Genomic DNA, 72089 nt, shown 5'->3' with positions numbered 1-72089 from the left:
AAGTTTCTTTCCAAGAAAGAAAGATCCACCAGATGTGCTCTTCTGATCATCAACATCTCCAGTCCAATCTGCATCTATATATGCACATAGTGTAAAATCAACATTTTTAGGATACCACAAACCATACTCAGTTGTTCCTTACAAATACCTGAAAAATCCTTTTCACTAAACTCTCATGATTCTCTCTAGGATCACTCTGATATCTTCATACAATAGAAACTGCATTCATTATATCTGGTCTAGTCTAAGTCAGATATAACAAACCTCCAATCATAGACTTATACCTTGTAGGATCTACCAATGTTGATGCATCTATCTTAGTCAATTTCTCACTTGTAACCATAGGTGTACCGACCAGTTTAGAATTTTCCATACCAAACCTATTCAATAACTCCCTAGCATACTTAGTTTGATAGAGGAAAATGCCTTTATCAATTTGAGTAATGTGCAAACCTAAGAAAAATTTCATCTCCCCAATCATAGACATCTCAAATTCATTCTTCATATTATCAGAGAATTCCATACATAACTTATCCTCACCTCAAAAAATGATATCATCAACAAAGACTTCAACAATCAATATGTCATCATCAATGATCTTATAATATAAATTACTGTCAGCATTACCTTTAGTGAAACCAAGCTTCAAAAGATTTTATCCAATCTTGCATACCAAGCTCTAGGGGCTCGTTTCAATCCATATAAAGATTTCCTTAACCTGGAAACCATGTTTTTGTCATCTAAAAGTGAAAATCCATCAAGCTACTCAGTTTAAACTTCCTTTTCAAGATCTCCATTCGGTAATGCACACTTAACATCCATCTAATAAACCTTTTAGTTCTTATGGGTAGCATAAACAAGAAATAATCTCATAGCTTCAATCCTATCTATCGGAGCAAAAGTTTCATCATAATAAATTCCTTCCTTCCCAGAATATCCTGTACAAACCAATCTAGCCTTCTTCCTCACAACTTGTCCATATTCATTCAATTTATTCCTAAAAACCTATTTAGTCACAATGACATTCTTATTTTTAGGTTGGGGAACTAAAGTCCATGTATTATTATTTTCTATCTGATCTAATTCCTCTTCCATAGATTTCATCCAACGTTCATCTTTACATGCTTCAATTACTAATGGTTCAATTTGATAAATTAAACATGCCTCACCAGTTTCCATCCTTGTCATCACTCCTTTATTCTTGTCTCCAATGATCCAATAGTCTGAATGGTTTAACCTAACATACTTAGGCATCTTCTGATTTTCTGTTTCTCTACTCTGATCTTCAGTTTCTCTGCTCTGATCTTCAGTTACTGTTGAATTTTGTGATACTACCAGATTAACTGGTTCAACATTTTGTTCTAGTGTAGGTGCTACTAGTTCAGTTATGATCATTTCCACTACTGGTTCTCTCTCATAAGTTCTGATTTGACTTTTGTTCAGCTCATCCACCTTGACATTAGTGCTCTCCACAATTCTCTACAATCTTTTGTTATAACATCTATATGCTTTGCTTTCATTAGAATAACCAAGAAATATCCGTTCATCACATCTAGGATCAAAATTTCGAATGGAATCATCTCTTTTGATATAGCATTTACTACCAAAGATTGTGAAATACTTAATTTTAGGTGTATGACCAAACCATAACTCATAAGGTGTCTTACCGGTGTCTCCTATGATATGAACTCTATTGAATGTGTATACCCACGTGGTCACAAATTCTCTCCAGTAGATATGAGGTAGATTATCTTCCATCATCATAGTTCTAGCCACATCCAAGATAGTTATGTTGTTCCTTTCCACAACTCCATTCTGCTGAGGTGTTCGAGGTGCAGATAACTATCTCCTTATCCCATTCTTTTCACAATAATTATTAAATTTACCAAATGTGAATTCTCCACCCTGATAAGACCTTAAGCATTTAATCTTCAATCCTGTCTCTATCTCAACTTTAGCTTTAAAGATTTTAAACTTTTTGAATGATTTAGATTTCTCCCTTAGAAAAGTAACCCACATCATTCTAGTATAGTCATCAATGATTAGAATAAAATATCTATCACACTAAAAACTCTTCATTCTAGCAGGACCACACAAATTAGTATGAATAAGATCAAGAACATCATTGGATTTGTCTTCTACACTCTTAGAATAAGTTTTGACTTGCTTTCCCATTTGACATTCCTTACATATAGGATTATAGGGCTTCACAATCTTAGGTATATCTCTAACTACCTTAGTAGAGTTGATCTTTACAATGCAATAAAAATTCACATAACACAACTTCTTATGCCATAGCCAACTCTCATCAATTTGTGCAATTAAACATGTCATCTCACCAGAGTTCAAATGAAAGACGCTGCCTTTAGTCTGAGTACCAGTTGCAATCTCCAATCTAGATTTGTTGATAATCTTGAATTTTCCATCCTTGAATTGTAACTAAAATCCCTTATCCACCAGCTATCCTACACTCAAAATATTATGCCTTAAACCTTCAACATAATAAACATTATCAATATCATGCTTACCATCCAATGATATAGTTTCTATTCCATTGATCATGCATGCTTTGTCATCTCCAAATCTAACAAGACACCCATCAAATTTTTGCAAAGAGAGAAACTTCTTTTTATCTCTAGTCATATTATGTGAACATCCACTATCTATTACCCATTCATCCTTGTCTTCAAATTTAATAGAAAGGGCCTTTTCTTTAGGTACCAGATCATCTTCCTTGATAGCCAAGAATACCCATTCCTTTCCATTGTTGGATCCACTAGCTGAATCTTGTGCCAGTTCATCATCACAATCAATCACATCTTCTTCATCCGCATAGTAGCATGATTTGTCTTTTTTCCTCTTGTACTTATTCTTGTTTTGATAATCATGGTTAGGCCTAAAATATCTTCTAGCTCTTTCCTCAAATCTTGAATTCCTTTCAAGACATCTAGATGTAAAATTACCTATCTAATTACATGCAAAACATTTAAAAGGTGATTTTCCTTCATACTTACTTCTTGTCCGACCTTTAGGTACTCTTCTATAAAATAGGGCTTCAAGTTTCTCAAGCTCTTCATCTTCTTTCTTTCCTTCCTCCGATTCCTTAGCATATAAGGCTTTCCAATCACTCTTGTCAGTAGATGATGTAGATGCATTAAAAACAAGTTCAGATTTTGCAACTCCAGAAGAACCAAATTCCTCAAGCTCAAAAGCAAATAACTTCCCAACCAAGGTATCTGTATTAACAGAGGTGTTTTCCATTGTTCTCAACTCATTAATTGCAGTAGCCTTCATCTTATAAGCTAGTGGCAAAACTCTCAATACTTTAGAAACTATTTCATCTTTGCTCAAAGATCCACCACAACACTAAATTCCCAGAACAATTTCGTTAACTCTCTCCATAAAAGAAGTAATCCTTTCACCTTCTTCCATCTTCAAGTTCTCATATCTCACCCGTTAGCCATTAAGTTTAGAAATTTTAACAGTAGGGTCACCTTCATTTAGAGTCTCCAATTTATCCCATATAGCCTTTGGAATTAATTTGTAGGTTAGTCCCATAATTTGCTGATCAAAAAGTGCACACAAAAGGGCTTCTCTAGCTCTACAATCATTTTCAATGTCCTTATCCAAACCTAACAGAGGAGGATTGCCAGATGCCAAATTATGAGGTATATATCCTTTCTCAATGATCTCCCAAATCTCCTTACCAAGATATCTTAGATGAGTCTCCATTTGAATCTTCCATACTCTATAATTTGTTCCATTAAGCCTTGGAATTTTTCTCCAGAAAACAGCTACAGATGAACTTGATGAACTTGAACTATTAGATGCCATAGGATCTTCCTCAAGTGGTTAATATTTTGTAGAGAGGACCAAGCTCTGATACCAATTGTTAGACAACTCAAATAGCTGGTGAACAACTTAGATGGGGGGGTGAATCGATTGTTAACATATTATAGAAATTTAAGCATTAAAACCTTATTGTCGGAATACACAAACCAAATATTGGAATACAAGATATAAAAATTAAGCACAAATATAATCCTCAGAACATTTACCAACCATCCACAAGAGATAACACAAATATTTGTATGTGGAAAACCTGGTAACGGGAAAAACCACAATGGGAAGCCTACCCACAGTCAGATAATATTTCTACAGTAAGCATACAATTACATAAAGAGGGGCCTACACATGCAAGAAGGCCAACAAGGTAGAGTACACTTCTCATCACAAAGGGAGCCTCACTGAATACAAAATAAATCCAAACTACAATCTGGAAAGAAGAATGAATTGCAAGAATAACATCTCCTATGCCTAAATATAGTTCTAGTTAAGCTCAATACAAGAGATCTTAAACCTCTTTCACCAATACAATTCAATCACCTATGATCGACCAAAACCTCTACATATGATTACAACCTTATTTGCACAGAGATAAACCTATATCCCAAAAACCCATATACCATGATCTACAAAGAGATCTTACATCATATTTATACCAACCCGAGACCTAAACAATTAGCTCGACCACCTAAAAGATAATATAATATATTCATAACATAAACCCACAATCCAATGATCAACCAAGTCATCCTAAGACCGAAACAACATAATCCAATCAATAGATCCAACTGGAAATGCATCGGGATCATCCACCAACACGTTATATAAACCAGTCCATAACCTAGCTGAACAAGATAGCATTAGGTCCGGACCCAAATCCAACACCACCGATCAATAAGAATATGAACAAGATAACCACTAGTATCTCGAAAGCCATCTAGAAGCCACGACAACACCACTTATCACATGCATCAAAATATCTTCAACAAAGCTCTGCTGATAGAACCCTTACTGGTCACCAAAAGGCTTACTAGAACAAATGATAGCTCTTGAGTAATCAAATCCTGAACCAACTGATCATGATACACATTTGAATAGCATGAATGACATATCCAAACCAATTCCACAAACTGAAGCATACCGAATCAATATCATAATCCAACCACTCTATCAGAACCTACCAGGAACTGGCAAACATCCAAAAGAGTCAGTGTTGCCATCAATGAAAAAAAATCAATGCAACACATAATGAATTCCTCCAATTTTCAACAAAGCATACCCTATGTTTTCATTTGTTGCATATCATTCAAAGGTAGGTGCTCCTTGTAAAACAAACAGAGAGCACTTGCAACTATCATTGCAAGAGACTCAACTGTTGGTCAGGTTGTCATTTATGTTGTCCAAGGAGTATTAATTGAAGTGACAAATCTATTAACCAAGAAGCTCTCAATATTCTTATAATAAAACTAAATTTGAGATGACTTTAGCTGATCAACCACCTTCTTGGGTTCCCCAACATTGTACTTTCAACAACCATGGTATAATTTCAAGATATCTTGGCATCTCCTTTGGGATGGGAGCTTCCCAATATTAAATGTGGAGGTGGTTCATTAACAAACTAAAAATAAAGCTTCAATTTTGGTCTAAAAAGTTTCTCTCTATGGTTGGATGTGTCTAAATTACCAACAAAATTCTCATTGCAAGTCATGTTTACATATCATCATGTTGGCTTCCTTCTAAAAACTATTATAATTAACTAACTCAATTAAATAAAGGGTTTCTATTGGTTAAATAAAATAAAAAGAAAGGGCAACTAGTTTCTTCATGGATTTATTGTATTCAACCAAAAAATAAAGGAAATTTAGGCATGATTGAACCCCTTACACAAGGGATATGTCCCATTTCTAAATAGATCACTAGATGTCTTCACAAAATCACTCAATGGAAGTCTCTTATTAAATATATAATTCCCATTGTGAAAGGCAATAATGCATGGAAAGAGGTTGGATGGAAGGATAAAATCCCCATGGATAAATTCTTCAAACCTCAAGCCTATAGTCAATTTCTAAGCTGCATATGGAAAGCCTAACAACTAGTGTCTCCTCTTCTTGAATAGAAAGAACAAGATCTTAGTCATGGCTTGAATTTTTTTACTTCATCTATTTCCTTGAATAGATTGATAGATTTACAAGAGGAACCTCTACCTACTAATTCTCAATTGCATAGCATACTCCTATTCAAAAAAGGCATTATAGAATTCAGGGACTTATGGGGGTTCACATCCTTAGCTTGAAGAAATGATGTACACCTCAAGAATGACTATAAATTGTCCAAATCTCTTGTCAATTATATTCAAAAGGTGCAAGATAGTGTTCCTTTTGATTTACAACCTAAACTTTCTACTCTCGTTCTATGCAACTTATTCAAAGATTGGAGATTGTGTTTGGGCTAGTATAATATTGAGAATTTCCCACATAAACTAATTTACCTTAAAATCCTCACTCAAATCCAAATCTAGCCAAGAATAAAACTTAAACAGAGTTTGAATTGGCCTGAATCCAAATGGTTTAAGTTGAGTTCTATAGTGTGGAAATGTAAGGCTGAGGAAAAAGCTTATTTTCTAGCATGGAAGATTATACATTATGAAATTACAGTGGAAGAATGCCTAACTTTTCTTCCCAATCATTCTATCAAATGCCATTTCTATCACAAGATGAAGACTAAAAGGTTCAACAACAAACATAAAATCAGTAGGAATGATAGTTGGATTGGCCTCAAAGAAAAGTCCTTTTCTTAAAACAATTGAAAACTCACCATGAACACTTTTTCCTTGCTCTTTAAAATACTGTTCTAGATCATCATACTTATCATTTTCTTGCAATAAATATGATTCTTCTATTTCTACATCATTTGTAGGTGTATTGACAACAGATAACTTTGTTTCTACCTTAGAAAATTCTTTCAGTTTTTCAACAAACTAGCTCTTTTGATATATAATAGGACCTCCTGGACAAAGGCAAATGATGCTAGGACATGAATGCTTATTTTCAAAAGGATTTTTATAATATTTGGGGATTTATTGAGGTGGAGAAAAATATTGAGAGGTCTTCCATAGGGGAATGATGGCTTGGTTTTCTACATGTATAGCTTCTTGTAAAGGGTGAAAGCTTTTAAAACTTGGGGTTTAACAATGCATAGAAACTTCTTGCCTTGACAATTCTTAAATGAAATAATATTGAAAGATCTTTAAACAAACCCTGTGAGCTTCACAATATCATCCATTCACAATACAAAGACAAGAAAATTTTGATAATGAACTGTTGCTCTTAAATACCTTTAAATTTTTTCTCAAAGGCTGCAATCTTGTTCTCATAGTCTTTTCTAAGATTATCCAAAGCTTCAATGGTTTTAGTGACGCAATCTATAATTCAAAAAAATTCTTCCTCAGTCCAGAGCTCACTATGTTTAGTGCCCTGTCTGCAACGAGAGCCCTCACCACCAGTTTCTAGCATTTTCACTTTGTTGCTAATAGCCCTTTGTTTTATGTTGAGGTTCTTAATCTCATGGAATGCCCACTTCGTAATCCAGAAAGAACTGACCACCCCATTTCTTATAATGGCCAAAATATTAGTGTGGAACTCCTTGTCCAAATTCAAGAGGAGAGAATCGAGTTTCAGGTTGAAAGGAAAATGAGGTCTATTCTCCTTGTTCATCGATGGGTAAGAAATGAACGAGCACAAGGGAGACTGGGAGACATGGTTAGCATTATAAAGTGAGGGAGTCTTAGAGTCAAGAGCTTTACCCTTTGACAGAGGGTGACCCTTAGACTTCTTATTGGCTTCTTTAGTTCCAGGGATAGAAGGGAGGGAAATCTTCGATTCCTTAACCTTCCCCTTCCCAAGAGGTGAGGGATTGATAGAATTAGTTCCATTTTTTTCTTTTCTCTGAAAGGAGAAAGCAATCATCCTCCATGTATGTGTTCCAATAAGCCTCATTGGAACTATGGGTTTCTAACTCCACATCCTGCGAAATGGAAATAAGGGGGGAGTTGGGCTTGACATAATTGGCTTTAAAATGCTCATAAATCAAGACCAGTAAACCCTCACAAAGAATAGGATTAACACTCAGGTTATCTTTATGCTCAAAATACTAGTGTTGAGAGAAGATAGGAGATAGAAAGGAAAGGAAACTGTAACCTAGTGTGTGAAATGATTTAGAAGGATGAATTGATGCTAAAAAACCCTCAAGTATCAGCCATCCATGATGATGTATTCCATAATCACCTTCAACACCCTCCATATCGGCTTGATCGTATCTACATCATAGCAACATAGAAACTTATTTTTCTTAACAAACAACTTCCTCTCTTTTTTGGTTTTAGGGAATTTTCTCACCACTGGGTTGGAATATTTTCTCTTTGTAAAGCTTGAGACTCTGAGTAGGAAGACCAGTAATATCTATAATTAAGTTCTCATCAACCACCATAGTCCTCCCAAATAGATTATTTTTGTCGTCATTACATCCTTTGGCAAAAAATTTAGTCGCTTTTGGATCCCATCCATGCAGCTTCTCAATGTAGGGCATAAAATCCCCCTTCTAAAAAAATCTCGATATGCTCTGGTTGGCCCTTAGCCCTTCACAGTCCACAGGTTTAGCATGGTGCCTTTCTCCTCCCACTTAACATTAGTAGAGTCCTCAATAACAAAGTGGGAAATTATAAAGGGTAAAAGCCAAACAAAGTCCTCAAGAACAAAGTGGTTAAGTAGATTGTACAGGTAGGTTAACAACCAAATGATCTCACATGAAACCCAGAAATCATGCAAGAAATAATGAATCAATTTGCCTCTAGGCTTGCGATGATTGGGACCATGAATAGTAAAAATGGATCTACCCATTATTGAAATTAGCAATGTGACGGGATACCTCCACATATCCCATGTGATCTATCATATCCAAACAAGACATTGACATTGTGCTCCAAGCTATCTTCTAACCATGTCATCCTCCCCTTAGATTTCACCAACTTGTTGGCAAAGACGTTTTCCACCATGTTGGATTCCCTAAAATCATGGTAAATAAAAAATTCATCAAAAGAAAGGATTATTTAGTTTGATAAATTAATCCAATGCTGAATAGTCCAAGAAGCCTTATTGTCCCCCTTAAGACACTGGATGATATTGTTCAAATCCCCTTCAAAACAAACTCTTTTAGCATTAATTTGACGGGGAAGAAGTAAGGTCTGATACGCCCCAACAGCTTCAACAAGGTGGTTATTTTGGTTACCCAAGGGGAATTCCACCACTGAAAATGAACCTGCCATTCTCATCCCTAATCACTCCCCCACACCTAGCTGACCTAGGAATCCCTTACATGGTTCCGTCAGTTACTACTTGGTATCAAAGGAGGAAACCTAATTTATGGTGATGTAACTAATTTAAAAGATGAAGGGGAGGAGATTCATGCTCCAACATTGGAAAGGACTATAAAACTCGTACAAAATTTGAAGATATGAAAGTTGATGGCTAGGTACAACACCACTATATTTTCTAACTAAATTAAAGGTACTAAGGAAAAGGAAGCAACATCATATTCCACATGGTTAGAAAGGCCATCAACCTTTGATTTGGCTTCACAGTGGACATGATTTTCTATATAGTTGGGAATGTGAGCAAGGGCGAGAATGATTTCACCCTAGAAAGCCTAAAACCACCAAATGGGGGTAGAATATTTTTGTACTACATTAATCACCATGAGGGAATTCCCTTCTATTTGTAGGTGGGTGACTTGTTGGGCCTGGAAGAGTTTAAGCCTATGGAGGAGAACCTAAAACTCTACCTTGTTATTAGTTCTCATAACTAATAAAAAGGAGGAAGTAAAAATAAATTTTCCTTGAGGATCTCAATGAAAACAACTAGCTCCCAAAGGTCCCACATTTCCTCATGAGGCTCCATCAAAATTAAGCTTCATCCATATAGGTGGTGGAGGGTGGTGAATTGCTTGTGCTCATAGAACAAAAGATTCAACTCCATAAATCCTATTAATAGGTAAATAATTTATAATATTGATTGGTTATAATTTTTTTAATAATTTAGAAATCAAATACCAAGTTTAGATTCTAGTTATTGGTTACATCTTATGTCTATTAGCTACATCTAAGGAAAACTATTAAATTTTGTAGGCTAGAGAACATGTAGATTATGTCATTGAAAGACCCTTTCAAATTATATAATATTGAAGGTTTAAATAACAACACCATATCATAAAAGAAATCAAGCTCATTTTTATAGTTTTTACATTCACGATGAGTGCTAATGAGACATTGAATTCACCTATCAACAACATGTGATGTCAAATAGAGGGGAGATTTGTCACCCAAATAATAAAGATTAATATTAGGGTACATATTAGTGTGTTCACTTGAAATCAGAGAAGAAATGATTTTGTGTGTGTGTGTGATAGATTCCATTAGTTTTTATGCTAAACTATTTGCCCATCTTTAGGATAAAGATTATACATGCTATATACACAAAAATGTGAGTATACATAGACTAATTAAAGCAATAAGTTACCAATATAGTTCATATGGACACACAATTTAGTTACAACAAAATAAAATTAATATAATGAAAGCATACAAAATATTTTTACCCAAGCGCAATTCACCAAGCTATGATATTCATATCCAAGGATTTAGATTAGATAGACTATAATATTACATGCTTCAATGACAAAACAACAATATGTAACATCCAATATTTATGTTCAAATAGCTTGGTTTGCATCAAATTTATAGATTTTTTGTAAGAGAAAACAGAGGGCCAAGATGAGCTAGAGAGACCAAAGGATCTCATGGCTTGAGAGGATTGGGAGCATAAGAAGAGAAAAAGTATCATGTTTGTAATGGAGGAACTAAGGGAGTCTGCATGATTCAAGAGGAATCAAGGGTGAGTGACATGTGTCTTGGATAGAATGGATTGTAAGGATCTAAAAACTAATTTTTTTGAGGGATATGAAAATATCTGTCATGCCTCAAGTACTATGAGTGTACAAGTGATATGACATATGTACCTACTTGAGGAATTGAGAACATAAATATTTGAATAATTACTATTAGGTATGTGCAAAGGATTAGGGATCTTAATTATTTTTCTTAGGTGCTTAATAACAAGAGCACAAAATAGGCTACAAACTAATTAAATATTCTAGTGTTTATTGATTTTTTAGATGGGGTGAGATGCAAATTCATTTATCTAAGGGAGACTATAGAAAAAGGATGATTAACTGGATTACACACTAGAAATAGGAATAAATAATAATTAATTTTGTGTTAATTAATTATAGAAATAAAATAGCATAATTAATAAAATATAAATGACTAATCTAATTAGGAAGAAAATGACAAGTGATGAGTTGAAATGATGATGTGTCAATTTAAGTTCTCTAAATATACTTTTGTGAATTGTAAAGTGAACATTTAATTTGTTGAAAACATGTTCTTATGACCAAAAATAAAGAGACACAATTGCAACAATGGATGTCAATTGATGGTGTAGAGGTGAACTCAAACCATTAATTCAATCCATTGATCTCACATAGTGTTTAAGTACGGCATCCTAATCACAATGAAGTGTGATATAAAATACTAAAAAACTAATTAAGTGTCTAGTAGAATTGTCAGAACATCCTCATTAGAGTTCTTTTGGTCCAAACCTTTCTTGTAGTAATTCCATATTTTGTTACATGTTTTTTACCATAATCGATGTTGATTTGTTCATCTTTTTTCTTCTCTTTAAGAGATATCTAAAGAGAATTGAAACTTTTCCTCATCTAGCTTGTTCAATAGGTTTTAAATAAATTTTGGTATGCTTCTATACCTTATTCTCTCAATATCTCTAGAATTATTACCTTGTTGCTTTGGGAGGGGTGCCTCCTATGGGATGAATGAAGTTTATTATGGTTCATTTATATGTACACTTTGGTGTATTATCGTATTTATGCCACAAAATTGCTGAGTTTATATATGATATTCAAAGTTGAAGAAACCATATGAATTGGTTACTCTTTAGATATAGTTGCATTTAGTGAATTCAATAAAAATTAAATTAAATATAACATTGAGTTTGATAGGATTATAACTTTGTTGTCCAATATTCCTTGAGCATATTTTAAATATGTGTATGAGTATTACTTGGATCAAATTTCAAGACTACATCTAATTGAGTTTTGTTCATAAATATCCCTAAAAAACCTATATGGAATTCTTGTTTTGTCATAACTTTGGCTATCTTAAGACCATGAATTAATTTATAGATTAAGTCAAATTCATATAAAATATTTCTCATTTTGATTACATTGACTATCACAAAAAAAAAAAAAATACTAACACTTTTCACTACATTCACTTCCTACATATTAAAAAAAAGAAATAGAAAAATAATATAAAACTTTTAAAACTTATAATTAAGTAATCAAAACATAAGTTACCATTATATTTATAAGAGATGGCTAGTAAATAATTACCTAGATACATGCAGTATTAATTTAATTATGCACAAACAAGACGAATATTGACTCAATTACTTTTGCACAATTTATGTCCATGGGTATGATGAATTTTAAATTCCTGGCAAAGCGCTTTGAGGCAGTGTAGTTTCTATTAGACAGTGTAGTGTTTGTGCTTCTGAATTATGCATATCCGGCGATCATGGCATTCTGTAAACAATTCTTGGAAGCATTCTGTCAAACAGTTCACATGCCTTGTCTGTGCTTCCATGATTACCAGGGCAGTTGCAGCTATAACATCTGGAAAATCCTTTCCTTCCTGCTGTGATGGATGTCCATGACCGGTTCCAAAGCTCTCATGTTGGCACAGGTAGGGAGGATGCTGCCAAAGAATGCGGAGTTCTGTTTTACACCTCTGAATTGCATTTTGTCCATGTCCTGCAATTGTATCATTCAACGAGCCCACATGATTTCTTTGAGGTATCCTGTATGAAAAATCACGTTCCTTGTCTATGCTTCCACATTTCACCAGTTATGATGGGCATACATTCTCAGTTCGAAAGCTCCCATTTTGGCACAGGCCGCCTGCAAATGCAAACTGGTCATGTTGTTTATTGCAGTTAGAAAACTTACGAGCTGGAGAAAAGAGTGTGAAAATTTTAAACTTTGCGCGGGATTAACGAGAACGGAAACGGTGAGCAGTAACGGCCAAGCCAGCCACTCTGAGTGGCCAATGCTCCGAGTGTGCTGGTTAACCTAGGTCGAGAATCACAACAATAATTCAGAGCTCCAGTCAGAATTATCAAGAGTCCATTCCCAGCTAGCAAATATAGCGAAAGATTATGATGCGTCTTTTTGTAAGATGTTTAATTTGATCACAGAAGAGCATGTGCTTTCTATTCTTAGAAATGGATAGTATTTTCTCATTTTCAAATCTACAGCTTTCAATTGTAATGATACTGTGATACTCCTCCCTAGCCAGCCTATATTTTCACTTTTAGGCTTGGAGGTGCGTCTACCAATCATCTACTATGTATTGTATACTCTTTTTCTTTTACTTGATATGTGCAATTTTTTTTTTAATAAAATTTTTTGAAACACATATGGAGCCATTCTAAAGTATGCGAAAACAATATAACAAACATAAAAAATGTTATAAATGTACTACACCATACTTGATTTCATGCATGAATATACTGGTAGAATTTTAATATGATTTAGTATAAAATTTCAAATCTGTAGAGTTTGTGGGATAAGGGAGCAGCAAATATGTGTAGCAAAATCGCAAAAAAAATTCAGTCATATTTAAACAATACAGGTGATTGAAATAACAAGTTCTCAGGAGGCTTCACAGATATGTTTAAAAGAAAGGAGGATATTAGAGTAAAAGAAAAAGACATGGATAAATGCTTAAGGAAGACTACAACCTCTCTCTCCGTCCCTTTAAAGCACTGTAAATCTTATCAGCGCACAAATATGCTTGGGCAAATAAATATTAAACGTTCTGTCAATATACATATATTCAGAAAACATTTTATAGTTGTGTTGAACAAATTACTCCTGTATTGTCTGCTTAACCTTGTGCAATAAAAAGTTTATTCAAATCTATTTATGAAGCATAGAGTGAAATGTATTACTCTATTTTCCTTCCACACTGTCCATCATGTGAGACTCGAGTCAAAAACAAGACTAAAATAACTGACTTTTTCTTGGACAAACTCTCCATTCTACTAGCAGGGCGTCATCTCCGGCTCTTTGAGCCATGTCTCTAAACTAGTAATAATATAAAGCTGTCGTTTAACAAGTCGAACCATGCATACCTAATTGCTAGTAGACGAAAAAGAACTAAAACTGGCATGACAGAATTAATCCCAAACCAAGCAGTGCCTAGCAACGCTGGTAAATGTATTAAACAAGTTATGTGACCTTGTAATAGCCAATAAAATTGAGTTGAACAATTGCGAAAATCGGGCGGTCAATTTAGACATTTCATAAAGGAAAGCGTGAACTTTTTTTCTCAAGCCACTCACTATGAGGCGGTCAAAAGTAAATGGTGGTGGTCACTAATACCCTGTCAGCTTTAGCATAAGTGATTTTCTATAATTGTCTACTTTGTCCCCCTTCCACAGTTGCTTCTGTCTTACAAATCTCACAATGCATAGCAGATTTCTTGTCTATTTAAAATAATATCTAGACATTTTAGTGTATTTGCAACCTAAGGGATCATACACTGCTATGATCCACGTTGTTGATGATCATTCTATTGTACCAATCATCTCTCTGGAATATGGTTACAGTCCCTTCTTACATACTATAACCTGAGAAGGCGTGACTGTGAAGAAAATTAAATTGTTTGGAAGACAGTCTAACTTAGTTGAGATTATAATATTTGAGGTATCAACACGACTATTCCCATTGGGACGTGCAAATGCGGTTGAGGATTGTATTTATTACTCTGCTTTCCTTCTACGAGTAGTTTGCTTAAACTTCTTACGTAGCATGCACAAATTCTGCTATAAACCAAACGGGTACGTGCAGAAAGCAATTGCATCAATAAAGGATCGTCGAACAGTCACACCCTTATACGATGTCTCACTACCATTATAAGATACTCTACTGTGCTTGTAGCATCTATATATTGGAAACGTGTAGAATAGATCAAAGTTGCAGTAGTCTCTAACAAACCGATTTCCAGTGGACTTGTCTATTGTGTAAGCAGGACAGAACAGAATTCTACGATCAAATCCCTTCACTTCTTTTCACTTAAATCTCCTAACCAATAAAGCCAAGTGTTATAGTTTAGTGTTCAGGATTGAATGCTCTTGACTGTTTTTTCTAATCGGCACATAAATCAACTGGGTGTGTATATTATGTGTCAGTTAGCGTAGTCGAATTAGACTTGCACAAGAGAACAAGTAATTAAGCGATCAATTAAGATAGCTTAAGTATCGTGTGAGCTATGATCAGAAGCTATTCTCCTTCAGGGTATCGCCATCTTCCTGTGTAGTCAAATGTTACCCAGCTGACCATTATGTAACCAGCGAACCAATTGGGAATTTGGATAGGGTACACAACTCTGTACTAATCCTCTGACTGCATACACATTACTGGTAGAAAATTAGTTGCTTATATGACTTATCGACCTACTCCTATGTATAGTCAGGTCATAATGATATCAGACATTGTTGTTGTGTGGTCCCAACCTAGTTGTTTGGCTAGCCATATATCAGAAAGGACGAATTAGTTAGAGGTTTACTCTCAAGGCTATCTCTATCGTGTAGGTTAATGTAGAAGGTGGCAAATGGTAGAATTGGATCAGAAGATTAAGAAGGGTATACATATAATTCCGAATAAATGCGGATGATAGTAATCTCTGATCCACCTGAAGCATGTGATGTGGTCACAAGGCACGCACAATGAAGCCTTATGTGATGTTGCCAGCCAACCAGAAATCGAGTATGTTCAGTCAACTATGTTGAGGCCATCCAATGTAAACGAAAAGAGTTGTTTGATCAACTACTAAATATCAATCCACAGTTTTGCTACTCCACTAAAGCCAGTAAGGTCCATAAACCATTCAAGCAATATCTACTGAGAAAAAGATTAAAGAATCTCCAATTTCCCTTGTGCGACTACTTTAGCCCTTGGCTCTCCTCTCATCTGTAGCTAAGAAAGAAATAGCAGAAAAGATCTTAGTGATTTGGTCTTCAAGGGGGCTGAAAATAGGATCAAATTATGAATTATTTGAATACTAAGTGCAGGAATGGCATTGGTTCAAATAATGCAAATCAGAGAAAACACAAAGATCAAAAATGTTGGTCGCGAATGATCATGGTTGAGGTAATAATTTTAATGACTATTATTCTCATGATCTCATTAATGAGGGGTAGGGAAAAATAAAACGTAACTTTACTATAAATTTACTATCGTCCATAATATCATTAATGAGGGGTAGAGAAAAATAATAGTGGGAAACTAAATTAAGTAAATTTTAGATTTGGTGATATGGAAATCATTATGCTTATTTTTATGAATATTGGTATACTTTAAAGAAACTATATAAGGGTATTGAATATCGATAATTACTATATCACATGATTTCGTAATATATAATTATATATTGGTAATAAAGGTTATTTATTATTATAATAAAATAGCATTGAGTAAAAATATAATAAGGTTGGCTTATGTAAGAAGAAATCACAATCAAGTAATCTTTGATGAATAAAAAGGTTATATTACATAAAATCAGGTGACCTTAAATTTATATGCATGCACCTTTTATCGTAACTTTGATGAGATCCAACTATATAGTTAAATAGGTTCTACTAGGAGTATATAATCAAGATGAAATACACCTTAGTCAGCAGCTATGCATGGCACAAACATTAATGGGCATATAAGAATATGAGAATTTTTTATTAAATCTATAAACACATAACATTTCTCATTTGTTACACCATCGCCAAGAAGTTACGTTAATAAATGACTTATCCTTTTATGGAAATTGTTATTAAATTTTAAGCATGACAATAAATTATTTTGAGATAAGGTATTAAAATAATTGATAAGGTTGATATGAGTGTCACACTTATGAAGCTATGTCCACCTAAGAAAAAGATCAAATTTTCATAGAAAAATTATAGGCATTACAACTGGTATGAGAGCCCTATGTTGCTACACTACGGGATTGTTGGGTCCAACTTGTGCTAAGTTCTTATAAGTCACTAAGTTGGAGTTAAGAGAAATGTAAAATAAAAGCTAATGTGAATAGAATTGGAGAACTTAATGATGTTGACATATTAGGTTGACATCTGCCAATAATTAAGGACATATTAGGTTGACATCAATGACAACACATATTTTCAAAAATCATTGATTTATCAACTAAAAGCCATTAGGCTACTCTATGCCACTTCTTCTTTGCAATCACAATTTAATAATGTTGACTTGACATCTATCTAGTACACCTTAAAGTTCTTATCAGTTACAAATACAAGAAACATTCTAGTTGCTTCCATCCTAGACACCAAAGGAAAAGTCTTAAATGTTAATAACTTCTACTTCGGAATATTCTTTATAAATGAATCTACCTTTCATCCTTGTCACTTCTTCTTCATCATTTATTTTATTCCAAAACACCCACTTTATTCCTATCATATTTTTATCTATTGGTCCAGGGACTAGTTCCCATGTCTATTTTTTCTCAATCTGATCAAGCTCCTCTTTTACATCCTTTAGCCATCCTTCATCCTTATGAGCATCAAAAATAGCTTTTGGTTCTATCTTTTATAAACGACAAATAAATTAACCTATTCACTTGCCTTGGCAAGTCTTATTGTTATCTACACTCCCTCATTCTTATAACCAACAATCTATTCATTTGGGTAGTTATTTTGAACATACTTTGCTAGAGTCTTAGCACCGTCCTCTACTATTTCCTTTTCTTCTTTCATTTTATCTACTTCTTCTACAATAAAGGGAGCACCTTCTATTCTACAATCCTTAAGTTCTTCTATGGTTCGATTCTAGTTTTCATCTAGATTTGTTCTTTCAACTATCTTCTTGAGTCTCTTATTGTAACATATGTAATCCTTCCTTCTTTTCAAGTGACCAAGGAAGCTTTGTTCATCAATTCTTGAGTCAAACTTTCTAAGGTCTTCTATATCTCTTCTAATGTATTATTTTTTTCTAAATATTCTAAAGTACTTGATAGTACTAGTTCTTCCATGTCATAGCTTTAAGGGGCCTTATAATTGTTGACTTTAAACTAAACTCTATTAAAAAATAGATAGAGTATGCATAGCCTCTTTGAAATATGCATCAAGAAAATTATAATCCTTTAATATTGTCCTAGCTATCTATTTAACTATTCTATTTTTTTCTTTTAGATACCCCATTTTGCGAAGGGGTCCTAGCAGTAGATAAATGTCTCCTAGTACCATGATATTTACAAATATTAATAAAATCATTTAATGTAAATTCACTTCCTCTATCAAACTTTAAGAATTTGATCATAGCATCTATTTCATTCTCAACCATATACTTCAAAGCTTTAAACTTATCTAGGGATTCAAATTTTTCTTTTTAAAAATTAACACATGTCAATCTAGAGTAATCATTAACAAGTATCATAAAATACCTTTCCCCATTTAGTCCTATTTCTCTAGTAGCTCTGCATAGCTCAGCATGTATTAGCTCTAAGGGTTTTGTAGTAGAATAATACTTATTATTGAATATTTTATTTGTTTTATTTCCCATCTAACATTCATTACACAATGTGCTTATAGGCTTGATAATCTTTTGCATATATCTTACTTTATGTGTAGAGTTGATCTTCACTATATTGTCAAAAATTATGTGTCCCATCCTCTTTAGCCAAATCAAACATTCACTACCTTGAGCTATCAGACAACTTCCTTCTTTAGCTACCTTTAGATGATAGATATTTTCTACCACTCGTTCTTTCTTCTACAATCAATCTTCCTAAGCTAGAATTTGTTAATTTTGAAAATTTAGAGGGGCTAGTAGTTGTACAGGGTCCAATAGTCATTATAGAAATTGTTCTTATATTATCCAGTCTTGCCACATATTTATACTATATATTGTAAGTAAATAATCCACATGTAAATAAAAGAATTACCAAATGTTGGTCAAAATGAACCAATACTTGAACACAAGAGAACCTGTAAATGTTATATAAAAAAGGCATAAATACATTCCTTAACAAGGAAAATCAATAATTTTTTATTTTAAACAAAATATCATAGCTATCCGCTATAAGTGTGTCATTTATAAAATAAGATGCTCACTTAAACAAGTACTGTTATCATGGTGAAATGTGAACACAATAAATACCTTGTTTTTTCATGATATATGAGGGGTTTTCTAAAGATTTTAACATTCATTTGTGTGAAATGGCGAGGGAGGATGTCGTAAATCTCTCTCCAATTGAGCATTAATTATGACAACTTTGCACATGTGTAAAGCTATTCACAGAAATTTATGGTGGCGACCTTCCAAATTTTTCCTATGGGTTTGATTTGTTTTTGTCTGTCTAAAGCCTTGTTTTAGTGTTACTCATAAAATTTACAGAGGCAACAATCTTATGGGGGGAGATAAGAACAGATTGGAGTCGTCTTCGTATGAGCTTTGGGAGAATAATGAAGAGGTTTGAAGGGAAGTCATGGATAGAGGTATGGAACCATTTTTCAGGAAACTCCATGGTCAGAATCACTAGCTCACATATTTGTATGTAAAAAATTGGAATACTGGAGTTCTAAGTGTGTAGGGGGCAGAGTTTAGGATTGATGAACCCTCCATTACTGAGATTTCTTGGCCTAGCATGGAGGGTAAAAAATTCTACAAGGAGAGGAAAAATTCAAAAGAAGCCCTTTCATCTTTTTATGATAAAAAGAGTGAATGAAGTAGAGTCAAGAAGAACTCAGATGGAGGCTACAATAAAATGGGCCTTCTGAAGCTTTGAGTAGATATGGCAGAATTTATCATGAGGTACATAGCCCTCGCTAGTATATTTTCCTATCATTTTACTATCCTTAACCACTTTAGGCATGATAAAAGAATTTCAATTCCATTTTATTTGTTGTAATCTTCCTAGTTATGGGGTTTGCTAAGGCTCATGAGGTTAAACTCTCCCCATTTATGAGATACCCTAAGACCTTAGCTAGCCAGGAGGTGCATGATGGTTTAGATATGGAGTTTGGTGAGGTAGAGGGTGGAGTTACTATGGACTGGAATGACATCCTGGTTTTGAAGGATTCTAAATATAAACCTTCGAAGGATGAGGCCCCCCACAAAATCCCACACCTGGTACAAATACTAGCAGGAAAAATCCACCTAGATGGGTAGCAAAAAAGTTGAAATGCCCTATGTCTCATAGCCAAAATCTGGGCCCACAAAATCGTAAAAAATAAAAAACTGGAAAAAGGAAGAGATTCAAGGAAAAGGGAAAAATGAATTAGACTTGACATTCCCCTAAATGTGGACCCCAATGAGATCAAATGTGATGAAATGGATATTGACAAGCTCCTCGGCAATTCATTGGATAACCTGGAGAAATGGTTTTGATGGGTTTTTGGTGAAATTATTTTCCTGAAACAGGGGATCAAAGATATTGTGGACTCTTTCATGGAGAATCTGAACCTAATAAAACTGACAAACTCTTGAAGCTATCCCAAAAAATTATGGAAGACATTAAGGTTATGAAGATGGAGCATGATGCTAGGATTGACAGGTTGGAGAATGAAATCCAAGATTTAAAGAGTAAGCTTAAGGGTTTTGTGGAAAGTTAGTAAGGAAGCAATGTATAATAGCGCTTAAGGCCCTAGAAGAGTCAACGAGGAAATCACCTTGCAGAAAATTCACATGACCAGATCTGAATTATCCTTAGACACTGACCGGGACAAGAGAATCCAAGATATGTAGGCATCTATGGGGCCCTCCACCAGGACCAGTTGTAAGAAATAGGCAATGCAAGGTTCATCATGGAATAACTCCAAGAGATCAACAATAGAGCAATCTAGAAGAATACTAAGCTTTTGGAAGCTCTTACTTAGTTTTTGGGATAGTTTTCTTATTTCTATTATGTTTCTTATGGTTAGAGTTGATGGGGCGAGTCCCCTATTTTTGTTGTTGTTTAGCTGCTGGTTAGTTTCTAGTTAACTCTATTTACTTTTTGGATGATTTTGGGTTTTGGGTTCCTATAAAACTCATTTATCTTAAGAAAAAATAATTGGACCCTATGTGTTCAATATAGGTTGTATTCTATATAATAATATGTTGTTTTTATAACAACAAATAATATTTTGTGTTCAACAATTGGTCCTTTGATGTTAGATATAAAAGTTAGAGATAACACACACACTTACGATTACTTATAGGCATTTGGTCTATTTAAGTTGCATATAAGTTATATTTTACATAAAAATATGACTTAAGTTGCATATAAGTTGCATTTGGTCTATTTAAGTTGCATATAAGTTATGTGTAGTAGTCATCATATGACTTTAGCATTCACTTTATTTTATTTCGTTTATCAAGTAAACTTTAATCTTGAATTTGTCGTCTGTTAAACTAAATCTAACATTATTTTGATTTACAGGTTTGCCTCTTAGACTAGGTGAATTAATAGAGTTCTGAAAGAGATATAATTAGACACAATCTAATTCTCTAGTTTAAAATACAAAACCTTCCTCCACGCATTAACTTTCTTGAAGTATGCTCATAAATTGTGTGTCTAGTAATTACATTCCTAAGATATCATTCAAGTAAATCATTTTTATGATTAAAAGAAGATAATCGTAGTCGATGCTTATTATGGATTGACTTATGCTCCAATAGTCATAAATTGTGCATCTAGTAATTAGATTTGTAAGACATCATCTTAATAAATCATTTTAATGATTTAAGAGATGTTAATTATTAAGACATACCCTTCACATTCGCTGAGTCATAGTCATACACTAGTTTCAGCTTTGCTAGTAACAAGGCTGAAAATACACTTTCAAAGATGACCACAAGGCTCTCAAATGAAAATAACAAGAGAGCAAGTTCTACAAATTTTGAAGGTGAAATTTAGAACTGAAAAAAGCATAACCACATTTGTCAGAAATTTAGAATACCTCGTAGCTCATTATTCCTAAATCCTTATGTAAAGCTGCATTTATCTCGTTAACAAAATCTAGACCAATGAGCTTCCAACAAACAAGTCGAGATGGATCTATAGAAAATTTATGGCAACTTCTATGTCGTTTACATAACTAGACCTACAAGTTCATCATATATTTACAAAGGCATAACTAGACCTACAAGTTCATCATATATTTACAAAGGCATGGACTGATATTCGCTCTAGAAAATGGAGTGATGACTGGTGCGATTTGGCTGAGATTTCCCTTTATCAATATGCTCCGGAACACTCGTTGCAATTTGCTCCAGCAGCTCTCCTTGGTCTCTGCAATTTACACAACAACAGTCGTTCAAAATTACCTTGATTTTATTCAATTTACTATATCCAATATTAATTATAAGAAAAGCGATGGTTATTTACTGAAAAATAAACAGGATATAGATTAAGAACTTAAATTCAAATTCATCAATTAATCTCGTGATACAAGAGCGTGTAGTAAGAAATAATTTTAACCCTTAAAAGTATATGTTGAAATGGTAGAGCCAACATAGAACAGAAAAAACTAAACCATGATTGCAGAGAATGGCACAAATGAAAAATCTTATTGATTTGATTTTGTAGGATAAAATATATTATCAGATCCACATATTCATTCTAAATGTGTGCCTTTAAATAGGCAATACAAAACAGCAAATGGTTGTGTAACTGCACAACTAAAAACACAACCGCGGTAGTTTTATTAATTAAATCTAAACTAATGTAATAACACCAACATTCCCCCCCTTATTACATTAATCTGAACAAGAGTGGAAGTTGCAAGGGTTTTAATCCAACCCTCGAGTGACTTTGATGAAGTGCCTTCACCAATCGTCCTCACTCGCCCAAGAAATACCAAACTGACTGCATCAGTGGATCTCCTGACCACAAAACCTGGAACTGTCTACACAAGAACAAAAGTTCCCACCTCCCCTACACAATCCTGTCCCTCCCCTTGCTCCTAGAAGGGACAATCACACTACCAAGCTCCCTCTTCTCTTCAGGAACACAGATAAATCGCACCCCCTTTTTAGGGACAAATCTGCCAAGCACCAGCTTTACAGGGACATAGATAGGTTGCTTCTCATGCAATGATCATCTCTAAGTGAGAAGTTAACTCGAGATGACAAAAGATCCTCCTACCTCCGACCTCCTGTCAATATTCATTATTGTCTAAAGTAGAAATCTTGTATCAACCCCTATATCATCTGATGGACTGTAACCATCAGATGAGTCATTTTTATGTACTGCAAATCCACAAAAGTTGGCCTCACCTTCTATTGCAACAAAAGATGTATCTTTCTTTAACTTTCCATCGATTAGATCTTTGACCCGTTGAAAATAGTTCATCTGCACATGCCCATTTTTTTGACAATAAAAGCATTTGAATTCTCTTCTACTGGAAACATTAGATTTATTCCTAGCAACCAAAGCACATTCCAGAGGAAGTTGATAGTTCTTATTAGTTCCATTTCCTTCATCAATTAGAGAAGAGATTATTGTTTCCAAGCTAGGATTTATTTTGTTTAGAGTGAAGACAATATGGTCAAAACTAGAAGGCAAGCTGTTAAGTAATATTGCCTTGGCATCATCATCAACGACATTAGCATTTATACCTGCAAGTTGATTAAGGAGAGAATGAAAAATGCTTATATGTTGAATAATATTATCATCTCCATTTATCTTTAACCCGAACAATTTCTGCTTAATAGACATCTTGGCACCGGAAGCCTGAGAACCAAACAATACATTGAGCCCGTCCCATATTGTTTTTGATGTCTTTGATAAATCAATATGATGCAAGTATGCATTTGATAAACCAAGACCAATCAATGTCGTGGCCCTATGATCTTTTTTCGTCCACTTCGTTGCTACATCTGCATCTTGTGGCTTTGTTACAGTCCCATCCACAATCTCCAACAAATCTTTCTCAATTAATGATAGTTGCACTTTAATTTGCCATGTGTGGAATTCATGCCCTTCGAATTTAGGAATTGTAACTATTTTATCCATAATCTTTATCACTTAAAGACAAATAAAATGATAACAAAATAATTGTTATGTCACCCTATAAAGAGAAAGTCCATTTCATACCTCTTTTCTCAAAACATGATTGCAAGATTCTAGTTTGGCATTTGGACTTGAATCATATCTCTATTTTCACTTCCACCTTCCTTTTATTGTTCCTCTCTCACCATTATAAACACTGAAATCATATTACTGCCATCTACAGTTCTTCTAAGTCACGCCCAGTGGCCGCTTTGTCTCCTCAACAACACAGCAAATGCAGAAGCCGACCCCAATCTTATTCGTCCATTAACCACAGATCATAGAAACAAGTTTTCACTCTGATACCATGTTGAAATGGTAGAGCCAACATAGAACGAAAAAAACTAAACCATGATTGCAGAGAATGGTACAAATGAAAAATCTTAATTATTTGATTTTGTAGGATAAAATATATTATCAGATCCACATATTCATTCTAAATGTGTGCCTTTAAATAGGCAATACAAAACAGCAAATGGTTGTGTAACTGCACAACTGAAAACACAACCACCGATAGTTTTATTAATTAAATCTAAACTAATGTAATAACACCAACATTATAGCCTTTAATATATGAAACCTCATCAAGTGCCTTCCTCCATTCTTCAATTGTATGAGACTCGAAATTCCCAGATTGCCTATGCTTTTGGAAGGCTCGAGCATACATACCATCTTTATCTTTCATTCGAATTTCCGAAGGCTCTTCTCCACAAAATACTGGTACGATGGGAGCTCCAGTCTTGAAGATCAGATTGAACTCTTTCAAGCACCAACTCGACTCTGCATAGTTAGCAAAAATAATGACAATATGTAGAGATGCAGAGTAAATAGCGTCCTCTAGTGACTGACGTATTTTGCTTCCAACTTGGATTGAATTCTTGTCAAAGAAGACCTTCAATCCCTTATTCTCAAGATTATAAAATATTAGGCTACCTATGCTTTCCTTCACATATGCACCACGATGGTTAAGAAATACGTCATAATTTGGAACCCACGAAGAATGCAGACACTCGTTATTTTCAGCTGTGACAAGAAGAACACATTTAGGGTTATTATAAGAACGCTCACAGGGCTGATTACATTCCATGGGTGGAAGACAAAGAGAGGTGGGCAAAGAACATGTTGGATCATTGTAAGAATGCATGGACGTTGGAGCAGGGAGCAAGGCACAGATATGGGTAATACATTGTAAGAAGACACGTAGGCTTGATTATTTCCATGATAGTAAGACAGCTAAAGCGATGAGGTGTACAACTATTATTTATTTTGTGACCAATATATTCTAAAGTATTCAAAGCAAACTTTCCACAATCAACTTTGAATAATTACACCGAAGGTGTTCCTTATATGAAAGGAACGACCTTCTTTTAGCCATCAACAGCTGAGAATGCTCAACGAGCAATGCAAGACTATCGAACAATTTTCAGCCTTTGATTTTCTAAATGTATTTTTTTATTCGCATTTTTTCGATTGACTTGTTTTTTTATTCGACTTTGTTCGACTTTGGACTGTCCGTAATGTTTCGGAACGCATTCGCATGTGACATGTTTGACTTTCCTAAGTGCGCACTTAAAGTTTCTAAAATGGTACCAGTTCTTTTGCTCCTGCTATCCCATGATTCAGCTTAGATATCTATGACCCCACCTTGTAATTTGTTGCCTTCTTTTTTTGGCGTAGCCTGCACAAAATCTATAGCTCTTATTGAAATGCTTCCATGAAAACATTTTTCCCACTTCATTTGCCTCTGCCCACACAATCAGAGAACGTTTATTTGTTTTGACATTCAATGATTTTGCAGAGAGCTTTAATGAGATCGAGCAGGATATATGTGTTGTTTGTTTGGCTCTTTCGTGGAAGATGATGAAATTCAAAAGTTGTGCCAGTTCATAGAGATTGCCTTGACAAATGGACAAATTATTACCGTGCCCTCTTTGCAAATGTCCTATTCTTCCAGAACGTGAAACATAAGCAAACAATAAGAAAGCATGAACCTGTGAAGTATATGCTGGGCAGAGACGTGGATTCGAAGGGCTACTCAGAATGCTCCCATTATCTCCCTTATCCCTTATGCCCACCTCTAGGAGCCCTCACTTTTCCTTTTTATCTAAAACCTCGTAGAGATCTGTAAACTTCATAATATTAGATATATTTTTATTTTTATTTTTTAAATGTATATATTCAAAAATATTTTACATTAATTATATTGTAATATATCTATATTTATGTTAATATTTTCAATTGTAAAATATAATATAATGTGATAATATTACCATTTTAAAAATGAAAATACATTCTATAAAATATAACACAGGCATAATATGTTTTCATGTTTGTGTTTGATTTTTCTTTTTGTGGTTGATCTAACTTATGTGGATGATAGGATATTAAGGTTTTTTAATAAAAATGCTATGAACCAAAATAATATTTTATGTAGGGAAAAAGGCCTAGTTACCGCCCATTTTCCAATCACCATTCGTTGGATTTTGCTAATTAAAAACTCACTAAAAAAACATCTAGTGGGTAAATAGTCACCCACTTGTGTCCTTAATAGTTGAAAAAATAAAGTTGGTAATTAGACCAATTGTACAACTTCATTGGTACCAATAGTGTTCAATTACTGGTACATTTGTGCATATTGGACCAATTGTGCAAATTTGGTGGTTGTCAAAATGAATGGTTAACAAGGAAATAGAGACTACATATCAGACATCAACTCAAAATGACCCTTTTTTAACCTCTGTGTACATAATGAATCTCATTGTGTTCGTCGTAGCTACATAGAAGCCAACACAATAGCTATTAGTTGGTCATCTAACTTCTAAGTTGAATTAATTTATTGTGACAATCTTTAGTGTACCAAACAATAAGGGATCCATTCTCTATTTCTATAAACATTATTGAATTTAAGTCACTTATTTAAATTGCTCTTACATTGCAATTCTTATTAATCTATTGAATCCTACAAAGGACCATGTCAACGCAAACAAAATAAACATAATCCCCATAAACATATTGCATACATTCATATAAAAAAAATTTGTGTAACACCCAAACATCACACACAAAATAACCTAACAATGTTAGATGCAGATTTTTTCTAGAAACACCCAAATTTTCATTTCAAATAACTCATTAATACAAGGTGTAGATTCATTTCAAAAGCACCAAAAGTTCTTAGGCAAATAACCTGAATATTTAAGGTGTTGTCCTTCCTGAAACATCCAAATATATCATACAAACTAGCAATGTTAGGTGTAGAACCATTTCAAAAACATTCAAACTTCTCATACAAATAACTAAACAATGTTAAATGTATATACATTCTAAAAAACCATAACGTCTCATACAAATAACCTTAACAATTTATAGTGTAGGGTCACTCCAAACACATCCAAAATTTTCATACAAATAAACCAAAAATTTAAGTTGTAGATTTATTTCAATATGAAGTATGATCTCCTTCCAAGAACACCAAAAAAAACTCATAAAATTCTAGCATCCTAGTAACTCAAGCCAAAATTCTTTGAAGTCAAATTTATTATAAAAAATTTAGGCTTGAAAAGGATAGATGGTACAAATTACATATCCATTAGGCCCTTGCTCAAAGATCTCTTATTTTCTTAATGTCCAAGCAATAAAAAAATATATTATGCATATATCGCTAAGAAAAGCTCTGTAAAAATATTATGTATATGAATATTATATCACACATAGATCAAAAGTAGACAAATTGTGTAAAATAAAACAACCATATGACTAATCGTGTTGGTAATGAAAAACACATTGAGTGGGAAAAACAAGACAACAATGCAATATTAGATCATGCAGAACCAAGTGATCAATATGACACTCCAATGAAATAAGTAGCACCTTTAATAATATATGAGCTATCCAGATCTATCTTCACAATGAAAATAATGATATCATCATTTCCATCATTGTCACAAACAAAAGTAGGTCATAAATGTTGTTCTATGTTGCTCTTGCAGTCTTCATACCCAAGTAAACTTATTGATAATACTTGTGGGACTATGTTGAACTAACTTTTCAAGTTGTTAATGTGATTGTTTGATTCTGTGTTAAATCAATTTTTTTGTTACAATCTTCCATACAATGTTTTGTTGGACCTAGAAATGTCTTTTAGTCATCTTCTCCTCACATTTCAATCTAAGTGTATCTATTTAGTTATTTGGTCATTTAAGGGCAAAATTAAACAATCTTTCTTTTTAGGTCCACACATTGGAAATCTACAACACATGTCAAGTTTAGTAATTCATGAGAAATCCATGTTTTAGAAATTGTATTAGTTGTTACTCTATTATTAGTGATGACCTTTTATTGTAAAAAATGGGATTAACCGGGGAATAGAAAAAATAAAATTTCCCCCTATAAAATGTGATTTAAAAAATTGTTGATTGACAATTTTGACTTGTTTCCCTAGTTTTTATAATAATTTTTAATTACTACAATTGTGATTTTTTGGAGTTTTATGTGCTAGATTTGAAAGGAAGAATAACATACTCTTATTATTCATTCAACACAACAATCTTAATCAATCAACATTTATCGCTAAAAATATCTTCACATAATTGGATAATCCCAACAACAACAAAAACTTTCCTATCTAATCAATGATCTAAAATGAACCATACTATAGACATTTTATCTTCTATGAAGACTATTGTAGTTTCTCTATACCCAAATACACTTAGACCATGTCTCTAACTTGAAGCTTATGCTCAATCTTGTGCTCTACATTCACAAAGATAGCAAATTGCATACAATTTAACACCAATATTCATGCCCACACCATGCCAAAAGTTTGGAAATTAATGAGCCCAATAATGAATTCCCCTTGCATATTTTATCATGCATATTTATCTTCTATCATTTCTCTCTCCATCTCCATCTTCACTCTCTATTTGTCTATATCTTCGTCTTTCTTTCTCCCCTCTCTTATATCTCCTTATATCTCTATCACTTTATCTCACCATCTAGATTTCTCTCTCTCATGGATGCATAGTTTATTTAACTTCTCTATTCAGATCTGTTTTGCACAAACAATATTATTTACTAAAAGACCTATCGATTGACCTCATCTATTGCACAAAAATTTGCAAAAAAATAGACCAAAAAAATCCTTGGTTGACATTCAACAACTCTTCGGTGTACCTATTCCACACCAAGATGCAATTGCTAGTTAAATCTATGCGAGTCATATATTCTGAATTATTCAAAGAAAACTTTCCACAATCAACTTTGAATAATTAAATCTATGCGAGTCATATATTCTAAATTATTCAAAGAAAACTTTCCACAATCCGCTTTGAATAATTAAATCTATGCGAGTCAAATCAAAAGATCTGTACGTATACAGACATTTTTAAAAAATATGAAAGCGCGTTAAAGTATACTTGTTAGGAATATGTAAACGCGTGAAAGTACGTTTGACTAGCAAAGGCATGTGATAATATGTTCTTATATGATAATTACGTTGATCGAAAGAAGAAAGTGAATGAGTATAAATTTGCTCCTGTTGGAAAAGACGTCAGAAGTGGGCTCCTGTCTGTAAACACATTGCCGACTAACAAGTTACGAGAGTAAAAAATTCTTGATATTTCTATGCCGCCAGAGTCAAACTATGGACTTTTCGCTCTCCGATTCAATGAACTCTTTACCCTTCCATTGTTTTGATAGGAATGCTTGTGCTGTAAAATATTTTGGAGGACATTATCAGACGGTATTGTCATTTGTTTTAGTTTGACTTTCATTAATAGACATGAGTTTTACCAGCAAGGAAATAGCGTTAAATTATACTTGTTAGAAATATGTAAACGCGTGAAAGTACTTTTGACTAGCAAAGGTATATGATATTATGTACTTATATGATAATTACGTTGATCGAAAGAAGAAAGTGAAAGAGTTTAGCCGCATTTGCAGAGTATAAATTTGCTCTTCTGTTGGAAAAGACGTCAGAAGTGGGCTCCTTTCTGTAAGCACATTCACGACTTACAAGTTACGAGATCCGATTTGACTACACTTTGTCAAAAAGAAATTTGATATTTCTATGCCGTCAGACTCATAATATGGACTTTCACTCTCCGATTCAATGAACTCTTTACCCTTCCATTGATTGATAGGAAGATTGAGTCTGTAAACACAGGATTTGACTACACTTGTCAAAAAATTATGATATTTCTATGCTGCCAGAGTCAAACTATGGACTTTCGCTCTCCGATTCAATGAACTCTTTACCCTTCCATTAATTGATAGGAATGCTTGTGCTTTAAAATATTTTGGAGGACATTATCAGACGGTATTGTCATTTGTTTTAGTTTGACTTTCATTAATAGACATGAGTTTTACCAGCAAGGAAATCGCTGAAGATAGTATTCTGATTCAAACATTGTGGACATGTTTTCAAATAACATTCTTACTCACGGGAATATTCTAAAATGATTTGATGTAAACATTGTAGACATGTTTTCTTAGGTTGATCTTATTGATGAGAGATATAACTGGAAACCACATTATTTAATTATGTAAATGTTTTAGCAAGATTTGATTTAAAATTTATAAATTTAATATAGAAGATTTGATAAACATTAAATCATGATAACAACATGACATCAACATGACATCAACAATTATACATCATTATTTATTGTCTTTGATCTTTATTTTATATTATTGAATATGTAACAATCATTTAATCAAAGGAGAACAATCATAATCTAATGATTTACCTAACACTCAAGTTATATAATAAAAATTACCATTTCTCATTAAAGTCAAATATAATAATATCTACACTTAAAAAAAATTTAATGGATAATGAATGATTTGAACATTTAATTTTTTTACAGATAAAATCAACATCAATCCCACTAATTTATATAGAAATCATAGGTCACATTTAGAAGATTTTATATTGAAGGGCTAGAGTCACTCAATGTTAGTGGTTTTACCCTAACATTTGGGCCAATACCATTAACACTCAATCCCTTGTAATGCCTAGGTACTTAGTGTACAAATTTATTTTATGGTGTTTATGGATGCATGTGGGGGCATTACCATCTACTTTTGATTGAATTATAAACTTATAAGAATATATGATATGTGGTATGCACAAATGATAATATTTATCATTTTTAAAAGCTAACTAGGGATGTGATACCTTTGTTCATCATTGTATATTAATTATATATTGATATCACTAACAAAATAAATGCATTCTCTATCTAAACCTAAAACTAGTCCTAAGGATGAATGCCATTCACTTAGTTTTGTACCTTCATGTATTGGGAATATAAATTGACAAGGATTATAAAATTTATAAGTTCCCATCTAGTTCCTCTCATGTCTTTTACAAGGTTCAAATCTTTAACTTTGGGTTCTCCCAATTTTAAAATGTAGTAGAATTTTTATTTCAAACCTTTTCCATATGTCTTTATTCATGTAGGTTTGAATTTGTTCCTTGGTCTAGTTGAACGCCTTCATATCCATTACCTAGATTCACACCCTAATTTTTGAAGATGGGCAGCAAACCATTTTATTAATTTAGTTTAGATATTGAGACAGACCTATAAATTTTCCATTCGATCTTTCAATATTTTACAATTAAATTAATCCTCAATTTTTTGAATAAATAGATTGAGTGCTACTCTTTGCCAATAGTTTATCTAGATACGTGTTATATGATTTTTCGCTATGTTGACAATAAGGTTTAGGTCTACAGATGGAGCTCAACTCTTTGTAGTAGGTTGGTTTTGCTTCATACAGATTGAGCTTAACTCTTTGTTCTAGAGCTATTTTGTCACTCCTTCTATGATTTAATATTTATATTCTCAAGTAATATATAAGTATGCACTTGCACTTCGCCCTAAAAGACAAAAAAAATGGTTGTGTGGGAGAGCCCCAAAGTCTTAAATAATTTCCCCTTCTTTAGAATGGTTTCTAGGTTGGTGGGTAGGATGATGACTCCTAACATTGTAGCTTAGGTGCTTCATCACAATGAGCTTAGAGAGGGATTATTCCTATAAGATGGGCTATTACTATCTTCCTCTAAAATTATTTTCCTTTTATTAACCAATAGAATATTTAGTTTTTTATTATATTAAGTGGAGAAGGGCTCCAACCCATTATAGATCCATATTAAAAACTTAACAAAAAACCTTTTCAAGAAAGCCCATCAAATAGTTCAAAATAAAATAGATTATAAGTAATACATAGAAGAGGTAATTTAAATAAAGTCTAGATAACAAGAAACAAACATAAAAAAAATAGAACAATATAGTATTAACAACAACGAACATTAAGAAATATAGCCTCAATCATTTAGCATTTCCTCCTGATCATCTTTCTAGGGAGAAGAAGAATGAATTATTTATCCCTTGGCCTTGATTTTTATCATGCACATTTGATTTTTATTCTTCTTTCTTTGAATCTTCCAAGACACAGTCACTACTCCCTTAACAACACTCTGCATCAAGTTTTTGTTGAGCTTCACTCATTTGACAAATCTTTTTTTCTAGACACATAATACTTTCCCTATTTTATTTACAACCTAAGTAGTTTTGGAGGGTTTCCAAATTATCCACGCAATGTGCAAGGTCTTTAATCTTTGCAGCCCACACCCACTCTTGATCTTCCTTGTCACCATAGTCCTTAAGGATGCTAACCTCATCCTGGGAATGATTCTCAATAGGTGGAAAGTGTCGATAGGAATACAAAAAATAAAATCAAGGCCTCCAAAAAAAAAAATCGCTATCCTTTATATCTTCCTCATTGAAGGTAGAGTCCTCATAATGTTCTTCAACAAACTCTTTAGGTGGGCCCTTTTCCAATATTGGTTCTATCTATGAGCTTATCCAGTCATACTAACCTTCTTTCACTAGAGGAAGTGGTAAATTTAACTATTAGAAAACTCCCCATCAGATATACCAATTGTAGGGAAATATTTAGGAGAGACAACAAGGTTGTTGTTTGGTGATTTAATAATAGACTTATGTTTTCCACCCATGTTCTTACTTTTTGCTACAAAGGGTGTTGGTGGGTTTTTTGGCTTTATCAACTATAGTTTTAGGGAGAATATTTGTAGAAATAAATAGGAATCACTAGGAGACAACCAACCACTAAAGATAGAGATGCAAGATAAATAATTGACTTCTTGATGATATAAAGATTACAATAGCCTGTTTCTATAGACAACACAAAAGAATATTATCATCAAAGTCTTTTGCACATCTCCAATACTAATTTTTCTTGTAGGTCTGTCACAGCTTTGGAAAATCAATTCAAACCCCTTCCACATACTCACTAATAAATCCACACTCCTTTATATACAAGGTTGATTATCAAAACCCTTAAATAGGCTGGTCATAGATAGAATATACATTATTACATGAATTTGGCCACCCAGACCTAAAATATCAAATGTGATCCACTCCAAGAGATATAGAGGACCTAGAAAATTACAATACAACATGTCCAAATAATTCAAACAAACCTCACATACTAGCACATCCTCTAAGGTTGAAATCAAATAGAACATGTAGATGAATAATGAAGCATGCCAACCAGTTGGCCTAAAAACATTCTCTAATACATGAAAATCAATGCAAATCTACACATGCCACAATGAGAGCCAAAATATTAGTCTTACGCATCCTCCAAACAAAACCTAAACCAAAGTAATATGATCCAAGTAGAATACAACATCATAGTTAGTTTGAGACTAGACTAGTTGACACCTAGAACTTAGAACATTATAACTTCACCTACCAATCAAGTTGCCACTTGAAAATTGAATTGTAATGGTGCATAAATCACATGAAAAAATTCTCCAAACCACAACACCTGAATCGACATATCCAGAAGCCACCAAAACCTTTTTGGACTTGTTTTGATAGATAGCCTTATTATCAGAAACAACATTAATCAACTCAACCAACTGAGCTAGAGAGAATTTGCAAAATAGATAGTGCAATGCACACATATCATAGACACCATATGTATAACTATAACATATGATCTTCACAAACTAGAGGAACACAATAAATTCTTCCATTGACATATTAAATATTATTTCTTACATATAGAAACTTCTACTAAACCAATCATTCTAAAAAGCCACAACATCGTCATCAATACTAGAACATTCAACGTTATACATAAATAAAATTTTGTGCATATAGCAACATTTTATTTACTATTCTTACTCACATATCAATACAAGATAAGTTTACATCAATGACAATAAGGTATAACAACTCAATTTTCCAACATCATTCTTCACCATTTTCAAAATGAGAAGTGTGCAAGTTATACTCAAACCTGTGAAAGCCTTGATAGCATCCTTCATGATCTTAGGTGGATGATCAAAAAATATAACATCTCAATGAATATGAATTAAGATGATCCAAATTCATGCATTCTCATAGCTAAAATTAGGGAACTCCTTCCAAATGTTAAACCCTAACTCTAGAATATACTTATAATGTTACTCGAATGTTGTCAGATCATCTTTAACCAACTACTTCTATAAATCATTAAAATTTACATGACTAACCTTTGTTAAGTGTACATGGATATAAGCCCTAACATCCTCTATATATACTATGCCCAAGAATGCCTTTGAAAAAACACCTTCTTTATATTTCTATGTCACCAAAAAAGGATAGGGCTTGAATTGCAATTCTAACTTGACTGAAATGTCAACAACAATTAGTTTAGCTATCTTGATCACACAAACTATATTGAAAACACAAACTCTATTAAATATCTCTATTGCATAGTCACTAGGGTTTACACCAAAAATCTTTTACTCACACAATAGCTCTTCAACTTGGATAATCACAAGGGATAAAAATGATTTCAAAATCATAATTTATCTATTAACTCCACCTAAATAGGGTTTTTGCCTTAAATGCATTTGATCGTTACATACATAAAATTTGATATTCTATTATAACAACGATCACAAATAACTCTATAATAAATAATTGCAAACATTTGAAATGTTCCAAAAATAAATTCTTAACATTTATCATGTTGAAGCCAATCCAAAATCCACACAATAAGGGGTCCTTAGGGTCTTCAATGATTTTTCTCCCTCAGATAATGCATTTTATCTAGTTTTCAAAGATAATATCTACACCATCAATAGGTACAAATATATCCACTATCTTTCCATCTACATTGTCATCAAATTTCTTCACCCATGTCTTCACATATTGTCCTTTATGTCATTAATGTAAATTTTATTTATCTAAGAAAAGATACTCTCATTATTTCCTCTCAAAAACCTAGTTACATGTCATGATTTATTATAGTTATAATAAGTCAGACCGTGTTGTAGACCATTTCTATTCCTTTTAAAATAAGATCTACACTCAATAGGCTTGTTTCCATAATTGTTATATGCATAACAATACCCATTTAAGGACTAATTTTCTTTACCATAGTTTGTATTCATATATCCATTCCATACCATCCTACTTTTTCACTCATTTACCTTATGTCCAAAAGTATTACAAGCGTAAAATTGTTCATTAAAAAATTAAGATCTAATCTGACTTGTACATCGACTAGCTATATGTCCAAAATAATTTAATGTAAAAAATTTACTATTAAAAGATGGAGAATAGCTAGTGTGAGTAGGAGGAATCTTTTTGAAGTTTTCCTCTTTTAGACCTAAGTGAAACCCTTTCAATCTTTATTTGTACTCTAAGATTCATCCTTGACCTTTTCTATTCCTATGTCATATTTTCATGGTGTTTTATAAAATTCTCCTCTCTCAAATCCAGGACTTCCTTTGTCCTTAGATAGTTTTTGAGCACTTAACATCTCATTAAGGATATCATTGCCACCTTTGAGATTGAAATTCTTATTGGTTTATTCTTTTTCCCATTTCAATTATTTCCTCAATATAACCACTTCTTGTTTAGGCTTATTACACTCTCTGGATTTACTGTGTACCTTTGTTTAAAGGTAATCAATGGTCTTAATTCCTTCATCAATTTGTCTTTTTGCATGGACAACATGTTCTTTTTTTTCTTGAACTTGTAAAAAATATCTTTTCCATAGGATATGATATCCTCATTTTAACCCATAAAGAAGTTAATTTAAATGCATACAAAAAAGTAGTGCATGACATTATACTCCTTTGTCTAAATTACAATTACTATATTGGTTTAAAAATTAGAATTTAATTATTTCTATAAAAAATACTATGCATGACATTATACACATCACTTCTAAGAAATGTTGATTACTGTAAAAATTAAATTATTATATGTTACATAAAAATATGCACAATTTATTTCTAATTTTTAATAAACAAATACATATTTAGAACTTGCATGAAAAACCTCACAAAACAATAGTTTTCTTCATCTTTAAATTAATAATGGTTTGTTTGCTATAAGTATTAGAAAGTGAAGATGTTGTGCAAAATACTAATTTTAATGTTAGGTTTGACCAGACAATGTAACCCAGTATTATGAGATCACCCTTCATCAAGTCGACTACTAGCCCGTCTTGGTGGATTAAAAAATGTATTAAAGATAGAAAACTCCTCAATTCAATACCTAATGGAGAGGTCATACATTCATTTAGGGAAGGTTATAAAGTTGTGTATGCTTTAGCAAAAGAGGGATTAATATTAAAATATTGGAAAACATTGGATTAATGAAGGAGACATCCCATATAGTATGAAAATAATTTATTTCAACGATCGACAAGATGGATTTATTAACTATGCAGAGAAATTTAAATATTGATACTATGATCCTCGTGGTGCGTGTGTGGAATATCATAAGATCTATGGAGTAGAGGTATAATATGAAGAACAAAATGACTTCATGAACTGATGGTTGTTACAAAAGTTATAGAGAGGGGTGAATAAGGATGATTCAATTGATACTATAGTTCAATTTTAAGAATAGGAGATCTTTGTAGATACTATTTCTCTCCACATTCGGAATAAGTACTGTAGACACCTAAAATTGTCATGTCTAATTAAATAAATATCTTTATTTATTTAATTATTTAAGCCTAATTCTTCTATTAATTAAATAAATCTTTATTTATTTAATTAATTTATTTATCCTCTTCTAGCCTTATTTCTCATTTAAATAAATATATTTATTTATTTAAATTATCCTTTTCCTAAATTAAATAAATACTCTTATTTATTTAATTGATCCCACTTCCTTTATTAATTATTTAAATATTTATTTATTTAATTAATTCATTAACCTTTTCTACCAATAACACATGTCATTCATCTCTTAATTCATACACTACCTACCTTCTCATTATTTTCTTATTTCCTCTACCTACCCTCTAATCATAGCCGACCATTTATCTTTTACACCTCTCAATCTTATACCTCCATTTCTTATAGTGTCTTCTATATAAGGAGATGTTTTCTTCATTATCAGACCCCCAACTATGCATTCTAATCAAGCATCCTAGCATTTGAACTTCCATATGTGATCAAGCCTACTTGCAACCACATTTCCGTTCTTTGTTGAGCTCTTGTGCACATATAAAATCTGAGAGCAAATATATCAAGCAAGATCAATGGAGATAGGAAGAATGGAGGTCCAAACCCTATTGGACATGTGATGGTATAATCTTTGTGATTTCATTTGATTTGCATTGTCTTTGGTAATCTTCATACGTTATGGTGGATCTTTGTTGTTGTTAGGTTAGGGTTTTGTGGTTGAATTTATTTAGTCTTTCAATATTGTTGTTTCTATTTTCACCATAAACATTTTGGCACGCCCCGTGGGACATGGATTATTGTTAGATGTGTGTTTTTTGTAGGTTTTCCTAACCATATATTGTTGTTTTGTAAAACAATTTAGAGAATAACCTTGTGCAGCTAGGGTTTTGGACACAAAATCAAGATCTTGGAGAGATTTGATCATATCTCACAAACGGCTTGGAAATTTTGTACCAAATTTATTTTGCTGGTTGAAGACAAGATCAAGAGCTTTCAAAGAAAAATTCAGATCTATTGGAGAATATTTTAATTTTCTATGAATTTGTTATGAATTTCCATAAAAAATTAATTTTGAAAGAAAATGAATGAATTTTTTGGATTTTCTTACATTTTTGGAAATATCTCATAACTATACACAGGATCTGTTGTTTGTGATTTTAATTTTGATGCAAAATATTTCCTAAAAAATTGGATCTTTAAAAATTAGGGTTTTTCATTGTTTTGATCTGATCTCACAAATGGATTTGAATTATGGCATCAAATATTTTTTACAGGTCAAGAAGCTTTCAAAGATTTGTAGCAAAAAAAATTATAGTCTTTGAAGTATATTTGAAATTTCTATGAATTGTTTATGTATTTTCATTAAAAATTAATTTTGAGAGCAAATTAGCAAATTTTTTGGATTTTCTTATATTTTTCAAAATCTCTCTAATTTATACACAGACTCTATTTTTTGTTATTTTAAATTTGATGCAAAATCATTCCTAAAAAATCAGATCTTTGAAAATTAGGGTTTTATATTATTTTGCTCATATCTCATGAACTGTCTAGATTTGTTGTAGGAATTGTTTTATGTAGGTTGGGAAGACCCTCAGGGATGTCTAGTATAAATTTTAGATTTTTGGGATCAATTTTGCATTTTATATGAATTTTTTATGATTTTTCATAAAAAAAATTTTTTGGAGCAAATTAGCAATTTTTTTGGATTTTCTTACATTTCTGGAAATTTCTTAAAATTTTACAGGTGTTCTTTTGTTTAAGATGAATCAGATCTTTGAAGTGGTCAAAAAAACCACATTGTTGAAGGCCCTTATTTCACAAAGTCTTTTGGATCTAAAATTTACCTAACTTGTGTGCTTGTAGGAAGGGGTGATCATTTGAAACAATATGAACTACTAATAGATCTTTGTTGCAGGACCTTGGCAAGGGTTTTTGATCTTTATTGTGTGCCTTGTTTTCATAGACTAGCAAACACTTCAATTGGTGCACTAAAATTGAACCATTGTCTTTTGTGTCTTGGGCAATAGGCTCTTTTTGTTTGATCTTTAGAGGGCATTTCTCCCTGTGTGGTCATTATGACTACTAGTGAGGAGAGAATGACCCAAGTAGTAGTGAGGAAAACCCACCTCTTCTAAACCACTATAAAACATTGTATCCATGGTGAAAACTATGGATAGCATGTGCTGATTAGTTCATACCGACACTATGTCTCCCCATAAACCCGTTTGATCAAATTTATTTGATCAGTTGTAGGGCGTAACCCCTACCAGCTAGGAGCCTTCTGTATTTACAGAGTTTAAAGTGCCGCATGTATGGCCACACGAGCGGATGCCCTTACTAGCACCTTTTGGTTTTAGAAGCAAAATTCCTTCTAGTTGTTGGGTCAGGCGGTCAGACCTCTGGAGCGACCCACACACATACGGCTCTTAGTAGAGATACAAAGTTCACCATGGAGATTTTTCATGGGGACTGATGCTTGGCTGCCCTGAGAAGTGAGTTTTAAGGGTGGAGCCAGTGGGGTCAAGCATCTAAGTATCCGCTCTGAATAGCGTAGCCTCATGTGGGATCAACAACTATTGTCCTGGCCAACCATAAGAATTGTGCTTGTCTTATTTTGAACAATCAAACATTCAAGACCAAACATTAAAACATTGTGTCTTTTGTGTCGTCAAGTGTATGCAAAACAATTTTACATCAAACAACACACTTTCTTTTGAGTCATTTTGAGTCTAAACACTTGCAAACATTGAGTCCTCATTAACATTGTGTCCTCTTGTCATGAAAAATAATCAAACATTTAGATTTGGTCACAACAAGTCACTTCATAGATTGGAAAAATTGCACAAAGTTTTTAGAAATGTGTCTGTGTTTGACAAAATCGTGTCTGTGTCATAAAAACGCGTATGTGAAGGGTAGAAACACATCTATGTTTTTTAAGCAACATTGCACTTACAACATGTCAGAAGCACATCTGTGTTAGACTAAATAGCGTCTATGTCATTTAAGCGCATCTGTGAAATATACAGGCATGTCTGTGTTCAGAATTGAAAAACTTATACAATCCAGCAAACAAGAAACAATCAGTTTCAGACTTATTGAGCTTCCTAGGTATCTCTTTGGGTTTTCATCTAGAATTCAACCTATCTTTGGGTCTCACAAAGTCCATCATTGCTTTACACCTGACATTACATTCACATTTGTCTAAACTTGAGTCAGAAGGTCAATTGCTTGTCCTCATCATACTTTGTCAACACACTACATACAATAACATTTTGCTAAGTGGTCCCTCATCAAGGTCTATCACCTTTGGGTCTCATTTGGTCTTACTTAGAGTCGAGGTCAACTTACCTCATCAAGAGAAACTATCATCTCTTTGGAAGTCACACCTACTCTACTACATACATACTTGGTCTTACGCTTTGGACATTGAAAGTACACCTCATATTCATTTACATTGCATCCAACTCTTGGTCTTCCATACTCTTTTCCATTTTCATCTAGTCTCACACATCTTGATCAATACCTAGTTCATGGTTGAAACCCATTCCCAAAAATCTAGGAGAGAAGCTAAAGAGGCTCAAGAGTCTGCAAACATGAGTTCCTATGAGTATGACAATGATATCTTTTTCAATTCTGATCATACTACATTACCTGACATGGATGCTTATAGAAACATTCCAAATGTTGAGAACATGGATACTATATAAACAACAATGGTACACATAATGACAATATGGACAACATTTCAGTACATTCAGCAGAAGTGGAAGACTCCATTATGGATCCCCATTTCAATCAATTGGTTAAGGAAATAATAAGGAGAGATAGACAATACTTCTTACAAGTGATTGTATAAAGTGGAGCCAAGATCCCTCATGATTTTGACATGTCTCAAATAATGGAAAATCGACCTTTGCAACAAGCTCACCTCAATATGGTTCAAAGGAGGCCTAATAGTGGAGGCAATAGAGGACCACATCTTGTGCCTGAATCACCATCATCTTTGTTTCAAAAACCAGAGGTCCCATACACACATGGTCAAGCATATGATACTCACCTTCACAAACCATTATGGAAGTCTTATAAAAAAAAATATACTCAATCACATACAAATGCTAAGGATAAACCACCAAAGCAATTGGATATTCAAAGGCATGATCAAAATTTGGACACAAGGAAATCCCGCGTCAAATTTGGGGACAACACAATAGAAAAAACTCACAAAATGCCTATAGAGTATGGTATACATGGACAAAGCAGATATTCCATTCCTCATCATGACTCTCTACCAAGTGGTACATATACGCAACATCATTATAGACCTCCTCCATATGAACATGTGTATGATCAATATCATCCATATATGCAACATGCTCCTCCTCCACTCGGTGGTTCAGGCATGGGGTATGGTCCAAGAAGTCGGTCTCCACCTAAGAATAATTTGGAACAACAAATCAAGGATTTACAAAAGAAAATGGAGGACATAAATACACTAAAGCCAACTTACACAATGAGAGACATATGTCCCTCTCCATTTGACAAAAGCATTCCAATGCCTTCATTTCCTACACATTTCGTGACGCCTAAGTTTGATAAGTATAGAGGAAAAGGGGATCCTAAGGCACATATAAGACAATTTTTCATAGCTTGCATTGAGGTAGCAACAGAAGAGACATATTTGATGAGATTATTCCCACAAAGCTTAGGTGATCAAGCTATGGAATGGTTTTCCCAACTTCCACCTAGAATTAAGTCTCGGGGTGATCTAGCAGAGGCATTTATCCAACATTTCTCATACAACATAGAGATAGACATATCGATGACTACTTTGTGCAACACCAAACAAAAGGATGGAGAATCTTTTTCATCATTTTTACAAAGATGGAGAAATCTAGCTAGCAGATGCTCTTGTGAAATTCCACAAAAACAAATGGTAGAGATGTTCACCCAAAATTTAAACAAAGACATTTGTTATGACTTAAGAAAAGCTTGTTTGTCCACCTTTAAGGACGTCATTGAAAAAGGCTTAGCAGCAGAAAAGGTCCTAATTGAGCAAGGCATCATCAAAATATTCAAGGAAAACAAAGATGACTTTAAAGGAAAAGATAAGCCAAGATTTTGGAATAAAAACAAGGACACAATTAATGATGGTGTTGTTGAAGCCAATACTGTATGACCCAAAAATGTTTTTTGGATGAAGCTCTACAAACAATCAGGGTGAGTACTCAAACCACTTCCAAATCATGAAGGAAGTACACCCCATTGGGAGAACCACTAGAGCCAGTTTTCAAAAAGCTAGTCACAAACAAAATAATAACAATTCCAGGTTTGTCTCCATATGAGACAAAAGTTAAACCAAATTGGTGGAATGATGATGAGTATTGTGAATTTCATAAGAGCAAAGGTCATAAAATAGGAAATTGCCATCGATTGAAGAACATCATACAAGATATAATTGATAGAGGTGACATTGAGATTGAAGGACACTCATCCAATCAAGAACATGAGATGTTTAAGGAACCATTCCCAAAACATGACAACAGATAAGCTAAAGCCACAGATGATCAGACCAACTATGCCAGAGCATCTTATAACTATGATTCAACTGTCAATCACATTTCGATGGACAAAATTATCTCTACCATGATCATCAATGACAAAACCCCTGAAAATTCTACCCAAAGACCCAAGATTGTTCTAAAAGGCATTGGATCTTCTTCTGAACCTACCTCTGAATGTAATGTTACAACTCATCGAGGTAAATTCACCTTGCAAGGTGCTCCAACTAAAAATAGTGCTTCCTCATCGATCAAGCCTGAGTATGACCTTGTAGAATAGTTAGGGAAGACACCTGCGCTCATCTCCATCCTTGAGCTCTTATGCATATCCCCCGCACATAAAGCCATTCTTGATAAAATCTTGAGAGACACTACCATCCCCACTGATCTGAATGTGGACCAATTTCAAGCCATGGTGGGATACCTTTCCATTCCACACTCCCTTACATTCACAGAAGCTGATGATGCCTCCGTAAGCCAACCACATAATGCACCTTTGCACATTGAAGCTTTCCTACACAAACATCAAATAAAATGAGTCTTGATAGATGGAGGAGTTGGTCTTAACATATGTACATTGAGCACTATTAAACAATTGGCATATTCAGATAAAGTTGTGAATTCTACAAACAAAATTACCATCAAAGAATATGATGATGAAGAATGTTCATCCAAGGGCATAGTCACCTTACCTCTCAAAGTTGGGCCAATTACTAAGGATGTGGTTTATCAAGTCCTTGATCTCAATCTCACATACAATATAGTGCTAGGACGTCCATGGATTCATGAGATGAGTGCAGTCCCATCTACATATCATCGATGTATAAAGTTCCCTCATAATGGAGATGAAGTGACCGTCAAAGATGACCCAAATCCATTCATATATTGCAACAATCTATGACCTAGATCAGAAATAACAATCCCAGTCAATCATGAAGCTATTCCCTCATTAGCATATGTGGATCCAAAATCATTAAAAGCTTCAACATCAAAGCAAATAGAGCTCAAAGAAAAATTAAAGGTTAAAGACTTGGGATGTGGTGAGTATATCTTTCATGTTGATCAACTCCCACTATCTCCTAAGGTATTCACTCAACATGAACAATCTTTAAACAATTTGCAAGGAATTGGGTGTGAACCACCTAGTGTTGTGGCTACTAAGTCTAAATTCAAATCTCCTCTAGTGGTACAAGCAACTCTTGATATCAATAGTCTTAAGAGTGGTTCCAACAAAGAATCTATTGAGCATATCACCAACCCTCTTGATAACTCACATAGGTTTACCATATCATTGACTCATTCCATTTCCACTCCACATCAACAAGAATCACAAAAGCCCTCACTTATTGGGGATCAAAAATCAAGATTTGAAAAGAAAAATCTAAAAGTCAATAATAAAGAAAAGTCCTTTAGTCCAAATCCAAATCAAAAGCTATTGGAGTCCACAAAAATCAAAGTCAAGGATAAAAATCCTGTGAAGCAAAAAGAGAAAGAGTTGATCTCCCCTAATACCAAAATAACTGGGGGAAATAGTTCTAAAATTTTAAGTCAAAAAGCACACTTGTTGATCCTAAGCCTCCATCATGCTATCCTACTTTCACTTCTTTTCACAATCATAAACTTTCATCACTCATCTACTTGTTCCACACATCCTTTCCCTTCAGGTGATACATCATGGACCTTTAATGGAGCTTCCTTGAAGGACTTTGTTATTAGGGATGCCCAAACTTCTTCAGGTGACATGCATACGGGCCTGTGTAGTCCACACACTAGTACTTCTATCTCAGATCCTTTATCAAGGAAGATAGACACTCAAGCTACACATCATTCAGTCAAGGAACAATGCAGCTACAACCACAAGGTAAAGCCTCACACATTTGAGGTGGGTGACTTATTTCTCAAAGAAAATCCTAAAAATCAGCAAGACAGAGAAAAGAAGGGAATGTTTGAACCAAACTGGCTTGGTCCTTACATCATCACAGTAGCATATGGATCTGGTGCATATCAACTCTCAACCACAGAGGGTGAACCTTTGGAGGATCCTATCAACCACATGCACCTTCGCAGGTTTTACACATAGCTCTTCAGAGTATCCTAATTCAAAAATACAAAAAAAAATAAAAATACAAAAAATACAAAAATAAATACAAAAAATTAAAAATAAAATAAAAAAATCAAAACACAATTTAAAAAATAAAAATAAAAAAAGTAAAGAAAAAAATTTCGTCCAATGGTGAAAACCACTTCTGTGGTGCCCTGGGCAAGTACCATGGTGAAAACTGGGTCACCAGCACCATGTGTAGAGACATTGCTCCTCCCTTCTTCAGGATTCACTTTCATCCTTCACTTTGCACACACTCACAACCTCTTCATTCATAATAAACTTACCCATTCCCATCATGGCTTGTTATTGATCTACGTAAGATTGGTTAGCCATTCATAATAAACCTCCCTTTTGAACCTTTCTGTCCATAATAAATCAGCTCCTATCTTTGGCTAAGGCAAATCCCATGTCTAATTATGGGTGTGGAACTGAGAGTATCACATGTTTCAAGGAGTACAGTTTCTTCCAACTTTCTTCAGTCTATCTGCACACAATCCACAATAAAGAAACATTTGCATCACATATCCGCAATAAAGTTTCGTCTTCTTCGCAATAAAGTATCAGTTTTATGGATTCAGTCAGTTTCAGATGAGACACAACAACAACAATGGACTTTCAACAAATCAAATCTTTCAACAAACTCAGACAACATTATGGTTCAGTGCTATCTATCCTTTTATGAAAATAAACATTGTGACCACAATCAAATAAGACTTATACAAGTGACAAGAGACACTAAACTTGAGGACTACAGTGGATGTTGGTGTTGAGTCTTGGTTTTCTTTTGATTTTATCTTTTTGGTGACATGTCTTTTAGCTTTTCCGGGATGTCTCTGACTAGAGATTTTATCTCCAGGATGTCTTTGACTAGAAAGGCGAGGATGGGGTATTGTCACCTATTTTCTTTGTTGTCTATGGATTGTCTCTTAGTAATGCTATGACTTGTCCAAGGATATGAGGACACTGTGAGTCTAGTGTAAACCGGGGAATTCCTTGTTTGAGACTGTCTTATCTCCATGCAAACAGGTACAATGACTTTCTGGGTCAAACATATGTCTTGATTGTCATAACCTACTTGCCATAATAAAGCTCAATGAAGATAATGCATAAGAAGCTCTTCCACTTTCATATCTTCTATTCCATCCCCCTTTCTTGATTGACCTCCATCATCCTACTTCAGTCCGTGTAGCCTGCTATCACATGACTAAGTATAATGACACACCAAAAATATTTGCATTTCATGTAGTTGCACCTACATTACTACATATTAAGCATTTCATACATACATATAGATGTCATAATTGCATCACATCCTGCACACAACACATATTAGCACATTTTACATTCTCATCATGTAAATAGTTATTTGTATTCTCATATTCATCTGCATTTCATACATTCACATTTTCATCATACATAACATATAAAACATAAAAGAACAAAAATATGGCATTTCATCATATACATATTTGCATCCATATCATAAGCATATATCATAAAATATATAGAAGCATCGCATAGGTACACATGCATATAGCTGCCACAAGGATGAATCATCTCATATATATATCAAAATCATAAGTGTCATGATACAATGATGTCAAAATACATATGGCTACACAGCCAACCCTTGTCTCACCCTATCCAGACAGACAAACCCACTAATCACTCTTGCTAGTACTGATGGTAGTGCTAATCCTGTTCGCGTCATGGTATCCCATGCCATGTGTCCTGCCCTCATCTCCAATCCCAGATCTTGGAACACTCATCTTAGTGCATCCCTGTTTCCGTCTCGATCATAGGGTACTAACTCCCCATCAATCGGTATCGTCTGTATCCTGTATACATCCTCTAAGGTGATTGTCATCTCACCCATCGACAAATGGAATGTGCAAGTCTCTGAGTGCCATCTCTCAGCCAATGCAGTCAGCAACCCCATGTTTGCCTGAAACTCAGGCACATACAGAATAAATCGCAATCCCATAACCTCAATAGCTGCTCTATCAACAAAAGTCAACTCTGGTCATAAACTCTGAGTCAAGGGGAATCTCTCCTATGACTCCAGCATAGGTAGGTACTCTTGCAGTCAAACAAATTAGTTGTGTTAGTCAAAGTCTCATTCATTGTTCATCACAAAATGTTGCTTTTTATCCTAGTGCTTATATCTATCATATGGCGCTCTATCCTAGTGACACTCACTGTTCATCACAAAGTGTTGCTTTCTATCCTAGTGGTACTCGTTGTTCATCACAAAGTGCTGCTCATATTAGTACTCCATGTTCATCACAAAGTACTACTTTTTATCTTGGTACTCCCTGTTCATCACAAACTGCCTCGATCTATCCTATCCTAGGGCTCTGCTTGAGTGTATCCTCTTGAGTAGTTTCCTGATTGACAACGTATGTTCTATCACAAAATTGTTAGTCCTAGCCCTATCTGCTATCCTAGTCTTCCCTAGAGGACCTGCTTGAGTGTATCCTTTGAGCAGCTTATCCAATCAATAGCATATGTTTATCACAAAACTATCAATTTAGCCTTGAAGATATAAATGAGCATTTATTACTCTACCTAGCATGCATTTATGACAACATTTAATGCACCAAAGTACAAGGAGGTTTTGTGGTACTCACCGGCTCTCCTGCATCTGGTGACCTCTAAAATCGGCAAACGGGATCGAATCTATGCATCAATGCCATCTCTACTGACTATTGCTGCTCTATTCTCTCTCTGCACTCTGATCTCTTGGGTGTGTGGATGACAATGAGGATGTATTCCCCTCGTGGTCTATTTTATAAACTGCCCTAACCCTAGCTCTAGCCCTCGTCTCTCGAGTTAGTCTTCTTTATCCCATGACTCTGTCACTCTATCTAGTTAGTCCATTCTAGCCTTTCTCTCTTATCGAGAGATTATCTGCGATCTTTCCAGACATTTTCATCCAATCTCTCTATGGGGCATATCATTCCCATCTTGGGGCAACTTTGTATCAGTTCATATTATCTTCTTTGAAACAACGCGACAAGCTGCACTATCTCAAAGAGGGGCAAAATGTAGACACCTAAAATTGTCATGTCTAATTAAATAAATATCTTTATTTATTTATTTATTTAAGCTTAATTCTTCTATTAATTAAATAAATCTTTATTTATTTAATTAATTCATTTATCCTCTTCTAGCCTTATTTCTCATTTAAATAAATACATTTATTTATTTAAATTATGCTTTTTGTAAACTAAATAAATACTCTTATTTATTTAATTGACCCCACTTCCTCTATTAATTAATTAAATCTTTATTTATTTAATTAATTCATTAACCTTTTCTACCAATGACACATGTCATTCATCTCTTAATTCATACACTACCTACCCTCTCATTATTTTCTTATTTCCTCTACCTACCCTCTAGTCATAGCCGACCATTTATCTTTTACACCTCTCAATCTTATCCCTCCATTTCTTATAGTGTCTTCTATATAAGGAGATGCTTTCTTCATTATCAGACCCCCAACTATGCATTCTAATCAAGCATCCTAGCATTCGAACTTTCATATGCGATCAAGCCTACTTGCAACCATATTTTCGTTCTTTGTTGAGCTCTTGTACACATATAAAATCTGAGAGTAAATATATCAAGCAAGATCAATGGAGATAGGAAGAATGGAGATCCAAACCCTATTGGACATGTGATCGTATAATCTTTGTGATTTCATTTGATTTGCATTGTCTTAGGTAATCTTCATATGTTATGGTGGATCTTTGTTATTCTTAGGCTAGGGTTTTGTGGTTGAATTCATTTAGTCTTTCAACATTGTTGTTTCCACTTTTCACCATATAGGCGCTCGAACAAACCTCCTACAAATTTAATACTTAAGAAAGAATGATAATATGATATTAAAAAAGAAATGAATTACACTTTAAAAATCTCATGTACCAAGGAAAAAGAGATTTTTGGTGGCCTCGAGATTAAATATCAATCCTTTTTCAAAAAGATCTATAGATTGTGTCATTTTCTAGTATCTCTATTTAGGTCATGGAAGCTTGAGTTGTCTAATATTAGCTATTAGAAAATTTCATTCATGGGGACCCAACATATGTGTGTCGAACCCATATCATATGTATCCCAAGATAAGAATACCAAAGTGTGGGACATATTTAATAGCAGAATGAATTCAGTTTTTTAGAATCAAAAAATTTAGTGATGAGGACCTCCTATCCTAGTTTATGAATATATGGAACAATGGGATAGTGGTAGTGGGTAGTGTTAAAATAGAGATCTCAAAATAGCTATTTTTACAAGGAACTAGTTTCAAGTGTGATGGTGAAAAGTGTTGGGATATTGTTGGAGAGTGTTGGAATATTGCTGCAAATATGCGCTTGAGAGATATTTGACATATGTGTTGTCATTCATGTCAACATATTTCTTTGTCTGTGACAATGATACAGTTAATTTTAGTGAGTTAGTTTATCCACCATATTGAAGATCAGAGTTTGTAGATTAAAGGGTTTGTAGAGGGTTGTCTATAGATGATTTAGTTTAGGTTTTAGAGGTCCGCATAAAGATTTGACTAAGTTATGGATATATAAGTTGTGGATGGTTTTTCATTTGTTCAGTGTTGACAAAGTGTCAGTATTTTGATCTTCATTTGATCCACATTATAATATCTTGATCTGCGGATTTGGTGATATGTTTGGGATTTTGACGTGTATCCTCAATTCAAGTGATTCGTGGTTTGGAGCTCCACAAGTTATTTTTCAAGATTGAAAATCATTGTAGTTAGTATTCTTGAGGTCTGGTATGATGATGCTAATTATTCTAGTAATTTGTGTTGGTGTAGATGTTGCGGTAGTAATTCTGATGAATACTAAGAGGGGGGGTGAATTAGTATGCCAAAAATATTTGCACTTAAACACTTTCCAAGACTAATAGTAAACCGGTAAAACAATTTAGCAGACAAACCGGTTAACAAACATGCAAACCAAATAGCTAATGATGCATTCACCCACAGAAGAACAAACACCATAGCACAAGAGATTTTGATGTGGAAACCCAAATGGGAAAAACCACGGTGAGATGGAACTCACAAGTAACTATCTGCAGAATAGAAACCAAACCGGTTAAGGTCAGAACAGTTAAGGTCTTACAATGTTCTTTACCAGAACAGATCCTGTTAGGAATCTCAATCTCTATTAGGAGATAAGTCTGATTAAAGACTACCTTGCTAGAGGATTTTAGATCCACAAATGTGAACCACCTTGTTAGAGGATTTACAAGAGGCTTTTGGGCCTACCCGGTTAAGGGCTATAGACTTGTTGATGATTTGAGTAATCAACAAGTGAGTGATCTAGAAAATAGCACAGATTGCTTGGTTATATCCTTGATAGCTCAATCTTAATGCATTACAACATTACTTTAGTCTTCTACACATTCATACTCTCTCTAACTCTTCAACTACCTTGAACCTTAGTAACAACATCAACCTCAACAACAACCTTAGAACCCTAGACATGATGTCCTTATAAAGGAATCTGATTTCATGTCAGTCCAATAGGATTACAATACAATTTCCTAGGTTCAATGCATCTGGACATATCTGGTAACATGACACAAAAAGCACCGCCAAAGAGTTGGCACTGTCAAATGATCGATGGATGGTAACTCATCATAGAATGCTGGTTGGTAACTCATCACAGAGTATTACTGGTTCATACAAAATACCGGTTGCAGGTTTGTCAAAAATGAAGACTAGTAACAATGTGTTATGCCACTTTAATCCCTCATACCACTTGGTATCCACGAACCGCTTGGGGTCGACATGTCGCTTCAGACCAAGAAACACATTCTGCAAAACATCAATAGTCTAAAGACTATAATACAACATACCAGTTGGAACAAATATTGGTTGTGCTCTAACTCATACATATAAAGAGGATCTCAATGCAAGTGTGTGTCCATCAATGACAATCACAACATAAACATAAAAAATGCCAACAATCTCACCCTTTGGCATTGATGGCAACACTTAGGAAAACAAAATTTTGACATCTAAGTGTTCTACAACAAAATCATGCCATTAGAAAATTTACTTCCCCTAAGCATATACACTATCCCTTTAACAATACAATGTATAACAATTTTGCATATAGAGATATTTAGAGCATATATCAAAATTTTGATACCAGATACTTTTCTGAATACTTCTCCCAAAGTCCAAATAGAATTCTTCTCCCCCTTTGCCAACAATGACAAAGTACAGCTGAAGAACCTTGTTTTCATTTGATATTAAAATAATAAAAGTTTATGACAATAACGAATAATACTTGTCAAAAATAGATTTGATGTCCTGCAAAAATTGTTTTATCGATAAAGACTAGGACTCAAGTAGGGAGGTGGCAACTTCTTTCTATGTTTGCATCTGGGAGACCTATTCTTCCATGGTATCAACTATGCTCATCTCTTGTGTAACTATCAAGGCATCCAGGTTCAGATAGCACTTCTAAAGAATTTGCAATTGTGGGAGTAGAACCAGTTGCAGCTCCTGCAAATCTCTAGAGCGGGTGTTGATCTCTTACTCCATTTTTTCTGATTGGATGTGAAATCGGTGAACAGTTTGCCCATAAGTTGCAAAGGAATAATAAGGTGGCTTGAATGTGCTCATGTAGGACTGTAAGTCTGTTTGAAGCTTTTACTTCTAAGCTAGCACATCATCATAGAACAGATGGGGTTGATAGATTTTGCTAAGTAGCAGATTTCCCTCATCCAAAGCATCCCTTATATCCTTTTGGTCTTTTTGAAGTTCAGACTGGAGCTCATTCAACTTCTTCACCAGAGCAATGCTAAGAGATTTTTTATGCTCTTTCTTGACATTTGCCTCAGCTGCCTCTTCTAGGCTCTGCAGCTGATCATCCACAATTGTGCATAGGAGCTTAAGTTTGGCCAGTGATGATTCAGTGCTTGGAAGGTTAGTATTAGGTATCAAATCGGTAAGTGTGTCCACAACCACTTGAATTACATCCTGCTCCTTCTTCCTCTGTATGTTTTTAAGGCACTCTTGAGCTACCTTGATGCTCTGCATTAGCTCTGTTTCACTTGTAGATTGAAGATCGATAAGACTGGTGAGATCAGCTAGTTTAGCTTGACTCCCAGTTACCTTTGGAGTCTCCATCTAAGTGCTCTTCTTCGCTTTTCCTACCTTGTCCTCTTCCACTTTCTTCTTCACCGCTTTTCTCCGCTTCCTTGTCCTCCTCAACCTTTTTCTTTTCTGCTTCCTTCTTCTACTCCTATTCCTTATCTTCCTCTTCCTTCTTCTTCCTCTCTGCTTCCTTCTTCTTCTCCTGTTCCTTATCTTCCTCTTCCTTCTTCTTCTTTTCTTCTTCTTGCTTCTTTTTCTCTTCTTCTTCCTTCTTCTTCTTATCCTCTTCATCTTTCTTCTTTTTCTCCTCTTCATCCTTTTTCTTCTTTTCTTCTTCTTCCTTCTACTTCTTCTCCTCTTCATCCTTCTTCCTCTACTCGACCTCTTCCTTTGCTGCTTCCTGTATGTCCTCGGCTTTCTTCTCTTGTTTAGCCTATTGCTCCTATCCTGTTGCCTCAAATGGTATCTCTTGGGTAACATCTTCTCCATCTAGGGCATCGACCTCAATAGTGTCAATCGGTTCAGCAACCAGATTTCCTTCATCATCAAATGCTTTGTCCGGTTTGGATATAATCAGTTCTTCTTCAGCTTGCCAGTTGGCTAGACGCGCTTTGTGAGTTTGGACAGCAGTTACCATATACTGATGAGTGTCTTTTTCGACATCATTAACTCTAGCTTCTAATAGCCAGAGTCTTCTTCTTCTAGTGAAGAAGAGTCCTTTATTTTGGTCAATAACATCAAATAATTCAGAATTTGACAGGTCGAGAAAGTACTGAGCAAAAAATTTCTCCTTAATTTCTTGTTCCTTTTCTATGACAATGCACCATTTATTATCTAATGCCTTATACAAAGAATCCAGTGTCTGAGATTTAATCTTTGATGGTGACCAGTCATTTGTACACAAATAAACAATAATTTCCTATAGCACTTATTCTTTCTCCTCATCACTAAAATCATCATAGTAGTCTACTAAATCATGTAGTAATTTTCTCTTAATATTCTTTATTGTTCTTTGACAATGTGTCAAAGGTTTATAGGAGGAGATATCTATATTTACCTGTGCAGATGATGTCGGTTCATTCTTTGTCTTCTTTCTTGTCTATCTCGCCTTTTTGGGCTACTCCTTAGACACAGTTTCCTCTGAGTCCAGAGAGTTGTTTTTTGTCTTCCTTTTCCTTTCGAAGGCTTTAGCCAGTGCTGCTTCTAGTTTCTTTTTGGTTGGTGACCGCTTGGTCACTTTTGGAGTTGCAGTAGTAACCGGTGTTGATGCTGCAGGCACTGCCTTTGCCTTCTTTACTATAGGTTCTTTTCCTTTCTTTGTAGAGGGTTCCTCAACTGGTGTAACCCTTTCTAGATAGGTTCTGGTCCTCCTTGTCTTAGGATCAAGAGGTGAGGCAATAAGGGTAGAGGCATACCCTTCCAGCATGTCATACATCACCTCATAGCCCACTGGCTCAACTTCTTCCTGTCTGGGCTCAACAGCCTCCATTATATATTGATCCACCTTGATGGTGAAATAGATATCATCTTCATATTTCTTGATGATGTCACCTAATATTCTCATTCTTTAGCTCATTTTTCGTCTGAACTCATCAAAATACTTGTTCAGAACTTCAGGATAACCGGTTCCCACTGCTTGCAAACTTTCCTTAATTTTTTTGGTAACTGGTTGGTCCATAGACCATTGAATGTCTCCCACTCCTGGGAAGTATCCTTGAAAGTAAAAGAACAACCCAACCAATAGTTGTCCAAACTTGAACCTTAGTGCATTATCTTGTTTGATTGATTTCAGGTTCAATAGGAGATGCCTCTACATACCGGTGCATAGGTCAAATGATGCATCCTCTTTATCGTTCGGTAAGCGACATTTACCATTGTAGCAGATACAAAGTTAATTCTGCTAGCTGAGAACGTCTGGTAACCAATCACCATACATGCATACTTCACCAGATCATCCTTGATTGAATTGACTATCATGCCACGTGAGTCACTCACTGAACCAGTGAGCTTGGACATTTCAGTTTTGCTAACCATCCTTAGGGCTGGCACATCCCCTGTATTGCAGAAACCAGTGACTGCATGAATTGCCTGCAGTGTGATATCATGCATCCTCTTCAGGTACATCTTGTCACCATGGACTCTACTCAAAATGATCCTTATGTGATCTTCTATAAAATCTTCTAGGAAGTAGACAACATTGTGGAGTTTCTTCTTCTCCAAGATATTATACTCCGGTTTGATTTTCTTATCCTTTCCACAAAACAAACCTAACTGGGAGTGGATAGCTAGAGACCCTAGGTCTTCAATCTTGTAGTCTATGTAGTCAGAAATTCCCTCTTCTACTATCACACCAGCTGGAACTTGTGATAGGGCATTATACTTGGATTTTCGTTGAATAAAACTTTTAGATTCAATAGACGCACTAGAACTAGTATGAGATGTAGAAGCCATGATAGAAATTTTAAGAGCTTCGAGAAATACCTTTTAAAACACGTGAATTTAGGGCTTTCCGCTTCTCCTTCACTCCACACTCCGTCGGTTGTAGAATCACCACATTGTGTTCTCCTCTTGATCATTTGCTGTTTGAATTTGAATCTCCTTCACGGTTTCTCAATTTCTCAAGATCTCAGCTCAAATTGCCTTTTCATCGCTCTGCTCTTTGTAAAACTGTTCTTTGCTTGAAAAATGATAGGGAGAAATGATTTGCAAAATGCTTCTAAACATATCTCTCACCTACCGCCATTAATGCTCCTCTATTAGGGCGTAAACCCTAATTTTCCTTTTTACCATTTCTAGTCTTCTGCCAAATGACAGGTATCACACAACAGTTAAGGTCTTTTACCGTTGTTAACTGGGGGTTCGAGACATTTCGCTATTTGCTCTGCCTAAGCTTTTCTCAGGCTTAGTTTGCCGGTTCTGATATTTCCACACTAGGTGTAGAAACTAGTTCCTCTTGTAACACCACTGGTTTCTTCTTCCAAGTTTTGTTCATATCTACTTGAACTATTTGAACATCAATATTTCCTTTCGGAGTGACTGGTATATCATTAGATATGTTCTTTCTTGATCTACAGAATCTCGCAATGTGACCCGGTTTGTTGCAATGATAGCAAAACAATCCAGGTGCTCTCCAAGGTCCATTGTTCATGTTTCCATTCTTCCTTCTGCATGTTGCAGCAGTGTGACCATGATCATGACAAATCCAACAGTTTGCTCTCCATCTAGTTGCCGCTTGATAGCCACCGCTTCTTGGCTGATGATTGAAGACATTAAACCGGTTGTGATTCCAGTTCACAAAAGATTCAGGACCAGCTCCTTGGGTCCTCTGAGGATATCTTCCAGTGTTATTCATAATAGACCTACATTCAGATGCTCTATGCCCATACTTGTTGCATGCATAACAGTTACCATCAAATCTATAGGATCTAGGCTTATCATTTAGGAAATAAGGAAAATTGTTGTAAGCCTTACTCCTACACACATTTGCAGTATGTCCTTCTTTAAGATAGTTGAAACAAACAGATTTAAACTTTTGCTTACCTTTATCCTTTGATGCTAGTTGTTTCTTTGATGTTCCAGCATTTGTACCAGAGGTCTCACCTTCCTCATTACTAGAATAATCAAGTCCATTGGTATTCTTGACCGGTTTGGCAGATTCAAGCTTTTTCTCTAGCTTGAAAGTACTCTTGTTGAACTTAGCAAGTATTTCCTTTGACTTAGAAAGTTCTTTAGAAATAGCAGCATTTGTTTCCAACAAGTTTTTATTCTCAGAGATGGCAGCATTCAGTTCTCCTTGCATGTCTTCCTTTTCCACCTTGCTTGCATGGAGTTGAGCATTTAGGGCACTCATCTCTTGTTTTAGCTTGGAGATCTCATGATCTCTTTCTTTCACTAGGTCTTCAACTTTTCTCTAGTTCTCAAGCTCTTGACACATCCGGATAGTCAATCCTTCCAACTCCTTTCTCAGGTTGTAGTTTGATTCATTCAACTTATTTACTTCTGCAATTAGGGCTTCTATGTCTGCTTCAGCTGAAGAACTATTTTCAGATAGCTCCATCAGCTTTTCAACATGTTCTCTCCTTTTGCCTGAGAGACCTTATATTTAGCCATATGTTCATCATAGGCTTGCTCAGATTGAGTGAGCCGATGAGTAAGTTCCCTCAATGTGTATTCCCCCATATCTCTTTCCAAGTGGTTAAACTTATAGAAAGGTAGGCTCTGATACCAATTGATGAATACTAAGAGGTGGGGGGGGGGGTGAATTAGTATGCCAAAAATCTTTGCACTTAAACACTTTGCAAGACTAACAATAAATCGGTAAAACAATTTAGCAGACAAACCAGTTAGAAAAACATGCAAACCAAATAGCTAATGATGCATTCATCCACAGAAGAACAAACACCATAACATAAGAGATTTTGATGTGGAAATCCAAATGGGAAAAACCATGGTGAGATGGCACTCACAAGTAACTATCTGCAGAGTAGAAACCAGACCGGTTAAGGTCTTACAATGTTCTTTACCAAAACAGATCCTATTAGGAATCAAAATCTCTGTTAGGAGATAAGTCCAATTAAAGACTACCTTGCTAGAGGATTTTAGATCCACAGATGTGAACCACCTTGTTAGAGGATTTACAAGAGGCTTTTGGGCCTACCTGGTTAAGGGCTACAGACTTGTCGAAGATGTGAGTAATCAACAAGTGAGTGATCTAGCAAATAGCACAAATTGCTTGGTTAGATCCTTGATATCTCAATCTTAATGCATTACAGCATTACTTCAATCTTCTACACATTCATACTCTCTCTAACTCTTTAGCTACCTTGAACCTTAGTAACAACATCAACCTCAACAACAACCTTAGAACCCTAGACATGATGTCCTTATAAAGGAATCTGATTTCATGTTGGTCCAATAGGATTACAATACAATTTCCTAGGTTCAATGCATTTGGACATATATGGTAACACAACGCAAAAAGCACCACCAGAGAGTCGGCACCATCAAATGATCAGTGGATGGTAACTCATCATAGAATGCTGGTTGGTAACTCATCACAGAGTATTACCGGTTCATACAAAATACCGGTTGCCGGTTTGTCAAAAATGAAGACTGGTAACAATGTGTTATGCCACTTTAATCCCTCATACCGCTTGGTATCCATGAACCGCTTGGCATCGACATGCCGCTTCAAACCAGGAAACACATTCTGCAAAACATCAATAGTCTAAAGACTATAATACAACATACCGGTTGGAACAAATACTGGTTGTGCTCTAACTCATACATATAAAGAGGATCTCAATGCAAGTGTGTGTCCATCAATGACAATCACAACATAAACATCAAAAATGCCAAAAAATTCATGATGCTTGTGGATATTTCTGGATCATGTTCCTTTTATGTTGGTGGCCCGCATTGATTCTTGAGCTCGTAATTGATTATTTTCTTCGGTATGTTGGTGTTCTTGGCCGATCGGATGCTTGTAGCGAGTTGTGGATGTTCGATGTGAAATATTTGGAGGTGTAGCATGTTTGAGGTGATTGATTTGGGTCCATGCTATGTCTTGACCGAGATTGCTTGGTATGGATGTGATATTGTATCGTGTGTAGTTATATTTTTGTCATTAAGTGGTGTGTGTTGAGGCGACCTTAGAGAGATAGATTGATGTCATATATAAATAAATATAATAATATTGTTTGAGGCATATTTCAAGTGTGTGGATAATGTATTGATATTTCAAATGAAGAGAAGAAGTGTGAAAAAGTAGAAAAAGTTTTCATGTGCTTAACCGAAACTATAACCAAGCTTTAAGGAGATGCTATATTTCAGTTCATGACTTTCGAATGTGATCTGAATCCATTTGTAAGGCAGTGAGCCATCTCTGGGTTGTATCCCTTCTTGTTTTTGAGCAGTGAGCTCTAGGAAGTGTGTCTAAATACATGTGCATTCCCCATTGTAATACTTCTATACTTCTAATAGGGTATATTCTTATTGTGGGTGTATTCCCACCATGGTTTTTCCCTTGAGCGGGTTTTCCACGTCAGAAATCTTGGTGTTATGTGTGTTCTTGATGTGTTGTTGATGTATGTTTTCATGCTTAATTATCAGATCTGAAAATAAGTTTAAGTAGTTTGAATTTTTGTGACAACTAATTCACTCCCCCTCTTAGTTGTCTACCCTATTTTTATCAATTGGTATCAGAGAAGGTTCCTCTAAAGAAGCTTAACTGCTTGAGGTGATTGAGGATGATGACTTACAAGAAGGACGGTTCGTGATTTGATGGTGCTAACTACTCTCTTTGGAAGAATCACATCGAGTGTCATATGAGATGCATTGACGAATCCTACTAGACTATTACCAATAATAACTATACCATTTTTGCAAATGATCATTCAACTCCGGACAAGATAAAGGAAGTTGAATGCAATATTAGGGTTAAGGAAGCATTGTTGAGTTCTATAACCGATTTTGAGATGACAAATGTTATGGAATTATAGACTTCTCATGAGATTTAGAAGAAGTTAGAAACTTTGTATGAAGGAGACAACTATGTGAAGATTGCTAAGTTTTAGAGCCTAAAAGGAAAGTATGAGATGTTAAGGATGAGCAAAGATGATAACATCACTTCTTTTATGCAGAAGGTGAATGAATTTGTGTGCAATATCAGATGTCGGTGGAAAGTTGGAAGAATCAGATATTGTTGCTAAAGTCCTCAGATCTCTACCTGCATCCTACAAACACAAAGTTATTTCTATTGAGGAGATCTGGACTATGACTGATGTAACTAGAGACATGTTGATTGGTATGCTTTCATCCTTTGAGTTGAGTGAGTTTGGTGATTATTTTCTAAAGGTATAATATGCATTCAAAGCTTATGTTGCTAGAAAGGATAAGTAGAGATATGATCTGTGAGAAATTTCTTCAAGGACGATATCCAGATATGAGAAGGATATGAAGGAAATTGAAGAAGAAGAGAAGGAGCTTGAGGAACTTGAAGTGCTTATTGCTAAAATATTACCCAAATGAGCTAGTAAGTATGAAGGAAACTTGCCTCTTAAATGTTTCTCTTGTAATAAGATAGGTCATTTTGCCTCAAGGTGTTCGGAAAGAGTTCCTAGAAAACATTACAAGCCTAAATTTAAGAACAGGTCCATAATTATGCTGCTGATGAAAGTGTGTCAAATGGTGAATCTGATAAGGGGAATACAAGTGATAATGAATGGGTGTTTATTGCTATCAAGGAAGATGATCCAATGCCTAGTGATTCTATGAGCTGCATGAATGTTGAAATGTCTTTGCCTGCACAAGTTGAAGAAAAATATGAATGGGTGATTGACAACAGATGCTCTCATCATATGACAAGTGATAAGAGTAAGTTTGTGAGTTTGGAAAATTATAAAGGTGGAGTTGTGAAGTTTGGTGATGACAAAGCTGGTATAATACATGGTAGAGGTTCTATTTCTCTTGATGGTAAGAACAATACTGATGATGTCTTGTATGTAGAATGTCTAAAGCATAATCTTTTGAGTGTTGGAGATATGGTTGAAAAGGGATATGATCTTCAATTCAATAATGGCAAATGTAGAATATTGTGTAGCTCCAGAATTGAGATTGCATTAGGTACAAAGACTAAAGGTAACATCTTTCACTTAAATAATGTCATTAAAAGATGTTTGATTGCTCAAGTTGATGAAAGTTGGTTGTGGCATAGAAGGATATTTCATGTGAATTTTGATAACATTGTTAAGATAAATTCTACTCAGGCTGTGAGAGTTCTTCCTAAGTTGATGAAACCTACTAATCCTATGTGTAAAGAATGTTAGTTAGGAAAACAAACCAGAATTTATTTCAAGAGTATGACGTATTTCTCAAATAGATTATTGGATCTTGTGCATACTAATTTGTGTGGAACTTCTATAGTTAGAAGCTTGCAAGGAGACATATATTTCATGTTGTTGATTGATGGCTATTCAAGGGTGATGTGGGTTACTTTCTTAAGGGAGAAGTTTGAAGTTCTAGATAAATTCAAGATTTTCAAGGCTATGGTTGAGACAAGAACAAGTTTGAAGCTAAAGTGTCTAAGATCTGATAGAGGTGGTGAAATCACTTCTGGTGAGTTCGATGCATTTTGTGAAGAACATGGAATACGAATATAGTTGTCTGCTCCTAGAACCCCTCAGCAAAATAGAGTTGTGGAAAGCAAGATCAAAACCATTCAAGAAGATTCTAGGACAATGATGTTGCAAGGAAATGTTCTGCATGTTTATTGGAGAGAATCTATGAGTACTGCTATTTACACTCTTAACTAGGTGCATATGAAAAGTGATACCGGTAAGACTCCTTATGAATTATGGTTTGGTCATGCTCCCACTGTTAAATATTTCATAATTTTTTGGAAGTAAATGTTATATCAAGAGGGATGAAGATAAAGGGAATTTTTATGCTAGATGTGATGAAGGAATATTTCTTGGTTATTCTACTAAAAGAAAGGCCTATCGATGTTATAATGATATTGAGAAAGATAGTTGAGAGTACAAACATCAGGGTTGATGAAAGAAATGAAAGACAGTATAGATTTTGCGGATATGATTCAGATGATTAGAGTAACAGTGCAAACAAAGGGAAGCAACCTCCAATCCAAAATCAAGTTCAGACCATTCTGGTGAATCTAATAACTCAAGGAGAAGGAACTAGTGTTGCAAATGTTGAAGATAGAACTCAAGAGTCTGAAATCCAAGAAAATCCTAAAACTCCGAGGTATGTAAGATTGAATTGTTTTGAAAATCATATTATAGGAGATAAATAAATTTGTTCAAATAAGAAGAAGAAGTTTTGAAGATCAAGTTGAGTATTTTTTATTTCAATGATTGAACCTAAGGATGTGAATGAAGCATGTAAAGATGAGAATTGGGCAAAAGCAATGAAAGAAGAATTAATGCAGAATGAAAAGAACAATACATGGATTCTTTTTCTCATACCTAAGAAAAAAAATTTAATTGGAACCAAATGGGTCTTCCGGAACAAATTGAATGAGCAAGGTGGATTTTTTTGAAACAAAGCAAGACTTGTTTGCAAAGGATATTGTCAAATGGAAGGAATTGATTTTGAAGGAACTTTTTCTCTGGTGGCAAGAATTGAAGTTGTTAGATTGTTTCTGGCTTATGATTCTTTCAAATATTTCAAAGTCGATCAAATGGATATCAAGTCAACATTCCTAAATGGTGAATTGGAAGAGGAGGTGTACACAGAGAAACCAGATGGATTTCAATTGAATGATCAAGGAGATATGGTTTTCTAGATCAAGAAAGCATTATATGGTTTGAAGAAATTCCCAAGAGCATGGTATGCTAGATTAGATAAGTATTTTTTAAAGCTAGGATTTAACAAAGGAACTGCTAATAGTAATTTGTACTTCAAAATTTATCATGATAACATTCTGATCATTGAAGTTTTTGTTGATGATATTATTTTTGGAGGGAATGGTAGTTTGTGCAAAGAGTTTGCTAATGAAATGAAAAATGAATTCAAAATGCCTATGATTGGAGAGATGAAATTCTTTTTCGGATTACAAATCACATAATCAAAAAAAGAGATCTTTATATCATTCCTATTCACATCCCTAGTAACAAATATCATTCAACTTGGGCCTAGTCTACATTTTGCCGCCCCATCAAAATTTATTTTGATCCATCTAATTTCAAGGGCTTTCCATCTTACATTTTTCTTGAAAGGAGAAGGTTTAATAACCATCCATATCCTATTAACAAAGGGACTCATAAGACCATGGAATTATTTGGTCACGTCCTTATCCCAAGGGTAACCATATTCTTCTTGATTATTTTATTTTTAGTTTATATATTCACTAATTCCAATATTTGATCCTCTATCTTTTGGAAAAGACTTTCCTTTGCAATCTTTTTCTCTCAGAAAATTCAGTGATTTCGTTCTTTCCAAATTTCCCATATTACTATAGAGGGGATTATCTTCCACAAACTATCAAACAAACCTTTCTTTTGTATAGTTGACTAGATATTGAACCACTCAAGTAGTTGTTGTGGAAAAGGACACTGAAAAATTTAGTTTGGATAAATAGTAGTTCCAATGTTTATGCTCATATAAGCATCCAAGTAATAAATGATTTGTCGTTTCATTCTCCTGCTTGCATAAAACACATCTCCTAACTCCATAAGTATCCATTTTCTTCATTTAATCTTCTTTAAGGATTTTCTTTTAAATGGAAAGCTAAGAAAACACCCCTGCCCTTGGAAGACAATGTTTATTTCATAATAATTTACATGGTTATCCTTATTTAATTATAGTTTCATCCTTGACTTGATAAGAAAGCTTAACTTAATATTATCCATTTTTATATCCACACCATCTCGCTATATCGCCTTATTGGTGGGCAAAAATACCCTATCCTTCAATAAAGCCAATAGGTTATCTTCTTGATCTCTTGGGGTGTTAATATCCTCCAAGAATCTCCACTACTACTAGCATATGCCACTTAACAAACAATCAAGCCATAATAACTCACCTTAGACCCCCAAACTTTTAAAGTCTCCCTCTTTATTTTCTCCATGTTAGGTTCATCAACAAGAGTATCATAATTATCTCACGAGTCATTCCAAAAAGATGCTATTATTCCATTTCCTAATTCCCAAGTTACATGTTTGGAGATTATGTCTCTATACTCCAAGATATAATTCCAAACTATTGAGCCTCTCGGAGGCTCCACTATTGTCAAGATACGCATGGGATCATCATAATCTAAGTATTTTCTTCTCAAATATTTGACCTATTTCTAATCACCATTTCCATGTATTCCAAACTAATTTAGCATTCATTGTATAATTCATCACTGGTAATTATTTGATACCTATTCCTCTTGCTATCTTTAGAGTGTAGATCACGTCCCAAGAAACCAATCGTAATTTGTTTTGATCACTCGTACCAAACCAAAAGAATCTCCTTATGATCTTGTTTATCTCCTCATCTACTTCTATTAAAAAAATTTAGCAAGACATTGAATAAATTGGTATTGCGGATAGAATTGCCTTGATCATTAACTGTTTTCTAGTAGAAGAAAACCATTTTCCTTTGTAAATTCTCATTCTATCTATACTACTACTGATGAGACTATCTCAATATTCTTTTTTATAAATGTGAGTGAATAAGGTAGTTCCTTGTAACTTTCTTGAAAATTTTGCTAATTAAAAATTCAAGATTCTAGCTAAAATCCTTAGTAAACTAGGTTGGGTATTTATAAATAAGGTTTTTGATTTTCTCCAATTAATTTGTTGTCCTAATGCTTTGTGTTATCTATGTAATTTTTTTTTAATATTCTTCACTTAACATCTACTGGCCAATCAAAATCAAATTAGAAAATTGTTGATGTGTCAATGTTTCCATATGAGTTGACACATTCATCCCATGCCATTTCCCTATTGTCTTGAGGTTGTTAATGTATCTACCTTAAGTTTTAGCTATGATGGTGAAAAGAAAAGGATAAAAATGATCTCCTTGTCTTGTGCTCCTTGTCATGCCAAAAAAACCATGAGCAGACCCATTCATAAGAATTAAAAATTTGGCAGTAGAGATACAATTGTTTACCCATTCTATCTATTCTCCATAGAACCCAAATTTCATCAATACCTCAATAAAAAATCCCCTATCCACTAAATCATATCCCTTAAGAATATTTAGTTTTCACATCATACGTGCCTCTCTAGTTTTTCTTGCTTAACGGATAGTTTCATGGGCCATGATAATATGTTCCACAATTGAAATTGTTGGACAAAAAGTCACATATCCACCACTCTACTATTTAGATATGACTGTTTTTACCACTGTCTTCAATCTGTTTGCAATTATCTTATTGGTTTTCTTATAGAAAATATTGCATAAAGTTATCAATCTAAATTCAATCATTGTTTGGAATTCCCTCTTCTTTAGGATTAGTGCAAAAAATGTACGATTTAATGCCGCCAACATTTTTTTCTTCTTTCTCGACTCTTCAACAACCTTGTCAATATCATCTCCCACTATCTCCCAATAGTGCTAGAAGAAACTAGTTGGGAATCCATCTAGTCCAAGAGCCTTATTTGGGTTCATTTGAAATATTGCCACTTTAACCCTTCCTTCAAAATATTCTTATAAATCTCCTTGTTTTGTTCTTTCATGATGATAGATGGTATGGCGCTTGGGTAAAAGCATAAAATTGTGTCACATTTCAAGCCAACTTATCAGCACAAGTGAATTTAAGTAATTCTATCTAAAAATTAACTGTAGTCAATCATATGGTCTATATAGATTCCTTATAGAAAATTTATATATGGGCCACAAGTTTTCCAATTGGAGGTGTATACTGAATGTGTTTTTTATACCACTTTGGGTCTAATTAAGAAAAAATATTTAAAAAAATTAAAAAAACTTGATGTTTCAACAACTCCTACTCTGATAATTAATATATTTTTTGAAATGTAAAAACACCCTTTAATATATCTATAAGTGAATTTTCCAAAATATATGTCTTTTAATATTTTAATTAGTTTTTATATTTTATATTTAATTTTTATTGAAAGTGGGTCATCAACACTAAAATATAAGCTTGATTATCTTGTCAAGGAAAAATAATTAAATTTATTTAAAATTTTTGAAAAAAGTATGATGCAATAGAGAAAATAATCTATGTCAAGATGATATAAATCTTTTCTAATTTGGATAAATAATTAAGAAAAAAGGTGGTGGGAATTGGAAAGAGTTATATTTCAGCACACACAACTTTTCAAATTTATTGAAAAATATATATTTATAAAAATAGTAAAAATATATATCCATGCACTAAAGTTTCAAGATATCAATATACACAAAAAAACTAGAGAAAAAAAGGTAAAATTTATTTAGTAAAGTGTGGTGGCTTGTGTAACTTCAATTTCAACATTTTATCAGCAACTAAAATATAGTGTTTACTTTATAAAAAACTACATTCAAATAATTTTTTAAATTTTTATTAAAATTATAAACATAAAATAGACTATAGAATATAAATTTAATTAGTTTACATCATTTGTAAAACTTAAAACATATATTTTACTTTCTATTGATTTAATTGAAAAAGTTGAATCAACATTGACCATTTCCTTTATAAAAGTGTGACACAACTTTGTAACAAAATATTATCTTCATCCCTCATATGGTCTTTCATATCTCTATTTAAGATTGTCTCAAAATAAGAAACAACTTCTTTGTCCACTTCCTTCATGGATTGAATCATCATCCCATCTTCTCTTATGATATTAGTAACTCTTCTCCTTTGTTTAATGGCTATCACCATTTTACAAAAATATTTGGTATTCTTATCACCCTCTTTGAGAAAAATCTCTCATGATTTCTATCTCCAATATTGTTCCTCTCTTGCCAACAATTCATTTAATTCTACTTTCAGTATCTTCTGTATCTCATATTCCTCTATTCCCATAACTTTTTCAATAATGACTTCATTGAGTGTTGCCAATTCTTTTTCCAAATCCTTTTTTTTGGAATATGTATTTTAACTATTTTTTATTCCATTCCTTCAGTTTGACTTTCACATAGTTTAATTTCTTGCTAAATTGGAACATATTGGAGTGGTTTTTAAATATTAGATCCTTCCACCAAATTATCACCAATTCCTTCAATTTGGAGTCTCTCGACCACATATTTTCAAATTTAAAAGGAGTTCGAGTTGGCAAGTCATCTTGCTTGATGATTATCTAAACAAGATAATGATCAAACCTTGTATAAGGCAAGATTGATCCTTCATGACATTCCATTTGATTCTCCCTGTATCCCACACTCAAAAGCCTATCTAATATTTTTTCTATATTGGTGAAACTTTTCCTACGATTAGTCTATGTGAAAGTCCCATTGTTTGCCTACAAATACTTAAGCTTATTATTATCTAGGAAAGTTTAGAAGTCTATTTGTACATTCATGATTTTACTCAGACTCCCCATTTCTTATTTATTAGTTAACATGGCACTAAAATCTTTTGTGATGATTCCTTTCTCACCTCAATATCCCTCAATCTTCTCTGACAATTTAAATCACAACTCTCTGTTAGAAATACATGTCTTAGTTGTCATTAATATCAAATCCAGTGATTTGGGTTGGTCTAGATATGTTGTAAAATAATGGAAGATAGGTATATATGTTGTAGAATAGTAGAAGATAGGTATGTTGTAGAACAGTGGAAGATAAGTTTGTATGATACAAATTATAGATCCTAGTTGTTGTTGAAGTACTAAAGACAAGTGTATTGGTCCAAAAATATGTATTGTTAGTATGAGGATACATTTATATTTATATGAGAGATTTGGTGTTGGTTGTGGCAATTGGTTTTGTGCTCCAATTGTTCATGCAATGTGATAGTATGTAGTTGACTTATTTCAGAGGAGCAATCCTACAAATTTTATGTCTTGATGCAAATATGTTAGTGCAATTTTGATATTCTTATTGTCATTATTTGAGATTATTGTATTTTTGGTTCCTTGGAAATCATTCTCTAGATGTTGTGTTCTAGAAATGTATTCAATTATGCAATGTTGAGCAATCCTATACACCCTGGTTTCCTCCAATTGCTTGACTTATGATGATAATATTTTGATGATTCATTGTTCATGTCTTTAACCTCGTAATGTTGAGTTAGATTGTGATATTTGTTCTCTGGTAGTATTTTATGATGGAAATTTAGGAATATGTTATTTTTGGGTTAGTATACCTTGAAAGACTATGTTGTTGTTTTGCTCTCATGATTGTAGTATGTTATTTGAAATATGAAATAGAAGTAAAGTGCACAACATACACAATGATAAGAGAGACACCAAATTTTTATACGTGGAAAAAACAAATGGGAAAAACCATGAAGAGGGTTAATTTCCCATGAAGAGGGTTAACTCTCAAGATAATATAACTATTTATTTGTGATTGCAAAAGGTGTTCAATATCAGAGGCCTCATTGCCTAGATTATAATAGATCACTGCTAAACAATAAAGAAATGGGGTAATAAAATTGCATCTACATATGCATGGGTTTGGTTCCTTTTAAGCTTAGTCAATAAAAGAATTGATTAGAGTAGATATGATTAAGAGACTATGCAAATTACTTAGCTATCTACCTACTCCAAAATACTATCGCACTAGATCCATCCTTCTCCTTTACTCATTCAGCATCAAATTCGTCACTTTATCACTTACCACCTTACTCTTCACTTCCTTCTTTGAAATTCATCCATCTTATACTATATCTCAAACATAAGGTGACTATGTATATGTGTGTTTGTGCATGTGTTTGTGTGTGTGTGTGTGTGTGTGTGTGTGTGTGTGTGTGTGTGTGTGTGCGAATAAGGGTATACATCAAAGTGTTTTATTTTTGGGAATACTAATTCATGGCTGCTCTCTATAATCTGGTTTGTTCAATAATTGATATCAAAACTTGGTCCCTTGTTGCTAGCTTAACCGCTTGAGGGAGATCTTGATTTGAATAGATGGCTCCTATGGATATGGATGAATAATTCAAGATAGCCCATGAAGACCTTGAGAGTGTGAAATCTAAAAATGAAGACATGAAAGAGAATATTCAGGTAGAAAAAATGTGCGAAGAAGATAAGAGATCAGATCCATATGTTCAAAGCAAGGTATCAAGAAGTTAACAAGGAATTGAAGAAATAAAATGAGTATTATGAATCTAAAGTTGTAGATTGAAGAAAGCATGAATTTTGAAAAAGGCTTGAAGGGTACAATTAGTCTAAAGATAGAAGAAAATGGTAAGTTGGAACAAGAATTATTGACTCTAAAGTTAGAAGCAAAAGTCGGTGAAAGCGACTCATTATTAGAAAAACTATTATCCATGTAGAATACTCACAAGGATAAGGATGGATTAGGATTTTCTAGTGAATTTTTTTAAAACAAAAGTAAAGGGAAAGGAACAATGGAAATTGACAAGAATCCTAAAGACTCAAATAAAGTGTGGAATCCTAGACTTGTTATAAACAGATCTCCATTTCAGCAACCTAATTCTCAAAGGTACTCATCATTTAATGGCTATTGTTTTCAGTGCAATTATTTGGGATATAAAGTCATAGATTGCAGGCATAATATAAATTAGAATATTCAATTCTTTACATGTATAAGTTATAGACAAAAGGTTAAGAATTGCAGTAATCAAGTCATGAATAGAAGCTATAGATAGTTTGCGAATGAAGTAAATGGATCATTCATGAATTACCTCACTACAATTTCTTCTAGGAAAATGACCTTATGGGAAACTTAGTAATGGGGGACCTGCGTGTTTTTACTGAGTTACCTCTGGGATTTTAGAATCCAACTCTTTTTTCATTGAGGGGGAGACAAGGGGAAGAAAGAAAAATAAATTAAAAAACCTATTTTAAAGAAATGCGTTGAATTGATTTTAATGCACTAAGGAGCACAAATAACTTCACATACATGTCATTCTGACAACCATTCAACAATATACATGCCCAAGACATTGATCAGGATATAATAAAAAATCCTTTAAACATAAAGCAATATACACCATACATCCACTAGATAACAAGTGCAAAAAGATAGTTTAATCAGCAAAGTATTAAGCATATATTTCTAAAGTTATGTAGAAATTTCAAAGATGCACAAAAACCTATTAATGCACACTAAAGAATAGTAATCATAGAGGCCACATGCACAGTTTGATTATCCTTTCTTCAGAAATACAATCACAGATTAAAGGCTAAATTCCTATCTAGAATACTTGTCTATATCTTTGTCAAACAAAAGTTCTGAACCTTGTTAAAAGAAAACATTACAAGTTATTTAAACACCATCACCCAATGGCCCCCAAACTGTAAAACAATAAAAGAATTTTCAAAAGGCACCACTGACACCTCCCAAACTTGAAAGAAAAACTTCTCTTGGCTTCTAGAAAAACAACACCCATATTTCTATTACTCGAATAAAAAATATTCTGATGGTTCTCTTGCAATGACCCCTTCAACAAATATAGGAAAAACTCCACAAGACAAATAGAAGCTACCTACAAAATGGCCCCGCTAATTGAAAACATGAAAACATTAGAATGCTGCTCTAGAAAACACATCCCAGTAGGAGGGAAGGAGTTGGAATCTACAAAAAAATGTAATCTTATGACCTCCTGGGAATCCGCCACGGATCGCAACAACTTCATCCTAAACTATGGACCCATCTCCACGGGCTTGAAAAGATAGAATGCCAAATGTCATAAGAACATGGCTCTCTTGCAAAGAAAATAAAATGGCACTAAGAAAGTGCATCGTGCTAGCACGTGCCGGCAGATGCAAGACTATTAAAACATGGTGTGTATAAAATAAAGTACATACTTTACATGTAGAAGTTATGGACACAAGGCCAACAATTGCAATAATCAAGTCATGAATAGAAGATATAGACAATTTGTGAATGAAGTAAATGGATCATTCATGAATAAGCCCTTTCAAGGTTATTATCACATATGCTATAAATTTTCTCATAGAGCTAATCAGTGTAGATCTAGAACAAATTCATTGAATTTAGGGTAGAGGAATGTAAGTTGTTACAATTGCAACAAGTATTGACATTTTTCTAACAAATGTAGGAATGTGAATGCTCTGGTGAAATATAATAAACTTAAGAAGAAGAATTCTATGGTATGGAGAAATAAAGAAACAACTAAATCTAATACACTTGAGTTTAGTGTCAGTGCTTCTTCCTCTGGAAATTGATCCGATAGCTTTATCTTAGGGGGAGCTTCAAAGAAAGATTTATTTGTGCCCCCATTCATGAAAGAGATGCATGTGGTGGCTTGCATTGTTGATGTTGTTTTTGGTACTATCTTTGGTGGATTGTGTATGTTGAAGTACAAAGTTTAGTTGATGTCACTATGATAAGACATTTTTTGGTAGAGAAAACTTAAGTACATCAAACAAGTTAAATATCTAGTATTTTGATCATTTTTGTATTGTGAATTTAATAATTTGAAGAGAAGAATAGTTGGAGAGTAGAAGGAGATTCAGAGAAAGTTTGCATAAAATGTATTTTTCACCTTTCTCTATAGATCCTAAGAAGTCAATTGTAGGTGAATCTAGGAGCAAGATTGTTTAGAGATTTGAAAATGTACAATTAGATAAATATAATCATGAGAAAATTAGAATTATAAATTTGAGAAGTTCTTTGTTAGATGTTGATTCATAGAAAATTAGAGATTTAGGGCATAAGGGTTTGCATGTTTGGAGTGAGGTTACATGGTTTACAAATGAGGACATGATTAAATTTCTTTTGAAATATATTGTTGATGATCATGTATGATGTTTGATAAGCCTTATCAAATCTCTAAGGAAGAAATACTTGATATTTTAGGTTTTTTTGATAATGGACCCATTTCATTTCAAACCCTAACTGGTGTCACAGGTGATCAAGAGGCATTAATAATTGACATTATCATCGACCCTATTGTGAGGTATGTTACATATAGAATTTATTACAAAATATATTTGAGAAACAGAGAAGGATCGACTTTGGCAATTGTAGTGTATATTGCTAATCAAATGGTGAAGGAAGGTAAGACATAATTAGCAGAAAATATTAACATGACAAAAGATCAGGAATATTCATTTTGTTTTGGTTCTTTGATTGTTTGATTAATGTTTTATTTCATAAAATCTTTACCCTTGAAGTAGATGTATGAAAATCAAATGTCTCTATTGGCAAGTAAATTTATAGATATCTTTCTTGTTTTGTTGGTAAAGATTAGGGATGTGAGAATCACTTCATAACCCTTTAGAAGAAGTTGTACTCTGGTCCAGTTCCTAGAATTATCAGTGCTCTTGAGGAGAACCCCTCCTCTAGTAGTAGATGTTCAAAAAGAAGAATTGTTGTGTCTTCTTTGGAACCAATGAAGAAGATAAAAGGTGAAGAAGAAAAATATATTATTTCCCTAGATGAGCTAGAACCACGTACAATGGCTAAGTTAAAATTAGCTTTAGTCAAAGGTAGTAAAGAGGAAGATGAACCATGCACTATTGAGAACATTTTGAGTATTCTTAAGGAGGCTAATGGAATGAAGAAGATTGGAGATTTGTGGGTTGAGCGACCCTCTTATAATCAAGATCAGATTGAAGAAGTTCTAGTTGATTACTTGGTTTGAAATAGTATTTCTCTTAGTAATCTTGTTGACATCTTGTCAGATGTCTAGTGTGAAGTGCTTAAAGATTATTTGAAGCAGCCTCTTAAGGCATCTATTTCAAAAGATAAAGTTCAAGATGACATGGAAAAGAAATGTGCATATTCTCAAAAGAGATTATCACAAGGCATTAAGGATATGAAAGACTGTATTGCAAAAGTAGGCAAAGTGTACTAATATTGTCTCCAGTATCTTGTAGTTTTTGAGCATTTCAAAGATAATATTGACTTTATTGAATCTAAATTGAATTCCATGGGCAAATTGTTTGATATTTTCAGTGATGCGAATGGTTCCAAGAGAAAGAATATTAATTCTTTGCAATCAAACCTTATATTTTATGATCAAAGGTAGAAAGAACATGTAGTGAATGTCTTTTAAAGGTAAAAGAGATTGTTGAGGCTAAGTTAGGACATCTTTTCAGTCTCCTTATCTAGGAAGTGTGTATAGAACCCTATTGTTCGTGAATCCTTATCTAAAGCAGTTTATGTAATAGTTAAGAATGACAGTTTGAGTTTGAGTCTCTCTTTGGCAGTGAACTCTAGGAAGACTTTCTTTCTTGAATTGAAGGATAAGTATACGAGAATGTTTTGGGAGTGTAAGTGAAGCTTTCTTTCTTTTGTAGTGCAAAATTTTGGTAACATTTTGGTTGTTACCCTTTGTCCTTGATGTCAAAAGAATACAAATATTGAGTATTAGGGCGAAACATTGAGTTTTGAAATTTGAAACCTTGGAGAAATAAGGATGTATTATCTAAGGGGGAGTTATGGAAATTTTTTGATATAAATGTTTTTCCATCAATGAAAAATGGGGAGATTGTTAGAAATACATGTCTTAGTTGTCAAACTCGATGATCCAGATTTGGTAGTATATGTTGCAGAACAGGGAAAACTATGTATGTTGCAGAATAGTGAAAGATAGGTATGTATTATACATATTACAGATCCTAGTTGTTGCTGAGGATATGTTTATC

At 34.0% G+C, this 72089-nt stretch overlaps 1 protein-coding gene across 1 annotated transcript; it reads right to left on the bottom strand.

Moving 5' to 3' along the window:
• Nucleotides 1-24614: 24614 nt before the first annotated feature.
• Nucleotides 24615-25226, bottom strand: LOC131060096 (TMV resistance protein N-like). The gene has a single exon (XM_057993200.2). The coding sequence runs from the start codon at nt 25224-25226 to the stop codon at nt 24615-24617; it is 612 nt and encodes a 203-aa protein (XP_057849183.1).
• Nucleotides 25227-72089: the final 46863 nt, after the last annotated feature.

This window comes from Cryptomeria japonica, chromosome 1 (assembly GCF_030272615.1).
Source record: "Cryptomeria japonica chromosome 1, Sugi_1.0, whole genome shotgun sequence".
Classification (NCBI taxonomy): Eukaryota; Viridiplantae; Streptophyta; class Pinopsida; order Cupressales; family Cupressaceae; genus Cryptomeria; species Cryptomeria japonica.
Note: the sequence above shows the minus strand (reverse complement) of the source record. Positions and strands in the feature narration are given on the sequence as shown.

Coding starts and splice junctions, on each gene's coding strand:
- LOC131060096 (XM_057993200.2), bottom strand. CDS start 25,226: ATGCATTCTTACAATGATCCAACATGTTCTTTGCCCACCTCTCTTTGT.